Genomic DNA, 71,568 nt, shown 5'->3' with positions numbered 1-71,568 from the left:
CACAGGTATGCCTTTGTCAAAACTCAATGAATACGTGCTTAAAATCTGTGCATTTCATTGTATGTAAATTTCACATTAAAAACTATAAACAAACATTGAAATCTAGTTAATTATATACATGCTGACATAATAGGAAGCATACAAATGTTCACAGTTTGCTTGAAATGCATCACAAAGTAAGATACATTGGATGGGTGAAGAGGTGGATCTATGTGTGATTAAATTATGGCAAAATGTTAATGGTAGAATCTAGGTGTTGGGTATATGCAAAAATCTTTCAACTCTGCTAATTGTTTAAAATTTTTCATAATACAATTTTGGGGGAAAATGCCCCCCTTGGGCAGAGTCCTGTAGGGACCCAGCTCAGTTGGCCAAGTGCTGGCCAGATTTCAGTCCCATTTGTCCCCTTGGCTGGGGTCCCTCATGCAGGAACCAGACTGCAAAACCACTGAGAGAGCTTCTACTTGCCATCTCAGCTCATCTATGAGGGCTGTTTCATTCCCTTCCATTTTTTCCTTTTTCTTAAAGTTGTGGGTATTTCCATTTCCTAGGAAGATGAAAAGTCCTGGCTTAAAGTTTTTGTTTTTCTTTTTAAAAAAATACTTCCCAAACTAGATAAAGTCAAATCCCTGAGGTCTTCTGTAGTCCAGCTAGTCTAGCACATAAAGGCACTTCAGTTACAGGTAAGAGCAATGATACTTTTAAGTGGTGAGTATTCACTGAGCGGCATCCGGGCACAGCTAATATTTCTATAGTGTTTCCGTGGGCCAGGCTCTGTTTTAAGAGTTCTATGTATATTAACTAACTTAATATATTTGCACCGATTATGCTGAATCGCATGAAATTGTTATTCTTATAGATGAACAAATAATTTAGAGGGACTTCTGCTTCTGGGAAGAGGGTGTAAACGTACTTTTCTCCATTTCTCTTGCTAAGAACAGTTAAAAGTCTAGACGTTTTTTATGAAATAAACATAAGAAGACTTGAAAGGTGGAGCAAAGAAGGCAGATCAGCTAGGAGAAGGACAGAGTAGTTAGTTTTTCTGGAATTTATTTTGGCCTCATCTGTCCCAAACTTGGAGCTGAAGCAGCTGGCAACCTAGAAATGCAATGGGCCTCAACAAAAGCTTGTGCTCTCTAGGCAAAAGACCAGTAAAAGGACAGCCTTGAAAGACAGAAAACTTTTATATAATAACTCTCTACTCCAGCCAAACACCACAGAAATAAAACTGTGGTCCCACCCTAACCCATGCCACAAGGCAAGTACAGATCCCAGAATTCCAACTTTGCCTGGTTGTAGCAAAGTGCTCCAGCTCCCCCACCAGGTAAGTGTCTGAGAAAGCCAGGTAGGGATTCAGGAAGTCCACCTCTGTCCGGCCATAACAAGGCCCCCTCCCTGCACTGCCAGTACAGGCCACATGGGGAGCCTGGACTTCTCCCCACCCCTGGAAGTAATGAGGCAGCTCCCCTACCCTTTCCAGAGCAGTTTCAGCAGACACTTCCTACAGCAGAAGGTTTGAAGAAGATCCACAGTCTCATAACATGATACCCAAAATATCCAAGTTTCAATAGAAAATTACACAAAACATCAAGAACAGGAAAATCTCACCCTTAATAAGATGATCCACTGACCCCAACACAGAGATAACACAGACATTAGAATTCTCTCACAAGGTCATTAAATCAGCCATCAATACAAAAGTATTTCAAAGGGAAACTGCAAACACAACTGAGACAAATGAAAACCTGAAAAGTCTCAGCAAAGAAAGAGAGGATTGAAAGAAGAACCAAACGGAAATTTTAGAACTGAAAAAGGCAATGACCAAAATAAAAAAAAGTCAAGGCATGGGCTCCACAGCAGAATGGAGGGCACAGAAGTTCGCATCAGTGAATTCGAAGACGGAACAACAGAAATTAGCCAATCTGAAAAGCTGAGAGAGAAAAGACTGAAAAAGAAAATGAACAGAACCTCAGGAAGACATGAGACTGTGACAGAATATCTAGCATTCATGACACCAGGGCCCCAAAAAGAGAGAAGGGAGGGTGTAGCTAAAGCATTAAGTAACAGCTAATGATTTCTCAAATTGGCAAAAGACATTAACCTACCAATTCAAAAGGCTAAGTAAACTCTAAACAGGAAAAATGCAAAGAAATGCATACCAAGTCACATCACAGTCAAATTTCTGAAAACCAGACAAAGAACAAATCTTGAAAGAAACCAAAGAGAAATGATACTTTACATACAGGAAAAAACAACTCATATTACAGCAGATTTCTCATAGGAAACAATGGAGGCTAGAAGGAAGTGCACAGTATTTTTCAATTTCTGAAAGAAAAGAACTCTCAACTGACAATCCTATATCCAGTGAAAATATTCTCCAGAAATGACGAGGAAAGTAAGATATTTTCAGATGAAGGATAACTAGGATAATTTGCCATAATAGAACTCCCGTAAAAGAAAGGCTAAAGCAAAAGGAAAAGACAAAAGAAGAAAATTTTCTAACAGAAAGGAGAAGATAAAAGAAGGAATCTTGGAATAACAGGAAGAAACAAAGAAAAATAGAAAAAGTAAAAAGATGGTTAAATACAATGCACTTTCCTTCTCTCTTGAGTTTTCTAAATGATGTTTGACAGTAAAAGCAAAAAGTATAGCCCTGTTTGATGTGATTCAGAATGTAAGTAGAGAAGATATGTAAAATAATTATATTATATATGGGCTGAGTAAGGAGATGGAATGGGAGGTTAGGTTTCTACACTTCACTGGAGCTGGTAAAATGAGAGTAGCAGTACCTTGTGGTAAGTTACTATATATAATTCAACACCTAGAGCAATCACTCAGCTATACAAAAAGATATACTCAAAAACACTATTTTTGAACTGCATCAAAATGTAGTTCCAAAAAAAAAAAAAAAGTTCAGGTAAGCCAAATAAAGGCAGGAAAAAAGAAAACAGAGGAATGAAAAACAGACTAAACAAAGAGAAAACCAAAAAATAAAACGACAGACTTAAACTCTAAATTCTTCATCTATCAGTTTCTTTATCTGTAAATCAGGAGGAGTAATATCACATAGCTCGATGAAGATGCAAGGGGATGAAAGGAGTTTAACTGCAAACTCAGTGAAAGTTCACCTGTGGTCATTATTGTAAGTATTATTATTAATTCACCTGTTAGTTCTATGCAGTTTCTGTGAGGGTAAGAAATTTGTTGCTTTTTATCTAGTAGACCCAGCTTTTAATACAGCATCTGGCACCCAATAAATAGTTGTTACAGGAATAAGTGAATAAATTATATAAATATTTAAATTTCTCCACTGTTCTAGTCCTCTAATATCCTTTGCATAGGACAGAAAAGGCAGCACCCAGGAAGCTCTAGGAAAAGGTTTGCTGAAAGAACAAACGCACCGCAAGAACTCATTTGGGCTCGTTCAAGTGCAGAAGATTCTGGTCTTCGTTAACGCCATGGCTGGAGATGAATGTTCCCTGGAAGTTGAATCTGGAGCCACAGAGCTCAGGAATGTGCAAGTTATCTCCAGCAGCCTTAGGATCCGAGTGGAACCCTGCCCATTCTGGTATGCAGCAGTGAGAGGAAGTAACGCTTCTCACTCATCCCGAGTCACAGACCTGAGGAAGCCAGAGCTGGTGGGGGCAAGAACTCATGCCTGTGTCTTTAATCCTGGGGCCTGTCCATCATGGCTCTGGCAGCAGGAGTCAGTCCACAAACGTGGGGGCCGTCAGATATGAGGGGTTAACCAGGAGGTCCATCCTCAGTGGGGTGACCAGTCCCTGCTGAGTGGTGTCCCATGAGGGCAGCGGGACTCTGAGTGAATGTGTGGACCAGGTGTGTGGCCAATGGCAGCAGCCAATCCACCGCCATGACCATTCCTGGATGGGGAACCTTCCAAAGAAGGTAGAGCAGGTGACCTAGCAGGAGGAGAGCTGGGAGCAGGCCAGGGGAGGCTGATGTGAGTGCATCTTTGAGGTCAACGACCCTCCACTTCTCACCCTCCTACCACTTATTGCTGTAAATTTGATTTTGTCGCACCCACACTTTTGCACATTACTCAGCGACAGCCCCACAAGACTTCTGCTCATTATTCTGAGTCCAAAATTCCACCTGTCCCCTGATAAAAGAACATTTCAATCTGAGGCATGGTGGAGCTACCTTGGTTTTCTGACCAGGGGGGCATGTTCTCACAATCATTTGAATACTTTACTGCGTGTTGCTTTATGAGCTCACAAATAATATAATTATAAATTTCCTACTGCTGAGACTGGTGATAAGAACCTTTGAAGGCAAAAGCAATCCAAATGGAGAGGAAGACAGAGATCACTGAGTGTGCAGAAACTGGGGACTCTATCTCAGGTGAATTCTACTGGGATGGAAAAGAAAATTAAGGAACATGCAAAATCTGTTGGAACACAGCATTGAAGACTGTCTCTAAGGGCCTTCCCCTTTGATTAGATATTGTATGGGGTTGCTGGGCTCTCGGGCAGCAGCAGCCTCTCCGATGTCAGGGAGATGACATTGAATGTGTGACCCACATGCTCGATCCCAGGGATGCATCACACACGAAGTTAGAGGGCCTATCATGTATCTTTATCACCCTAAAGCCTTTGGGAGCTTCCTCAGCAGCCCCTTGCAGTTCTGGCAGTCTGCTGCTTACTTCTATGATTGATCATTTTCTAGAACCTCAAAAATGGACATTTCTGAAACTTCCAAGTAACTTTCATCCTTTCAGTCTCTTTACATTCCTTCATTTTCTCCTTCATTTTCTTGGTTCTCAGATCTTCATTGCTGTAGAATACACATACAGCTGTGGAACTTTGTAGACAGAACGTCTCAGGTCGCCCAACAATTAAAATGGATCCCCTTTGACTTCAAGGAGGGCGCTCATTCTCTTCAGCTGATGCACGTTTTCCTGAGCCTTTCTCTTCTACAGAGCACAGCTGGTGACCGGGGTCTTCATGACTGTCTTATCTGTACATCCTCTGTTCTTTTCCTCGCCAGCTAATGATAATCCTATCTTTGTCTTTAAAGCTTCAAAACCTAACATTTACTTTTCCAGGAGGGTTTTTATAAATATTTTAGTTCATATCACCTTATAGTTCAGAAATTTTGTCTTTAGTAACTCCCTCAGTGTTGGATTCAGTCTGACACAGCTTCTCCTTGACCAGATTTCCAGCTCCTTCTGCTTCCCTTTCACGCTTTTCCTGTGATTCAAGCTAGTGTCTCAGCACAGCCTGACTCTGTGCCCAACACTTTCTTTCCAAGATTCCCACCACATTTTGAGTCTCCTTAATGTTTGAGTGCAACCTTGTTTCCTCAGACCTATGGATTGAGACAGGTTTCAAAACTGGAGACTCCATCTCTACCACCCCATCAGAGTGCTAAGGGGATGCTGCACCAGCCCTGCATCCTTCCTGAAAAATATCTGAAAAATTCTGGCTTCTGTTGTCACTGAGATAACTTCATCAGCAACGGACCTTATCGCTTAAAGTCCTCCAGATAATTTAATGGATGTGAATCTACTGTTTCATCCACCTTCTGGAGGGCCTTTTCTCTGACAAATATAATTTCTGGGCAGGTAAGTAGCTGCCCTTTAGGTGCCCGTTCGAATAATATGTTCTGCGAGAGATGAAATGGCAAACACATCTTGACTTTCATTTAGTAGCAGGTGCTGGTGTCTTCCTACAGTCGGTCGAGTTCATGTGCTCCACCTCCAGGGTAGACTGATTATAGTCTGAATTCCCAAGGCCATCTGTCAAGCGAGATCATCATTTAACATTGAACAAGGATTATGCCATCGAGGCAGCACTGTAGGAAAACATGAGCGGTGTCACCAGCAGTGGCTTGGCTCACATTGCATCAACTGAGCCACCACCCCAGCCTCTATCCCAGTCTTCTTGGAAGATCTGGACTCCAGTCACAGAATACTAGTACAGGAACACCGAAAACATTTAGTGCACCCTCCCTCATTGCCAGATGGGGAAACTGAGACTAGGAGGGCTTGTCTGAGGTCAAATGAGTGAGTGACAGAGCAGGAATCTACAGGAGGTCCAGACTCCCATGAGGATGTGCCCCACTGGCCTTGGGGCTCCAGTGGTCCCTTTGTTCCCTCCATACTCTTGCGTCTGGTCTGAGGCAGCGCCTTCCCACCTTCCATCCTCTGCTTTTTCCAATGCCCCTTTGAATAAGTCCCTCTATGGCCAGGAGACCCTGGGTGGCCCTTGGCTGCTTTCTGTGAATGACGTGCCATCTCCATTGATAAAGCTGTCCTGGGTGAAGAAGACATGGGATCAGAGCTTTGTCCAGTGGGACCCCTTCTCCTGACCTCACTTTCCACCTGTCAGGGGCCCTCTGTTCTGGTTTGCTAGAGCTTCCATTATGCAAAATATCAGAAATGGAACGGCTTTTATAAAAGGGGATTTATTAGGTCACAAATTTAAAGTCCTAAGGCCACAAAAGTGTCTAAACTAAGGCATCAAAAGGAGGATACCTTCACTGAAGAATGCCTATGACATTCAGAACACTTCTGTCAGCTGGGAAGGCATGTGGCTGGCATCTGCTGGTCCTTTGTTTCTGGGTTGTACTTCAAAAATGGCTTTCTCCAAAATGTCTCTGGGCTTCTGTCTCTCTTAGCTTCTCTCTCTCAGCCTCTGTGCATCCTTGGTTGTTCTCCCATGGCATTTCTCTATAAGCATCTGGGGGTCCTCTCTTAGCTTCTCTGCGGCAAACTCTAGGCTTCATCTCTTAGTTTAGCATCTCCAAACATCCTTCAGTCTGCATCTCCCAGCATCTCCAACATCTCTGTCAGCTCCCAAGCATCTCTCCCAAAGTCTCTCTCAGCTGCTCTGAGCTCCTTCTGTCTGTGAGCTCTCTTACAGGACTCCAGTGATTTCATTAAGACCCACACTGAAACAGTGGGATCCATAGCTGCATGGAAATAATTCAAGCAGAGGTTCCACCCTAATCAAAAGACTAATAAGTCTGCCCCCATGAGATTGCATTAAAGAATATGGCTTTTCCGGGGGACATAATATATCCAAACAGCTTGCCAAAAGGTGATCCAGAGTCCATCCAGACTCATTGGCTGGTATTGGAGTCTCACCCAAGCTGCTCCCTGGGCCCTTCCAACTCTCTGTCTGTGTCTGTGTGTTCCAGCCTAGTGACTCTGCAGGGCCTTCTTCCCCAGGAGCATGCTGGCCTCCACAGAGAGAGCTGAGATCCTCGGAGAAGCACCGGCAGTGGGAAGGCCAGGAGGGAAATGAAAGCGTAACATCCTTACTCTCGTCACCTGGTTGAAAAGTACCCATGCGCCCTGCTGCCAGGTGTGTGTCTTGGCAGTGGAGAAACAAGAACAGTTTTACTTCTATCAGGATGTCCAACCCCTTTACCATTGATTTCATTCTCCTGAGTGCACTGGCATATGCTCCAGGCACAGAAGAGCGGAGGGAAGGGAAACCAACACTCATTCACGCATCGGTGGTAGCAGATGCTTTCATCACCCTGCATGTAAATAGGCCTGCAGATGTTTCCTTGTGACCAAGGACATGCTCTGCCCCCTGGCATGTGCTTGGCTCTTAGGGGGACAGGCAGGAGGTGCCAGGCAGCTGATGCCCAAAGGAGCAAGGGACAGGCTTCGGTGGGAAACATCCAGCTCCCTTGGCCCTCAGTGTGCTGAGGGTCCCGGTGGGATGGGATTTCAGCCAGCCACAGCAGTGCCCTGCTCATGCCATACTCAGTACTTTCCTACCTTCCTGAGTCTCTTCTGCATCCTCTCTGGGTGCCTTCTAGGATCCTCTCCCACATAACCATCTATAGCCTCAGGGTCTGCTTTTCCAGGAGCCCCAACCAAGAGCCCTCGTGTTTGCAAAGTGTAATACACGGTTTATCCCAGAAACTTTGCCACCCAAGCCATGCATTACCTGCTCATCCTTTTCAGAGATTCTAGGAAATGAAGAGGTTCTAGGAGATGAAACCGATTTCTCAGGGCCACATAGCGAGCCAGGGTAGAGCCGAGAGGTGGAGCCAGGAAGGTGCAGCTCCTATCCGTTCTGGCTGCTTCAGGAAAGACCTGAGCGCTGACTTCAGTTCCTCTGCCACCGTGCTGTGTGACCTCGGGTGGCCCCTTAATTATCCTTGGTCTAAACTTCACTAGTGTTTTCACATCAGGGCTTCCGCAGACGCCGTTCTCTCTGCCCGACTGCTGGTCCTCCAGCTCCCCTCACGCTCCTCCTCACTGCTCTGGACCCTCAGAGAGGCCCTTCCTGAGGGCCTTCCCTCAACCCCCTCCACCCCGCCCGCTCATCTCACCACCTCACTTCTCCTGCTGGTTCCTCGTCCACCTGTCTCTCCCGAATGGAAGCTCCACGAGTGGAGACTTTGTTCGTCTTGCTCATCAGGGCATCTCAAGTGGCAAGAAGAGAATGAGGCAAAGAACTGCGCTCAGCAGATACTCCTCGGTGGACGAGTGAGCCTAGACAGCAACGGGCTGCTGCCTGGTATCTTTTCCAGCTGGAAAATAACCTGGACCGATCTAATTTACCTATCTGCCATTTTCCTAACAGATCTGGGTTCCTGTCAGCAAAACTGCTCTTGCCGCGGGGCGTCCACCCGAAAGCCCCCGAGGCTGTGCCGGCCAGCGCGGGAGCCTGAGGAGCGGGGTGGAGCGCGCGACCTCGCCCTGCCCCCGCCCCGCGCCCTCGTGCTTTCCGGGGCTCCCCTCCCGCGTTCCCTCTCCTCTCCCTCCTCTGCTCACGTCGCTCGTGAGTCACGCTCTTCCCTCGCCTGCAGCTTGGCTCTTACTTCGGAGACGTTCTGCAACGCGTCAGCTCTTCCCGAAACAGCAGACCTGTCGCCCTCCTACAAGCTGCGGCCCTCTAGTGACGCAGTCCGCGCCGGAAGTTCAGGTGATGACAACATAGCCCGCGCCGGAGGTTCAGATGATGATGCCACAGCCCGCGCCGGAAGTTCGGATGATGACGCAGCCCTCGCAGGAAGTTTGGGAGATGCCCACAGGAAGTGAATCTTACTTGAGACCCTTTTCACCACCCCTGGCCTGGATGACTGGGTTTTAATTTCCTAGGGCAGAAGCTTGGTGACTGGAGACGGCCGGAAGTTGTAACTCCACAGTTGAGCAAGTCAGAGTCTGAAATCCAGGTGTCGGCAGGGCACGGCCCACCCGCAGGCTCCAGGGGACGGTCCCGCCTGGCCTCGTCCAGCTCGGGTGGCTCCTTGCTTGAGGCAGGGTCACCCCAGTCTTTGCCTCGGCTGTCATGTGGGTTTCTTCTCTGGCTTGAGTGTGCAAATATCACTCTCCCTTTTCCAGTAGGACCCCAGGCGTGGGATTTAGGACCCACCCTAAGTCCAGCGTAGTCTTTCCCAACTTCTACTTAAGTACATCTGCAAAGACCTTATTTCCATATTAGGTCACATTTCCAAGACCACCTGTTAGGACTTGGACATATCTTCTCGAGCGGCCTAGTCAACCCTCCAGGAAACTCATGTTGCCTAGGATTAAAAAAAAAAAAAAAAAAAGAAAAGAAAAGCCTCTGAACTAACTGCTGCCACATGTCTGGAAAACCACGGAAGAGAGGTTCGTGTCGTCGCCAAACTTCCGCCTACGAGTAAGTCAATGCCATTTATTCACTAATGTGGTCTCCTTCCCAGCCCTGATTGTCCTATTTGAAGTCTCATATACACCTCTTCAGAGCCACGTCTGAAGTTTTAGCTCCAGGCTAAGAGCCGGGTGGTAGGTGCTGTTGGGTCGGGGAAGGTTGGGGTGCACCAAGTGCCTGGAAGCGGGTCTCCGGGCTCTACCCGTGAGGCCCTATAAGCACCTAATTCCCCAGATGTCTATCATGGTGATCCTAAAACACACCCTCTTTTAACCCCAGGGTCACCGCAAAGAAAATACGGGGTACACTCAAGCTCATTGAGATGGGCGGGAGGCAAAGGGAATGGGGAGTTCCTGTGAAAGGAATGGAGGGGTCTGTAGGAAGAAATGGAAAAGTTTTAATAATGGAAGGCGGTACCACGACATAGCAAATGTGATTAATGTGATTACCCCCTGACGGGTATGCTTGGGAAGGCTTGGATGGGAAACTCTATGCCGTCTATATGTTCCCACAATAAAAAAAAAAAGAAGAGCATGTTACTGTTAAGTGAAATAAGTCAGATACAAAAGGAGAGCGATTGTATGTTACACTAATGTGAACTCTTAAGGTAGAATTTAGGGGACCTAGAGATAGATAGCAGTTACTGAAGGGGTAACAATAATCTAGTAAGAACAGATAAGATATTGAGGATAATTTTAATGATGTGGGAATGCCCAGGAATGACTATGGTTTGTTAATTTTCTTGTGGTATGGTAGGATCACATTGGAAGCAATGAAGTCATATCAGAATATTTGTTTTTCTTATTCCTTTGTTTTATTTTGTCTGGAAATGTTTTTTTTTTTTTTTGAGAAATAAAGTTAATTTAAAAAAAAAAGAAAGAGCAAGCAACTAAACAATGACAGTGGAAGGGAATACATGATCCTGGACAGGTTCCAATAAGGGAAGCAAGAAGGCTTAAAAGGACATTACTGGGACATATGAAAAATTGTAATGTAGATCATAAGCTTTATGTCAATGTTAAATTTTTTGAGTTGGATAACTGCACTGTAGATGGTTACAAAAGTGACTATCCTTGTTCTTAGGAAATGTACATGGCAGTATTAAATGTTATTCAAGGAGCATAACATATACAATGCAACCTATGAGCAAGAGTTCAGAAAATGGATTGATAAGTAAACAGACCGACAGATAAATGGATGTATAGCTGGATCAATAGGTTGATGGATAGATAGGATGATATGGCAAATGTGGCAAAATTGTGGCTGAGTATCTGGAAGGAAAGGAGAGCACTAGAGTTCTCTGTATGGGGTTTGTATTATTTTAGTAACTGTCCCGTAAGTTTGAAGTATCTCAAAATAAAAAGTTTAAAATTAAAAACAGAAAAGAAAACACAGCCTAGCTAGGAGAGCCAGGATTTCTGTCATCCATGCCACTGAAAACTTTCTGGTTGAGAAAAAAGAAAGTTGGGGAAATGCATCCAGAAAAGAGAGGAAGGCTGGGGCAGATGATTGAAAGAAAAGATATTTATCAGTTCCTTCCTTTAGCTAAAGCTAAAATGGTTAGAGAGCATGAGGTGCCTTCCTTCACTTGCTCTCCCTGAAACTGTCCTCCGAGGGCCGAGGGAGCTGGATGTTTCTCACCGACGCCTGCCCCTTGCTCCTTTGGGCATCAGCTGCCTGGCACCTCCTGCCTGTCCCCCTAAGAGCCCCATGTATAGGTTTGATTGTTTATGATACATCGCATATTAAGGAAAGCTTAATTTGGTTATCAAGGGATGGTCTCTATTGTGTTATTGAAATTTATTTCCCACCCCTTTACATTTAATCTGGAATTGAGAAGAGTGCATGGGTTATAAGCTACCTGATTCTGCTTCTTTTAGCTTGAACTTACTGTCAGATACAAAGACAGAGAATGTGGACTGCAAATCTGCTCTTAGCCCCAGGGCGCCACATAAAAATTCTCAAAATTCTGTATCAAAAATCAAATTCCGAGTCATTTCTCCTTATTCAAGGACAGTGACCTGGAGCAAAGCCACCATCTGTTTGTGAAATTCCCTGAAAAGCTTTATCTAAACCTCAGACCTGGTGGACTATATTACAGATTGTAAATCTAAAACTATGCTCAGAATGTTAATGCAACATGTGTTTACAATTCTTTACATCAAAATAGTATAAACATTTCTAATTATTTCCTAGCTCCAGGCAGTATCTCCCTTTTCTTTCAAAGCCCAGAAATGTCCAATTGTTTCTCAGTGTTACACAAATGTGTCTCAAATTTTGCTGCCTTGTCTTTTCATTTCTTCCTTCCTCTTTCTTATATTATGGGTTCTTATTCTTGCTAGTTCCATTGTTTTGTTTTTAATTTTTTATTGTGGTAAAATATCCTAACACACTATTTACTATCTTTGCCATTTTTAAGTATAAAATTGTATGGTATTAGATGCAACTATCACTACAGTCTATTTCCAGGACATGTTTACCCCAAAAAACAGAAATCACTGTTTGGTCCAAAAGATGTCATCAAAATGATGATGACGATGGCAACAGTATCAGGTAACCTTTGTGGAGTGCTTAATCTGTGACAGTCACTGGCCTAAGCACTGGTCACCATGCTTTTCTTATTTAATCTTGACAACTATCTTTCCAGGAGTGGAATGTAATTATGTTGATCTTCGTGCTATAGGACGTCAGCCTTTAATGCCGCTGAGATGGACAGTGACCGGCCGCTCTCTTGGGGTCCTTGGACATGAGAGACACAGGAAGACTTGGTGACTGGTTTCACCAGTGGCGAAAGTAGATGCAGTCACAGAAGACGCAGAACTAGGGAGAACCCAGGTCAGGCATCTGGCAGAATGATGGCCATCAGGGCAATGATTGCATGGCTGCTCAGATGATGTGGAAGTTGCTGTTTGTTGCTTACTCGATGGCCATTCTCCCCTTCTTTCTAGCAAACATAGCCCCAATTTCATTTGAGTAGCGAGATTTCCAGCCACAGGCTATGATTATCAGTGGTCTAAGCCAGACACACCCATCCCATTGCCCTTGTCTGGGATTGGTCTAGGGACGGACATGTGACCCAGTTCTACTCAATAAGATCTAAAGGGCAATTTTTTAGGGGCTTCTGGGAAATCCTGTCTTCCATGATAAGGGAGAAGTGTGTGAGGAGAGAACTCAGAGCTGCAGCAGCCACCTTGCAGCCATGAGGAGAGAGATTCTGAAGGTGGTAGCATTGAGGGGTGAAAGGAGCTTTTTCTTTGATGTTGTCATTGCACCAATCCTGGCACTACCTACTTCCTTATGGGAGATAATTAAGAGTCCTCCTTTCCTATAACTGCCACTATTATTAAGTGTCCTCCTTCCTACTAACTGCCACTATTATTAATTAATTCAGTGTCCTTCTTCCTGCTTATGCCACTATTATTTGTCTGTTACTAGAAGCCAAAGGCCTCCTTCCCAATATGCTTGATATCTGAGTCTTTTCATATTTCCAAGTGTTCTTGGAATAAACTTCCATTACCAAAGGTTATGTGAGCGTATCTCTGTTCTTCGCAATTTCAAATACGCTAACTACTACTATCTTTCCCCTGTTTGTGTGGTGGGGGGCATGCATGCGATCTATTCAATAGGCTCAGACGATTGAAGTGATGGTAAGAGGAAGGCTGTGTGGGGTGACACCTGTTGATTTTGCCCACCAGCTTCCATTCTCCCTTCTCTGGGAACCACCCCTCCTCTGCTCCCAGGGCATGTGTTCTTTTTAGGGTGACCCCGTTGTCCTGCTCCGGGATGTGCCTTTGGGCCGAGCCTGGCCAATCAGAGTCAACGCAACTGGCTTAGGAGTGGGCATGTGTCCAATTTGGGCTGATAAGAGCCGGGTTTGTAATTTTTGCTAGTACAATTGAGCAAGAGGGATGTTCTTTCCATTTTTTTGTTTTGTTTTGTTTTTGGATTGCTGAGCTATGAGGATGTGAGCTTGGAGTTGATACTGACCACCCTGCGTTACCGGAGTGGAAATGTGCCAGGGAACGCAGCCAACGTAGAGCGAGGGAGGGGTGGTTACTTGAGCCAGATAATGCCCTTTTCCATTTAAGCCCATTTATGTTAAGTCGGTTTCCCTTACTCACAAAGGAGAGAGGCCTCTCTAATACACAATGTCTCTTTTTTTCCCTGAACCTGTCTCCCAGGAACTCATATCTTCCCAGGCCAGATTACATGAGGGTTTCAGGGCTCAAGAAAAGACTTGGCTCAGGAGTGTTGAAAGTCCCAGCCCAGCATGCACCCTTCTTGGTTTGTTAAGGAGAATTTTGTCTCTGGTCTCCCGGCTTCCCTCCAATGAAATTGTGTACATTCTTTTTTCATACCAAGTCTTCAGACTCCAGTAACTCTCCGTAGCATCTCTCCACACAGAGCAGCAAGTTCAGGTGCTCAGTGGCCGTGTGTGGCAGCAGCTATGGGGTAGGACACAGCCGGGCTAAAGATTCACCTGGGGAGAGAAAAGGAGTCGCAGAGAGAGTTGAAAGGACAGGTGGGAATAGAGGAATCACAGGGCCCCGGGATTGAGTTTCAGGGGTGTTTTGGAAACTGTTGAAAGTGGGTGGAGGAAAGAGGCTGGCGTCTGGATTCCCACTGGGGCAAATAGAGCTATGAGGGGCATCTTCCTGCAGACCTGGGAGTGGGGTCCAGGGCCTGGGTTCCAATGACGGGCCCATGTGCCCGGACGGAGATGAGGCTGGAGGTGGGCAGGGACCTCGGGGGCCCAGGGCAGGGCCTGATTGGTGAGGGACCCTGGCTGTTGTCTAGGACAGACTGAAGGAGGGTCAGGTGGGGGCTGGGGCCATGGGGAGTGAGAAGAGAGGAAAACTGGCAAGGTAGCTGAACTCTTAAAAGGTTTTGCAAGTGCATTTTTCCCAGTATTCTATAATGATGCATTTTCAATACAGAAAATTTGAACCAGAAAAAATGAAAGGATTATAGTGCACACCCAGCCCCCACAACCCAGAGGCTACCCGTCTTGTCTCTATTTAAGATTTTGATATTTGGCTCATAGAAGATTTTTTGCAATAATTTTGTTTTTTGTTTTTTTTGTTTTTTAAATTTTGCACCAAAATGCAATTCATCTTGATTCCTGAGCTTTTGGCAACTTGGCGCCCGAGTCACCCTCTCCTTGCCCTTGTCCAGCCCTTCCTGGGTCATGACCAAAGGTGTAGAGACCACCTAAGGGTGAGTGGGAAAGGGCTCTCCTGCTCCTCCGTTGGGCCTCTTGGGATATTGCCTTTTCTCCATCCACCGATGGCTCAACTTTGGGGACTATTAGAGACAAATTCTGTCCTCAGGAGGAGGGTGGGAGGGGTGTCAGCAGATGGGGCTGGGGACGGGTGGACCGGAGCTTCCCCCCAGCACCGCAAACCCCACCTGCCCCAGCTGGAATCCAGGAAATCGAGTCTAAGGCTGTAATCGGCAGCTGGAAGGTGACAAAAAGAGCCACTTCAAATGAGCACTTAAAAGGACACAGGGAGGAGGCGGGGCAAGATGGCAGACTGGTGAGCTGTATGTTTTAGTTACTCCTCCAGGAAAGCAGGTAAAAAGCCAGGAACTGCGTGGACTGGACACCACAGAGCAATCTGTCTTTGGGCATACTTCATACAACACTCATGAAAACGTGGAACTGCTGAGATCAGCGAAATCTGTAAGTTTTTGCGGCCAGGGGACCCGCGCCCCTCCCTGCCAGGCTCAGTCCCGGGGGAGGAGGGGCTGTCAGCTCCGGGAAGGAGAAGGGAGAATTGCAGTGGCTGCTCTTATCGGAAACTCATTCTACTGATTCAAACTCCAACCATAGATAGACTGAGACCAGACACCAGAGACTCTGAGAGCAGCCAGCCCAGCAGAGAGGAGACAGGCATAGAAAAAAAACAACACGAAAAACTCCAAAATAAAAGCAGAGGATTTTTGGAGTTCTGGTGAACACAGAAAGGGGAAGGGCGGAGATCAGGCCTTGAGGCGCATATGCAAATCCCGAAGCAAAGCTGATCTCTCTGCCCTGTGCACCTTTCCTTAATGGCCCTGGTTGCTTTGTCTATTAGCATTTCAATAACCCATTAGATCTCTGAGGAGGGCCGTTTTGTTTTTTTTGTTTTTTTTTTTTCTTTTTAAATCCTTTTTGCTTTTTCTAAAACAATTACTCTAAGAAGCTCAATACAGAAAGCTTCAAAGAATTGAAATTTGGGCACGTCAAGTCAAGAGCAGAACTAAGAGAGCTCTGAGACAAAAGGCAATAATCCAGTGGCTGAGAAAATTCACTAAACAACACAACTTCCCAAGAAAAGGGGGGTGTCCGCTCACAGCCACCTTCCTGGTGGACAGGAAACACTCCTGCCCATCGCCAGCCCCATAGCCCAGAGCTGCCCCAGACAACCCAGTGTGACGGAAGTGCTTCAAATAACAGGCACACACCACAAAACTGGGCGTGGACATTAGCCTTCCCTGCAACCTCTGCTGAATGTCCCAGAGCTGGGAAGGGGGAGCAGTGTGAATTAACAGAGCCCCATTCAGCCATCATTTGAGCAGACTGGGAGCCTCCCAACACAGCCCAGCAGCCCAGAACTGCCCTGGGGGGACGGCACTCACCTGGGACATAGCACAGTCATCCCTCAACAGAGGACCCGGGGTGCACAGCCTGGAAGAGGGGCCCACTTGCAAGTCTCAGGAGCCATACGCCAATACCAAAGACTTGTGGGTCAGTGGCAGAGACAAACTGTGGCAGGACTGAACTGAAGGATTAGACTATTGCAGCAGCGTTAAAACTCTAGGATCATCAGGGAGATTTGATTGTTAGGGCCACCCCCCCTCCCCGACTGCCCAGAAACACGCCCCACATACAGGGCAGGCAACACCAACTACACACACAAGCTTGGTACACCAATTGGGCCCCACAAGACTCACTCCCCCACTCACCAAAAAGGCTAAGCAGGGGAGAACTGGCTTGTGGAGAACAGGTGGCTCGTGGACGCCACCTGCTGGTTAGTTAGAGAAAGTGTACTCCACGAAGCTGTAGATCTGATAAATTAGAGATAAGGACTTCAACTGGTCTACAAACCCTAAAAGAACCCTATCAAGGTCAGCAAATGCCACGAGGCCAAAAACAACAGAAAATTATAAAGCATATGAAAAAACCAGACGATATGGATAACCCAAGCCCAAGCACCCAAATCAAAAGACCAGAAGAGACACACCTAGAGCAGCTACTCAAAGAACTAAAGATGAACAATGAGACCCTAGTACGGGATATGAAGGAAATCAAGAAGACCCTAGAAGAGCATAAAGAAGACATTGCAAGACTAAATAAAAAAATGGATGATCTAATGGAAATTAAAGAAACTGTTGACCAAATTAAAAAGATTCTGGACACTCATAGTACAAGACTAGAGGAAGTTGAACAACGAATCAGTGACCTGGAAGATGACAGAATGGAAAATGAAAGCATAAAAGAAAGAATGGGGAAAAAAATTGAAAAACTCGAAATGGACCTCAGGGATATGATAGATAATATGAAACGTCCGAATATAAGACTCATTGGTGTCCCAGAAGGGGAAGAAAAGGGTAAAGGTCTAGGAAGAGTATTCAAAGAAATTGTTGGGGAAAACTTCCCAAATCTTCTAAACAACATAAATACACAAATCATAAATGCTCAGCGAACTCCAAATAGAATAAATCCAAAAAAACCCACTCCGAGACATATACTGATCACACTGTCAAACATAGAAGAGAAGGAGCAAGTTCTGAAAGCAGCAAGAGAAAAGCAATTCACCACATACAAAGGAAACAGCATAAGACTAAGTAGTGACTACTCAGCAGCCACCATGGAGGCGAGAAGGCAGTGGCACGATATATTTAAAATTCTGAGTGAGAGGAATTTCCAGCCAAGAATACTTTATCCAGCAAAGCTCTCCTTCAAATTTGAGGGAGAGCTTAAATTTTTCACAGACAAAGAAATGCTGAGAGAATTTGCTAACAAGAGACCTGCCCTACTGGAGATACTAAAGGGAGCCCTACAGACAGAGAAACAAAGACAGGACAGAGAGACCTGGAGAAAGGTTCAGTACTAAAGAGATTCGGTATGGGTACAATAAAGGATATTAATAGAGAGAGGGAAAAATATGGCAAACATAATCCAAAGGATAAGATGGCCGATTCAAGAAATGCCTTCACGGTTTTAACGTTGAATGTAAATGGACTAAACTCCCCAATTAAAAGATATAGATTCGCAGAATGGATCAAAAAAAATGAACCATCAATATGTTGCATACAAGAGACTCATCTTAGACACAGGGACACAAAGAAACTGAAAGTGAAAGGATGGAAAAAAATATTTCATGCAAGCTACAGCCAAAAGAAAGCAGGTGTAGCAATATTAATCTCAGATAAAATAGACTTCAAATGCAGGGATGTTTTGAGAGACAAAGAAGGCCACTACATACTAATAAAAGGGGCAATTCAGCAAGAAGAAATAACAATCGTAAATGTCTATGCACCCAATCAAGGTGCCACAAAATACATGAGAGAAACATTGGCAAAACTAAAGGAAGCAATTGATGTTTCCACAATAATTGTGGGAGACTTCAACACATCACTCTCTCCTATAGATAGATCAACCAGACAGAAGACCAATAAGGAAATTGAAAACCTAAACAATCTGATAAATGAATTAGATTTAACAGACATCTACAGGACATTACATCCCAAATCACCAGGATACACATACTTTTCTAGTGCTCACGGAACTTTCTCCAGAATAGATCATATGCTGGGACATAAAACAAGCCTCAATAAATTTAAAAAGATTGAAATTATTCAAAGCACATTCTCTGACCACAATGGAATACAATTAGAAGTCAATAACCATCAGAGACTTAGAAAATTCACAAATACCTGGAGGTTAAACAACACACTCCTAAACAATCAGTGGGTTAAAGAAGAAATAGCAAGAGAAATTGCTAAATATATAGAGACGAATGAAAATGAGAACACAACATACCAAAACCTATGGGATGCAGCAAAAGCAGTGCTAAGGGGGAAATTTATAGCACTAAACGCATGTATTAAAAAGGAAGAAAGAGCCAAAATCAAAGAACTAATGGATCAACTGAAGAAGCTAGAAAATGAACAGCAAACCAATCCTAAACCAAGTACAAGAAAAGAAATAACAAGGATTAAAGCAGAAATAAATGACATAGAGAACAAAAAAACAATACAAAGGATAAATATCACCAACAGTTGGTTCTTTGAGAAGATCAACAAGATTGACAAGCCCCTAGCTAGACTGACAAAATCAAAAAGAGAGAAGACCCATATAAACAAAATAATGAATGAAAAAGGTGACATAACTGCAGATCCTGAAGAAATTAAAAAAATTATAAGAGGATATTATGAACAACTGTATGGCAACAAACTGGATAATGTAGAAGAAATGGACAATTTCCTGGAAACATATGAACAACCTAGACTGACCAGAGAAAAAATAGAAGACCTCAACCAACCCATCACAAGCAAAGAGATCCAATCAGTCATCAAAAATCTTCCCACAAATAAATGCCCAGGGCCAGATGGCTTCACAGGGGAATTCTACCAAACTTTCCAGAAAGAACTGACACCAATCTTACTCAAACTCTTTCAAAACATTGAAAAAAATGGAACACTACCTAACTCATTTTATGAAGCTAACATCAATCTAATACCAAAACCAGGCAAAGATGCTACAAAAAAGGAAAACTACCGGCCAATCTCCCTAATGAATATAGATGCAAAAATCCTCAACAAAATACTTGCAAATCGAATCCAAAGACACATTAAAAAAATCATACACCATGACCAAGTGGGGTTCATTCCAGGCATGCAAGGATGGTTCAACATAAGAAAAACAATCAATGTATTACAACACATTAAAAACTCGAAAGGGAAAAATCAATTGATCATCTCAATAGATGCTGAAAAAGCATTTGACAAAATCCAACATCCCTTTTTGATAAAAACACTTCAAAAGGTAGGAATTGAAGGAAACTTCCTCAACATGATAAAGAGCATATATGAAAAACCCACAGCCAGCATAGTACTCAATGGTGAGAGACTGAAAGCCTTCCCTCTAAGATCAGGAACAAGACAAGGATGCCCGCTGTCACCACTGTTATTCAACATTGTGCTGGAAGTGCTAGCCAGGGCAATCCGGCAACACAAAGAAATAAAAGGCATCCAAATTGGAAAAGAAGAAGTAAAACTGTCATTGTTTGCAGATGATATGATCTTATATCTAGAAAACCCTGAGAAATCGACGATACACCTACTAGAGCTAATAAACAAATTCAGCAAAGTAGCGGGATACAAGATTAATGCACATAAGTCAGTAATGTTTCTATATGCTAGAAATGAACAAACTGAAGAGACACTCAAGAAAAAGATACCATTTTCAATAGCAACTAAAAAAATCAAGTACCTAGGAATAAACTTAACCAAAGATGTAAAAGACCTATACAAAGAAAACTACATAACTCTACTAAAAGAAATAGAAGGGGACCTTAAAAGATGGAAAAATATTCCATGTTCATGGATAGGAAGGCTAAATGTCATCAAGATGTCAATTCTACCCAAACTCATCTACAGATTCAATGCAATCCCAATCAAAATTCCAACAACCTACTTTGCAGACTTGGAAAAGCTAGTTATCAAATTTATTTGGAAAGGGAAGATGCCTCGAATTGCTAAAGACACTCTAAAAAAGAAAAACGAAGTGGGAGGACTTACACTCCCTGACTTTGAAGCTTATTATAAAGCCACAGTTGCCAAAACAGCATGGTACTGGCACAAAGATAGACATATAGATCAATGGAATCGAATTGAGAATTCAGAGATAGACCCTCAGATCTATGGCCGACTGATCTTTGATAAGGCCCCCAAAGTCACCGAACTGAGCCATAATGGTCTTTTCAACAAATGGGGCTGGGAGAGTTGGATATCCATATCCAAAAGAATGAAAGAGGACCCCTACCTCACCCCCTACACAAAAATTAACTCAAAATGGACCAAAGATCTCAATATAAAAGAAAGTACCATAAAACTCCTAGAAGATAATGTAGGAAAACATCTTCAAGACCTTGTATTAGGAGGCCACTTCCTAGACTTTACACCCAAAGCACAAGCAACAAAAGAGAAAATAGATAAATGGGAACTCCTCAAGCTTAGAAGTTTCTGCACCTCACAGGAATTTCTCAAAAAGGTAAAGAGGCAGCCAACTCAATGGGAAAAAATTTTTGGAAACCATGTATCTGACAAAAGACTGATATCTTGCATATACAAAGAAATCCTACAACTCAATGACAGTAGTACAGACAGCCCAATTATAAAATGGGCAAAAGATATGAAAAGACAGTTCTCTGAAGAGGAAATACAAATGGCCAAGAAACACATGAAAAAATGTTCAGCTTCACTAGCTATTAGAGAGATGCAAATTAAGACCACAATGAGATACCATCTAACACCGGTTAGAATGGCTGCCATTAAACAAACAGGAAACTACAAATGCTGGAGGGGATGTGGAGAAATTGGAACTCTTATTCATTGTTGGTGGGACTGTATAATGGTTCAGCCACTCTGGAAGTCAGTCTGGCAGTTCCTTAGAAAACTAGAGATAGAGCTACCATTCGATCCAGCGATTGCACTTCTCGGTATATACCCGGAAGATCAGAAAGCAGTGACACGAACAGATATCTGCACGCCAATGTTCATAGCAGCATTATTCACAATTGCCAAGAGATGGAAACAACCCAAATGTCCTTCAACAGATGAGTGGATAAATAAAATGTGGTATATACACACGATGGAATACTACGCGGCAGTAAGAAGGAACGATCTGGTGAAACATATGACAACATGGATGAACCTTGAAGACATAATGCTGAGCGAAATAAGCCAGGCACTAAAAGAGAAATATTATATGCTACCACTAATGTGAACTTTGAAAAATGTAAAACAAATGGTTTATAATGTAGAATGTAGGGGAACTAGCAGTAGAGAGCAATTAAGGAAGGGGGAACAATAATCCAAGAAGAACAGATAAGCTATTTAACGTTCTGGGGATGCCCAGAAATGACTATGGTCTGTTAATTTCTGATGGATGTAGTAGGAACAAGTTCACTGAAATGTTGCTATATTATGTAACTTTCTTGGGGTAAAGTAGGAACATGTTGGAAGTTAAGCAGTTATCTTAGGTTAGTTGTCTTTTTCTTACTCCCTTGTTATGGTCTCTTTGAAATGTTCTTTTATTGTATGTTTGTTTTCTTTTTAACTTTTTTTTCATACAGTTGATTTAAAAAAGAAGGGAAAGTTAAAAAAAAAAAAAGAAAAAAAAAAGAAAAAAGACAAACAAGGAAAAAAAAAAAAAGATGTAGTGCCCCCTTGAGGAGCCTGTGGAGAATGCAGGGGTATTCGCCTACCCCACCTCCATGGTTGCTAACATGACCACAGACATAGGGGACTGGTGGTTTGATGGGTTGAGCCCTCTACCATAAGTTTTACCCTTGGGAAGACGGTTGCTGCAAAGGAGAGGCTAGGCCTCCCTGTATTTGTGCCTAAGAGTCTCCTCCTGAATGCCTCTTTGTTGCTCAGATGTGGCCCTCTCTCTCTGGCTAAGCCAACTTGAAAGGTGAAATCACTGCCCTCCCCCCTACGTGGGATCAGACACCCAGGGAAGTGAATCTCCCTGGCAACGTGGAATATGACTCCCGGGGAGGAATGTAGACCAGGCATCGTGGGATGGAGAACATCTTCTTGACCAAAAGGGGGATGTGAAAGGAAATGAAATAAGCTTCAGTGGCAGAGAGATTCCAAAACGAGCCGAGAGATCACTCTGGTGGGCACTCTTACGCACACTTTAGACAACCTTTTTTAGGTTCTAAAGAATTGGGGTAGCTGGTGGTGGATACCTGAAACTATTAAACTACAACCCAGAACCCATGAATGTCGAAGACAGTTGTATAAAAATGTAGCTTATGAGGGGTGACAGTGGGATTGGGAATGCCATAAGGACCAAACTCCACTTTGTCTAGTTTATGGATGGATGTGTAGAAAAGTAGGGGAAGCAAACAAACAGACAAAGGTACCCAGTGTTCTTTTTTACTTCAATTACTCTTTTTCACTCTAATTATTATTCTTGTTATTTTTGTGTGTGTGCTAATGAAGGTGTCAGGGATTGATTTAGGTGATGAATGTACAACTATGTAATGGTACTGTAAACAATCGAAAGTACAATTTGTTTTGTATGACTGCGTGGTATGTGAATATATCTCAATAAAATGATGATTAAAAAAAAAATAAATAAAAAAAAAAAAAAAAAAAAAAAGGACACAGGGAACAGTCCAAGCTCCGTGGACACCCCACCTTTTCGTTTTTTCTTGCAACTGAACTTGAACTCACCTTCCCTCTTGTTGTGTAATGCTGCAGTTACTCAGTAACTCTTGTCCTCACTCCAGAGCTCATTTGAACTGACTGTTTCTGACGAGTTCATATTGAGCAAACGTGTCTCGGAAGGGATCTCTTCTGACCCCAGACTGGGTGACTCACAGTTCTCTCTGGGCAAAGCCACCATCCTGGGCCTCGGCCTCGAGAGAGGCTTGCAGGCCCCGAGCCCACCGCAGCCCTCCGCTGGCCTGGCCTCCTTTGGGAAGGAGAGGCTCAACTGCCAGCTCCCAGTTTACAGAGCGGGCCACTGAGGCTGGAGAATTTGAATGATCCCTGCAGGGCCTGTGTCTCTGGAATTCTGGGGAGTCCCTCCTTCCCAACTGTCCATGGAGCAGAGAAAGGAGACATCCCCCAGGGCCACAGAGTCCCGGGGGCCCCCATTGGGCAGGGCCCTGACCACACCCTTTCCTTGCTGCCCCCCTCTCCCCACATTCTCCCAGACCCTGCCCCCATCAGTACAAGACGACATTTTGCGTGCAATTCCAAAGGGTTCCCAAGGAGATACATCACTCTGGCGCCTGCCACATCCAGACCCCAGCCCCCCGGAGACTCATTAATCCTGACCATGCAGCTCCACACAGGCGTTGCACATCACAACCCAGAACGACAAGGACCCTGGGCAGTGAGAATCAGGTGAGGGTGAGCCGTGGTCACTCCCCCACCCCTTATGCCCCAGTCTCCTCTGTTCAGGACCGTGCAAGCAGAGGGCTGCCGCCTCCAGGAAGCCTCCCTGGTGTCCTGCCGCTCTCGTCTCCACCTTTCCCGCTCTCCCACTGCCTTCATGATTCCTCTCCCACCCACCCCCAGTCCTCTGCACAAACTCCCTCTAGTCCTGCCCCCGCGCAGGGCCTCAGAGCATCAGGCACAAGGAAGACCCGGTTCATGCTGGCAGGGAGACCCCAGGCCCCAGATGATCATGTGGCTGTGCAAAACAGGGAGTCCCGGGTGGGCTGGAGCAGACAGGGCAGGGCCCCTGGAACAAAGCAGGGCTTGGTGGGTGCCCGGGTGACTCAGGTGCCGGGGTGACACGGCTCCCTGGGAACCCCTTGGAATAGAATGCAAAAACATCTGTTTTCCTGGGGTGACAGGCCACTACCTTCGTGCCCCATCAACGGCCGAGACCCACAGCTGGTGACCCGGGTCAGCTCAGCCGAGCGGGCCGCTGGTCGGCTCCATCCCCAGCCCTTGCTGCCCTCCCACGTGGCCAGCTCAAGCAGCCCAGGAGGCAGAAAACATTTACATTTGTCCTGTGATTCTTGAACTTTCCCCTGTTCACTCTGGGATCCACAGGCTGGATTCCTGCCAAAGGTGAGTGGTACTTTTCCCCTTTATGGCAGAGAAAGTTAATCGGGGGGGATTCTCTTGATTTAAAAACTGTTACTATTTTTACAATGGTGACACATGCATTAGTCAAACATTAACGTGGCAAAAAGGATAATGCTTTTATACTATCAAGAATGTTGTTTTCTTTAGGTTGGGGTAGATGCTTTTCTCGGATGAAGGAAATTCACTGCTAGTAGTAGTCTGTCAAGATTTGTTTAATATCAAAAATGGGAGATTGGCTATTATCAAAAGCTTTTCCTGTAACTATTTTGATGACCACGTGACTTTTCTCCTTGGAGCTGTTAATGTGATAACAGATGTTTGTGTGGTTTCTGTGTTGAGCTCCCTTGAGTATGATTATGGCGGATCATCTTTGCTGATATTTTGTGTGGGGTTTTGTGTGGTGCTCACGAGCGAGAGTGGCCTGGAACATCTTCCTTCCTTGTGCTGCTTTAGTCTGGCTTGCACCGGGCGATACTCCCTCTCGGGGTGAGCTGGGCACAATGCCCTCTTTCGAGCCTCTGGGTTGACTACTTGTAGCACCTGAGTCTCTGGCTTCGCCTCTCCTGGCAGCTGCCCCTCAGGGGGCCTCCCAGAGCCCCGGCCTCCGAGGAACCTGCCCCAGGGGTCCCTCTGCTTGAGTGTGGGCTGGATCCAGTGACTTGCTTCCTGTGAATAGAACCCGGCAAAGGTTCGGGTCGCCTCTTCTGGGACGAGGCTGTGAGGAGACCATGGTTCGCTCTTGGGCAGTGGCTCTCAGGAAGCCGGTGCCGTGTGGTGAGAGAGGAGGGGCTCTTGTCAGGGGGCAGCCTCCGGCCAGCGGCCAGTGAGGAAGGGAGTCCATGGGCTCACGAGGAACTGGGTCCTGCCGGCAGCCAGGGGTGCAAGCTCAGAAGTGGATGCCTCCCCCCGCCCCCGCCAAGTCTCTAGATGGATGGCAGCACCAGCTGTAACTCATGAGAGAGCTTGAGACGGAGGCACCCAGCTGAGCCACCTCTGGATTTCTAGCCCAAGAAACCAAGATTATAAATGTTTGCTGTGTTAAGCTACTATTTGGGGGGAGAAGTAATTTGATGCATAACAACAGATAGCCAGTTTACCTCTCCTGGTCATTGGCTGGATTGAATAGTTGCCCCAAAATGCATGTCCTTCTGGAATCTCAGAACATGACCTTATTTGGAAATACAGTCTTTGCAAATAATTAGATAAATGAAGACGAGGCTGTGCTGGTTTGGGGTGAGCTCAAAATCCAATGACCAGTGTCCTTCTGAGAAGGGAGACACAGATTGACAGACACACAAGGAAGATGTCAGGTGACAGCGGAGAGTTGCTGGGGTCCCGGTTTGCTGAAGCAGCCAGGATGCGATATGCCTCAAATGGGTTGACTTCTACAATGGGGGTTTATTGGTTCACAAATTTACAGCTCTAAGGCCATGAAAATGTCCCAGTTGAGGCATCAGCGGGACGTTACCCCCTCTGAAGACAGGCTGCCGGCACGGGGTTCCGGTGGCGCATGGGAAGGCACCCGGCGGCGTCTGCTGGGCCTCTCCCGGGTTTTGTTGCTTTCACCTTCTGGCCTCAGTGGCTCCTCTCTCAGCAACTCTGGAGGCTTTTCCCTGTGAGCTTCTCTTAATTTCATCTCTTGTCTTCTGTATGTTTCTAACCCCTGGTAAAGGGCTGTGGTAGGACGATCGACCCACCCTGAATGGGCTGGGACACATCTCAATTGAAATAACCCACAGCAGGTCTGCACCCACCGGGGTGGATTAGAAGAATATGGCCTTTTTTGGGGTACATAACAGCTTCAAACCAACACAGCCGGCAACTGCTAAAGTTCAGAGAGAGGCATGGAGCAGGCTCTTCCTTAGAGCCCGCAGTGGGAGCTCGGCACTGCCCGCAGTTTATTTCAGATTTCTGGCCTCCACAGTTGTGAGAGAAAAAATGTCTGTTGTTTAAAGCCCCCCAGTCTGCGGAGCCCCGATATGGTGGCCCCAGGCCACTGGCTCAGTTTCAGGCACCTCTGTGGGAACCCGCTTTGCTTGGATTCCAACTTAATTTGCCGAGGCGTATCCTGGCAGCACCTCCCATCCAGCCTCCAGCCATCAGGCTTCCCAGTGACATGAAGGTGCGAGATGCCAGTGGGAGTGGGGCGCCAGTGGGAGGCCGCGGGGGCCCCAGCTGCCTGTAGCACAGAGGTTCAGCGGAGTTTATGCCCCGTGAGAAGAGTATTTGATCAATGGGAGAAGGAAGCCCTTGGATGGACGCCCTGAGTTGTAGTGGCCGAATGACCTCTCACGAGATGGTCTCTTTCAATCAAAGAAGCCCCTTCTGATGTCAAGTGTTGGACAGGTTGATGTAGAGCCTCCGATTGGCTCTCCCTCCTTCCATGTTTCATTCCTATTTTCTTTCATTCTTCCTCCTCTGAGATTTTATTCTCTAACAAAATAGTAGCATCAAGGCCTGTATCTCAAGCTCCCCTTTTTGGGACCCCAGGCTAAAATACATTTGTTCTTTGAAAGTTACTGTAAAACTTCCTGGACCCAATGTTTTCCTTGGGGGAAGATTTTTGCTTCTGATTAATTTATTTAGGAGTTCTAGGACTATTTAATTTTCTATTTCTTCTTGGGTCCATTTTGGTAAATTATGTTTTCCCAAGAACTAGTTAGTCTATTGCTTCTAATATTTCAATTAAGGTTTTTAACAAGTATTAGGAAAAATTACATGAACGGATAATTTTATGAGTGTAGTCTTCATCCCAAAAGAAATAACCAGGATGTGCTACTCTTAACTGCTTGTATATAAGTTCCTGCATCTGAGAAAGGGAATGCACAAATAGCAAATGAATATTAATTAAGAAACTTGAAAGATGCCCAATTAAGCCTTTTTCCTCATGGTCTTGTGTACTTGTAGATGTGATTTTATACTCTAAGTCATAAATCATAATCTTATATTTTGCCAAGTAGTATGTCTCAAAGTTTATGTGTAGGATTAAAAATACCAGTATTCTGTTAAATTAAGAGGCAGAGCTCTAGAAGCAGTTGCCTCCTTATCAGTCTGGAGGCTTCTCTCGGATGCTTGGCCAGGACTGGAACCGAACAAACCACATCCTCCGTCTCCTCTTCCAAGTCCCAGTTTAACTCAGCTCCATGGGGGTTGCTTTGCCCAATATTCTTGGCCAACAGAGATCTCCTGAGACTCTCAAATCATAGTGATGATAAATATATTTTACAATGAGAACGATTTTGTTTTTGCCACCTCTAGTATAATTAATGCTAGCAAAGTCCTTAAAACAAGCATTTTCCCCCAAATGATGTTTGCACTTGTTTTACCATGAATTGGGGGCTGATTCCTATGAGCCGTGAGCTCCTTGCTGGTGGTTTCTCTCAACACTTGACTGTTTCCAAAATCAGTCTCCCTAGTCACCACCTCACTAGCTTAGGAGATACTCACCAGCTGGTTTGCTAATATGTAAGATGTGTGATTTCCAGACTGTTCTACACTAGCATCTTCTTGACTTTTTTTTAACCTTCATATATTTTATTTATTCATTCAGTCTTTCACTCGTTGAACAGACATTTACCAAGTGTCTGTGATATGCCAAGCATTGTCCTGGGGCCTGAGATTCAAAATGAACAAGACGAACTTGCTGCTCTCAAGGACAAAGTCAAAGCACTGTGTCCCATCAGCCATTCCCACCCGGGGCTGCCAGGTAGATCCTCCTGGAAGGGAAGGTGGTTGGTATTTGTTGATTTGTTTGTTTTTTTAACACCGATGCTTTGCTCCTACTTTCAGATCTTCTGGGGGGTGAGGCACCCAGGCATCTGCTCTTAAAGCTGCCCGGGTGGTTTTCACTATGGATCCTGAATGGGGAACCCGACCGTGTCCGTCTGTATGAACAATTTGCATCAGAAGGGGGACCCCTCCCCCAGTTGAGCACTGAGGTGGTGGAAGAGGCTCTTGGGGGTGCGTGGCCCCAACAGAGCTGGGACTCACCCGACAGAAATGAGCTGGGTCCACTCCAAGCTAAAGAGCAGCCTGTGCAGAGCCGAGGAGGCTTGGGGTGTCACATTAGGGGAAATGGGGAACAGCGATTCATGTGACTTGCCTAAAACACCAGGTACCTGTGGGGAAGTAGGCGGAGCCACAACCGAAAATGCCAGCCATGGCCAGGTGAAGAGGGGTCCTGGGTGCCATCCAGAGGCATTTAGAGTTTATCCAGAGCGGGACGGGAGCGGTCGGGGGGATTGAAGCAACAGAGGGATGTTCCGGGATCAGTTTTCCGAGGCTCTCTCTGGGGGGCTGTGTAGGGGCTGCTCTGGGTGAGGCCAGCTTGGGTCGGGCAAAACAAATCAGGAGGTTCCTGCGGCAATTACAGCGAGTGATGGTGAAGATGGTGCCCTATTTTGCAACCTGCCCCGTGATGCTCCTCTTTTTCTTCATCTCATACTCCTTTTTCAATTCCTTCCCGCCCACGTGGTCTTCTGAAATTTGCCTAACATTCCCCCTTCACTCCACTGAGCTGTTTCATCACCTTTTACTACCTTTAACTTTTACTTTCTGCTTTCCTGGCCACCCAGACGATTCCGATGGCGGCATTGTCAGAGCTACTTTCAACAGCCCCCTTCCTGCTGACACCACGAGTTCAGTGAACTCATGATTTAGTAATGGTCGAAGGCTGTGCCTGTGGTTTGTGGTCCCAGCCCTGAAGCATTTCGTCGTCCTGGGGAAGCGTGTTGAGAGGTGTGGGAGGAAATTCCTTACCAATGTGAGGCTGACTCAGCTTCCCAAGTCGTCTCAGGGGCCCCTTGGCACCCGAGCCTCCTGGCCGGGGACACAGTTTGGCTCAAGGGGTCTGGCTCCCTGTCCTGGCTCCTGGTTCAGTCACTTGGGTGAGACACTTTCCCACCCTGAGGTTGACTTCCCACATGGAAATGGGAATGCAGGAACTCCTACCCTGCTCATCCCACAGGGTCATCAGGAGGGTTGACAGAGAAAAGTGAACTTTATACACTTAAGTGCTCAGAGGCTTTAGCGGTTGCATCATAAGGAAACAGGCCCTCTGGGATGGAGGGGAAGGTGAGTGGCTCTTTCCTTCGCCATCAAGTCCCTGGGAGTGCTCACCATTCGGGGTGAGGGGGCTTTCTGCACGGTGCCGTGTGCCCCGGCTGTGGGGCAGAGCATATGGCCCTCACCTCACCCCCGCCCCCACAGAGGGGCTTGCCAGGCCCTCGCCTTCCCCCTGTGGAGGGGGCGGTGCTGCTTTCTCCCCATTCAGAAGACCTGGGCTCTAGTTCTAGTCCCACCACGGACTCCGTGTGGCCTGTGCTTGCAGATGAAGGCTTCGGGCTCTGCCGCTCCACCCGTGATGAGGCTCTGACCTCAGAAGAGTCACTGAACTTTCTGTGCCTCGTTTGCTCATCTGTGAAACAGGCACCACGAGGACACTGTCTCCGAGGGCCTGAGGGATGGCGTCAGTGAGGGCAGGCCACGCGCCTAGAGTGGCGGATGTCAGCTGTCGTTGCTTCGGGTGGCATCGTGCACTGCCTGTGGGGTGGCGGGTGGGTGGGGTGGCATCCCTCTCTCCACATCCCTGGTTGAGGTCCCACCCCGGAATTTAGAGCAGACGGCCTGTGTGCCCGCTGCCTTACCCAGGCCCATCCTGTTTCTCCCCATCAGGCCCAAGAAGCTCATGGGTCCTGTCTGGGCCGGAGGACCTGGGGGGCCCCTAAAAGACCCACACGGGAGCTAGAATGCAGGAAGTGGTGGAAGATCTTAGAAAATCCTGGTGGAGCACATACAGCTGAGAGAAGCAGACAGTCCCTGAGGTCCCTTAAGTTTGGGAGATGGGGCTCCTTGGTCCTCTCGGGTCCCTTGGGGTCAGCTTCCCTTGCAGGTCCTGTGGGTTCTGCTGTCATTGTCCCTCCCAGAGGCTGAGAGAGTTGAAGGAAAGAAAGAAGGGCCAACATTGTCAGACACTGCTGGGAGCCAAGGTCTCGGGGTTCTTCTGCTCTGTAGCACTTCTCTCAATTTGTAATTCAGGGCTCTTTTATGTCCCAGTATTTGTCCCAGTAATGTCTATTTGTATAGTTACTTGTCCAGTGTCTCTCTCCCATTAGAGTGAGCTATGTGGGAGGGGAAAGGATTCCATCTTTTTTATGTTTAGTGTGTGGCTTGTTGCCTAATATACAGCAATGTTCTGCAGAACAGATGGATGGATGAACGAGAGGGAGCTTGAGAAGCACCTGTTGGTCCAGGGGTTTGGGCATTTAGAGTGTCATGGGGAACCCGACAGAGGCAGTTCTAGTGGAGGAATCCTCATTTCCTGGAGGAACCAGTGGTCCAGCAGTGGAGACAGAGACATAAGAAAAAGTAATACGATGAAATTCTGAGGACAAGTCCATCCGTTGCAATTTCTTGAACGTTGCCTTTTCAGAATTTGGTCAGCGGCATCTGTTACCCCAGGGAGGGCTCCATCATTACAGAAGGAAGGCAGAGAGAGAGAACCAGGCAGTGCTCACCTTTTGGGTTTCTAAATGGGCATTTAAAACACATGTTGTAAAAACCAGTTTTCCGTCTCCCAGGAAGAGGGGGTGAAGCCTTTTTTATACTGGAGCCCAAGAGTAGTGGGGTGGGGGTGAATTATCCAAATATAGCAGGTTTGGGGGATACCAGAGCAGAGAAGAGAAGCTCCAGCTTTCCTAGGACACGTTCCGGAGCCTTCTAGAAGAGGCGCTCCCCTGGTATGGTAGAGGGGTGTCACAGGGTGGTCCCAGAAGTGGGGGTGCCTGAGGGGGCCCATCAGAGTCCTCATGCTTCAGGGTGCAGGGAGGGAAAATTCTAGAAGGACACAGGGCCTGGAAGAGACACAATCCCAAGGGGACCTAGTGGAGGAAATGGAGGGAGAGAGCCCACCAAAAGCATGACATTGGGGTGAAGCACCTGCTACCTCACATGCCAGCCAAGGGCCAAGGATGGCCACGGACCCAGCGACCCCTCACTGCCATCCCCCCACCGTGAGACACAGATGAGTTGGCTACTCCCTACCCCCAATGATCCAAACTCAGATACCACTTGGTTACCCCAATTTGGCAGGATAAAGTTCTCCCCACACAGGAAAGACTGGGAGCTTGAGAACTGAGTTACAGACAATCTTTTCTTTTTGGCACACTCGAGTGTAACCTGTAAAATTTGTACATAATATCAGATCATCCCAGAGCAATGGTGCCTGCCCATACACCTAGCACGGCCAGTGGCAGTCAGCGCAGGCTTCCCTGGAGAGGGACCATTTGGACTGGGGTAAAAAAATGGAAATATCAACCCGATGGCGTTCCCCAAGGCACGAGGTAGAGGCACTCGCCGTCCACTTATGCTAGGATCCGAGCCGCTCTGAACGTTGTTTCAGATTCGACTTTGGCCAAGTGTTGAGGAGCCCAAGAGAGAAAACAGGTTATTAAATGTTGATAAGGTAAAGCATTTCTTGTTCCTGTATACCTTTCCTTGGCTATGTTATATTATCTGTTTGTTTCTTATCTCTGAATAGTGCCTGGGTCTTAGTCATTGTTGTACCCAATGTCCTTAGAGCAGAGCTTTAAAAGAGCACAATGAGTACCTCCATATGCAAATGACTAGAGCAGAGGCATGTCAGCTGATTCCAAGTACAGAATTAAGTGGCACAAAGAGATGTCTTCTGTAATAGTCCTGGCAGAACAGAAGCATTTGCATAGATTACGACACAGCGTGGGCTTCATTTCCTCCAAGCACAGTCCAGCTCACGGCTGTCAGTGGAGATGTTAGCCAGTTGAACCAGTCCCTGGGGTGGGCACGATGGTGGGAAGGTCACACTCAACTTAGCTGTAAAAACATCCTGGCCCAGGATGCGACCAGCAGGAAGATGAAAGCATTTTAGTTTCCATGTGAGTTTTGGTTCCAAAAAGAGTAAGAAAGGCTTGAGGTTTATGTGAGCTAACTGGGTCCTCAGTCATTATCTGAAGACACTCCAATCTTCCCCGTCGAGTGGACTCTCGCCACTGTCTGCTGGGAGCTCAGGCACGGAGAGCCCTCCTGACCCCAGGCTCTAGGAGACACCAAACCCTGGAATCCCTCAGGACTTTCAGCCTTCTTTGCTGAGATGGGTGGAGCCTTTTGTTCTGAAAGGTCCCTGCGGAGCTATGGGAGAAAACATGGAGAGGAGACAAGAAATTTAACAAATTACTTGTTGCACTCAGGGTCAGTTTCCTTGGTGACCCTTAGCAGGGATGGAGCTTTAAACTGTCTGCTCGGGAGTGTGGATATTTAGATGCGGTTAACATTGTTGGGAAGCCAAATGCAGTCCCTGGGTCTCGGATTCTGCATCTGCAAATGGAGTCAGAGCAGTCGGTCTGCTGATGAGGACCCAGAGAGGCCACCCAGAGGGCAGGAGCGAGCTGTCCTTCCCTGGACTTTCAGCAACACTCCCTGGAGACTGTCTCCCGGCTGCCCAGGTCTCCTTTGTTGGGATGGAAACTGGCTGCCACTTCTCTCCTTGGTTATCCCTGCAGGACGAACTTGTCCAGGGCCAGTGGCTGCCCTGCTCACGCCTCCCTGTGACCACACTGACGTCTCCCTCCTTGGGCCTGGGTGCTCTCGAGGAAGGGACTGTGTGACTTCCAGCCACGGCCTGGGACAACCCTCACATCCACCCACTGGGTCTTGCCTCAGTGCCTGGAGGGATAAATGTGCTCACAGATCACACTCTCCCGGGGCAGCTCTGGAACCTGACACCTGTGTAAAGCCGTAACCCAAAGGCAAACCCTGGGGTGGTAGAAAGCCCAGGCTCCGTGACAAGCTCCCACGGCAGGGGGAGGCAGGTGAGTAGCCGGGACTTCAGTCCTGTCACCAGTGAGATGTCCACCAGCTCAGCCAGGGCTGCGCATCCCTGGGGACCTGGGGCAGGGGTGGGTCAGGCTGTGCAGAAGGGCTGAAAGGGGATAAAGAGAGAAGGAAACCCACAAGCTGATAGTTCTCACATTTCAGCTGAGTTTTAAGAACGTGGAGGTGTGGGGTTTCACGTAGTCCACGATTCCTTAAGCCAAGAAGAACCGGACGTGGGTCAGGAGAGCAGCAGAGCCCAAGCTGCTGCGTGTGCAGGGACATGGGCCACTTCGCTGGTGGCGAAGACGGTGGGGGCCACGGGGCCAATGGAGCTGCAGCCCCTTCCTCCCGCCCTTCCCGCCACTGCTCCTGGAGACGTCACCTTTCAGAGCCAGGGCCCCTCGCTCCAGTCAAGAGCTTGTCTGACCGGCCGTCTGCAGAGGTCACTGAGCGCCTGGACAGGAGGCAGCCTGCATGGAGACTGCCCTGGGCGGCTGTCAGTGCCATCCCTTCAGCATCTGCCCCTCCTTCGCGGGCCCTCCTGCCAGTGGACCCTGCGGGCTGCCTGAACATGCAGTGCTGGGGGCCGAGCTTGGCTCAGTACAGGCCTGGTGGGGCCAGCAGGGGCCAGGACAGGAGGCACGACAGCCCGGCCAGGACACCCACCCTTTCTGGGTGCCCTCTCTGTGTAAAGGGCTCTGCCAGGCACTAGGGACAAGATGGAAGCACTATCTGATACGAGACACAAACGTGGAAACCAGCGATGGAGGTGCAGGGCAACAAGAATGACAGAAATGGGTACGGGGTGGGAGTTTGCCGGGAAGTGGTCCAAGCCGTTTGAGGAGGTCAGGGAGGAAAGACTAACAAAGGGGCTTCTGTCTGAGCTGGGTTTTGAAGGATGACTAGGAGCCTTTTAGGGGACACGGGAATTCCAGGCCAAGGCATCTGCGTGGGTGGAGATTTGCAGACGAAGCTTGTTTGTGCCATAACAAGGGTTTTGGAGTGAGGGCAAGTGTGGAGGGAGGCTGGGGCCAGGCTAGTAGACAAGGACGGGGGAGATGGAAGGCCAGTGACCTTTGGGTTTACTGATAGCCGCAAATAGTTTAATTGTCAATATCTCAGCAGCTTTGAACTCAGGGGAGGTCCGTGTGGGAGCTCTGGTGCCAGTCAGGACACTGCCCAGGTGTGTGGAGGGTCAGGGAGATAACGGAGACGTGGAGGAGCCCCTGGATTTCCCTGGATGGAGGAGCCGGACAGGTGGCCCTGCCACTGGCTGCAGCCGGGGCCCCGCCCACCTCCCCGGCGTATAAAGGGCCCGGCTGGGCTGAGTCACCGCAGGGCTGGGGGAACAGGCTCTGCTCCTCACACGGACGGCAGGAAGGAGCACTCGGAGGAGAGCGTCGCGGGAGGGCAGTGACGATGGACCTGATCCCGAGCTTCTCCACGGAAGCCTGGGCGCTCCTGGCTGCCTGCCTGGGGCTCCTCTATCTGTGAGTACCTGTCTCCGCCGGCTCCCGTCACCTTGGGCTGGGCTCTGGTGCCGGTCAGGACACTGCCCAGGTGTATGGAGGGTCAAGGAGATAATGGAGGGAAACTCAGTAAGTGCTGGATGCTGCAAAAACGTCGGGCTTTGTTCTCCTTACAGATTCTTCAGGAGAAACAGGTGCCCTTCCCACCGCCACCACCCCCACCTCCCGATTTCTGTGGAAGGAGGGTTGAGTGGCATATTTTGGTCTTGGATTGACCAGTTTGGACCTACACTAATGTAACTAAAATTCAGCAGATGTGGTTTTCAAAATTGGCCTCCGCGTGCAGTGGGATCCTCAACCCTTTCCCGAGGGTGGGGATTCTGGGGCTGGGAGGGGACGGCCTGGGGATTTTCCCTCATTGTCTTCGCCTTGCAAAAGGGTTGGCCCGGGAGCCACCGGTGGTCCCTGCTGCCGTCTCACGGCGTTCACAGGCCCAGGGCGCAGCCAGGGCCCTTCTGCTAACTCGGTTCACCCCCTTCTCTGGGCTCCGACCTGGGCCTCCTCAGAAGCTCTCCCCCACCCCGCCTCGGGCAGAACTCCGACTTCTAAAGGAGGAATCTTGAAGACACGGGAGCCTGGCAGAGATCTTGAAATTGTACTTTTTCTTCACTTTTCCCTTCCCTGCTCTGGAAGGGTGAGCTTCAGTTTGGAGGTTTATCTCCCCCTGATAGGAGCTCTGCTGGCAGATTTAGAAGGCAGAAGCCCTAAATCCAGTTTGGGTTTTAAGTATGTTTCCACTGAGTCACCTACAGAGGATGAACCCAAGCCACTGAGCAGAGAAAGCCCCTTCGGTGCAATTCCAGGCATGACCGCGTGGCTGGGAGAACAGTTATTGGGATGACCCTGATGTCACCCTCAACCGCTATTTCCATTTCACATCCATTAGAAGGAAATCACGATGGGGTGAAAATAGAAACCATAAGCCCAGATTTAATTCTTTGAAGGAAAGGGTTCAAGGTGCTGCTTTCTGGCTAAAGACATTTTGAAATTCACCATTATGCTTTAATTTCATTCTATTTAATACCAGATCTTTATGAAAATAAGACCGTTTCCAGCACATTTTTCCTGGAGGATAAAGGAGAGCTGTAGGTTCAGTATTTAGCGTTACAGGCGTGTGAAGCACCTGCCCTCTGCTATGTAACGTGAGGAACGTGAGTCCACAGCCAAATGCACACGTCTGTGTTCCGACGGCACAGACACATCCAGACATACCCGAGCGCAGGTCACGTATGTCTCTCATTGCGGATGAGTGGGTGGGAAAGTCATCCGGGCGGGGGAGAGAATGAAACGGGAGAACATTCCCCGCCACCCAGGGGAGAGCTCCCGGAGACACCGACAGACCCTGACCCCTCAGGAGGGCACGGTGAGGAGAGCAGGTGTGCCGGTTTGAGTGTATTGTGTCCCCCAAATGCCATTATCTTTGTGGTCTTGTGTGGGGCAGAAGTTTTGGTGATGGTTGGATTTGCTTGGCGTGTGCCCCACCCAGCTGTGGGAGATGATTCTGATGAGATGTTCCCATGGAGGCGTGGCCCTGCCCATTTGGGGTGGGCCTTGATCGGTGGAGCTATATAAATGAGCTGACTCAAAGAGGAAAGAGAGTGCAGCTGGGAGTGATGTTTTGAAGACGAGCAAGCTTGCTAGAGAGGAACGTCCTGGGAGAAAGCCGTTTTGAGGCCGGAGCGTTGGAGCAGACGCCGCTGCCTTACTAGCTACCAGAGGTTTTCCGGACGCTATTGGCCATCCTCCGGTGAAGGTACCTGATTGCTGAGGTGTTACCTTGGATGCTTTGTGGCCTTAGGACTGTAACTGTGTAGTGAAGTAAACCCCCATTTTATAAAAGCCTTCCCATCTCTGGGGTTTTGCATTCTCCAGTATTAGCAAACTAGAACAGCAGGGCTGGCATCTTGGGTGGCAGGGAGGGGCCCTAGAGGCTCCGCTGAGGCAGAAGCAGACTGCAGCCTGAGAGACGCAGGGGCGGGTCAGGGGGTAACAGCTAGAAAGGAGAGCAGGCCCACGTCACGCCAGCCCAGTTTAAAAGCAACATAAGGGGTCTTTGTGGTTGTGGTTGTGAGTCCCACCATTTGAACCAAAAGCAGCGTAACTTTACCAAAATAGGGGAGCTGGAGAGAAATTTGAAGATTCACCCAGTCATGCTGTGCCTTTACCTGGAACATGCCAGTTTACACGGAAAACCAGGTCCCTTTTGGGACAGCACTGCTGAAATATGAACGCAACAGCTGGGCCTCATTTGAGAGTTCATAGAACGTCCTGGAAGTACAGAAGCAGAAATTGGTTGACCTAATTTGCCAACTGATATGATGGCAAGGGATGGAGCTTGGTGGAAATAATTGAGGCCACCCCAGCCTGAAGCCGGTGGGCACACGCCACCAGCAGAGCATGGGTACAGATCCAAACGCCCAGCTCACCTGGCCAAGGAGCATCTGCACAGAGCTCCAAGCACACGATACTTGCTGTGAGTTTTAGGTCTTATTTTATAATATAAGATTTACTGGGTTTGTACAGAATACGTAAAACATATACTGACTTAAAGTACAATGTCCAAAGAAGAGGAAACAAAGTTCGAATTGAATTATCTTGAACATTTGATAGGGAGTTTTTTTATGTTGCGTAACACATCTTTGCTAGCACCAGGAAAATACCTGGATTTCAGAAAGCTCCCTCTCTTCAGCTGAAAGCTACTGTAGGAATGTTTAACCACTTACACTCTTGAGCCATATTTTCTGAATTTGCCTCTACGGGGCTAACCGTGTAGACCCAGCAGCTTCTCTCTCGGTGGCTGTCAGCAGCCCCTGGCTTCAGCCTCGCGTCTTCTGCTCCAAACTCTCTGAGTAACATTGGACTGGGAGGACTTGCCAGGATCCAAAACTCTCGGCTATGGGATCCATAGGGGACCCCTCAGAGACGAGCTGCAGGCAGGTCTGCCCCAGGGAACACCAAGCTGGGTAGGTCTTCAGGAGAGTGGACATCCAGAGGCAGTAAATAACCACCTCCCAACTGGCCATGTTGAAAGAAGGAGGTTGCCTGGCACTGGGCTTATCTGGTGGGAAACCACAGGGCTGGAGGACCTGATGCCCCAGGGGAGCACTGGCTGGAAATGGATCGTTTACTGTTGCTTCTTCTGATGGTATCAGTTCAGGGAACACATTGGTCAGTCACCCTCCCCTATGGCTCACGCCAACATTGCAGCCCTGGCTGAAGCAAAACAGCACTTTCATTTCTACAGGATCAGTAGAAGCCTTGCACATGGCTTTCGTTGTATAGAAATGGAAGCACAGTGGCTGCTCCCAGGGCTCTCTGCTAAGGCATATTCAAGAAAGACCAGATGCTAAACTGGGGGAAGGGCCAGGGAGTAAAGGAAAAGCATAAGGTCTTGGAGTGCCCTGCAAGACAGTGTTGTCTTGGTCTCCTGGTAACCATCTGTTACAAAACCTGCTCGTGAGAACAGAAAGATTGTTCTTTCCCTTTCTACCTAGAATGGAGAATCCCACAGTCACTGAAGAGTCAGCTTACCAAATAGACACAGGGGCATGTTCAAGGAGAGTTCCAGTTGGAACCTCCCAGGAGCTCTCAAGTTTGGGAGCATTTACCAAGTATTCACTCTAGGGTTGGTACCGTGAAGATCTCAACAGCTTTTACCCAATCATGGTGACTTTTTGGGTGTCTCACAGGGGAGTTGGGGAAGGAGATGATGATGAAATGTAACTATGGCCACTGGAGTTGTTCTTATCGATCGCCTACACATTATCTCCTGTTCTAGTTTGCTAATGCTGCCGGAATGCGAAACACCAGAGATGGATTGGCTTTTATAAAAGGGGGTTTATTTGGTTACACAGTTACAGTCTTAAGGCCATAAAGTGTCCAAGGTAACACATCATCAGTTGGGTACCTTCGCTAGAGGATGGCCAGTGGTGTCTGGAAAACCTGTTAGCTGGGAAGGCATTTGGCTGGTATCTGCTCCAAAGTTCTTGTTTCAAAATGGCTTTCTTCCAGGACATTCCTCTCTAGGCTGCAGTTCCTCAAAAATGTCACTCTTAGTTGCACTTGGGGTATTTGTCCTCTCTTAGCTTCTCCAGAGCAAGAGTCGGCTTTCAACGGCCATGTTCAAACTGTCTCATCTGTAGCTCCTGTGGTTTCTTCAAAGTGTCCCTCTTGGCTGTGGCTCCTCTTCAAAATGTCACTCACAGCTGCACTGAGTTCCTTCTGTTTGTCAGCTCATTTATATGGCTCCACTGATCAAGGCCCACCCTGAATGGGTGGGGCCACGCCTCCACGGAAATATCTAATCAGAGTCATCACCCACAGCTGGGTGGGGCACATCTCCAAAGAAACACTCAAAGAAATCTAATCAACATTGATAACGTCTGCCCACACTGGATTACTTCAAAGATAATGGCGTTTGGGGGACATAATACATTCAAACCGGCACACCTCCTTACATGGATTGGTCCAGCTCCCACATCCATGACTGGCTCACGACCCAGGCACCTGGTTTCTCTCTCATTTTATAGGTATGGAACCTCCTCATTTAGGACTTTTAAGAAGCTGAGAATTCCGGGACCAACACCTCTGCCTTTTGTGGGAACTGCTCTGTCTTACCGCAAGGTGAGTGTCCCTCTTTTTTTGTTTTGGTTTGCAAATACCAACTTAGTTCCAGCAGGAAAAATGCCATCAGAAACAGTTCCTCAGGAGGAACTTCAGAGCTTCTGCACTTTCCGGAAACGGTGTTGAAGGCCCCATGTAGCAGGGTGGCCTGTGCCCCTCTTGGGTTCCATGTCAGCTGTGGGGTGGTCCGTCTGACAGCTCGGCTCTCCGATAGGGTCAGAAAGGACTTGATGGTCAAACGTTGTGAACATCGTGAAGATGGTCGACTCTGTGTCTGGGCCTGGCTCCGAGGCAGGCATCACGGTCCCTGGGATTGGGACGACAGCCTGACGGGATGGCGAGAAGCTCATTGAGCTGTGTGCGCCAGGTTCAGACTTTCCTGTTAGACTCATGGATTCCATGTACCCTTTTTTCTCCTTCCCTCCTATATAACTGTTCAACTTCTCATTACGAGGCAGCCCAAGTGTTAACCACGTCCCCACTCGCACACACTTGAATTCTCTGGAGAACTGTCCACTCCCCTGTGGTTATTCCCACGACTTCACCCAACTTCTGCTACCCGAGATGTCTGGGGGATTTGAGAGCTGCACCAAGAGCTTTCAGCTTTACTTCCTTTCCTTCAGAGCAGGCCCCCGTGAGCCAGTGTGAGCAGGAGTAGGGGAAACGAGACAAGATCATGGCCGTCTACCACCATCAGATACTTTGCCACTAAATGAGGTTCTCAAATCTTCACTAAGGCATCATCACTGATAAGAAAAATAATACAAAGGCAATGCTTGATAAAATTATTAAAAATTGACTCTAACTTTCAAACAAGGCTGAACATAGTATAATACGTGATCCGTGGGCCGAGCATCTGAATTCTGGAGGAGCCTTTGTGACTAGTCCCACGGGAGGCTCCGCCCGGGCCGGCTGGGAGGTGACGGGCTCCCCTCCGGAGGCAGCAGACAGGGCCCGGGGCACAGGCCGCTCCGTGCAGTCTTCCTTCCCCACAGACCTGAGACTTTGTTTCTCAGACTCCAGTTCTCCCAACTCAGGCCTCTGTTTCCTAATTACCACCTGCCTCTTACTTTACTCTTTTCTTCCTCTAAGAAGCAGTAATATTTTTCCACCCTTCCCGGATTAACTCTTGAGTTGGATTCGTGTTTCTGGGAACCATGTTTTCTGTAGTTAGAAGACCATAGCTGAAAGTTAGTGATGGGACATTTCTTTTCTAAGTTACAGAAGAAAATTCAGAGCGAGTGTTTAACTGGCCGTGTCCCTTGTGCAGAGGTGGCGTCTCCACATCCTGTCTGTGCTGAGATGGAAACGGGAAGGCTGAGCCCACTTTTCATTCTCTCACTCTCACTTTCTCACTCAACAGCAGACCTTAGACTTATTTCAACCTGTGAGACAAGCGGTGGTGACACATGTCCCTAGATTTTTAATTCTGCTAGAATTCTGGACAGCTCATGAGATAAATGAAACGGATGCTGAGCTCGGAGAGAAAGAGTGTGCCTGCTTTGCAAGACCCCTGACTCTCTCTAAGCCTCAGTTTTATCGTGTGTCTGTGGAGGTAATAATTCTGAGGGTTGTGGGATTTTAGAGAGAACATATGCACGAGTAAAAGATTCAGAAAGACAAGGAATGACTTATAATCCAGAGAGAGGGTTAACCGTTTACTACCTTCAATATTAGGAGAAAATTCAACCATTACTCTAAATTCACCATTCAAATATCTCCTCTACTTTTCCTGCTTACCTCTAAGATGTCTCCGAATAAGAACTTCCCTCCGTGTGGCAGTGAACAATAACCAGAATTCATCAGATGCGCATCATTTTTTCCCTGGAAAGAGGGAGGGTTAAGCACATTTAAGATAATTATCTAAGTTCATTTCTTTTTCTCTTTATAGGGTTTTTGGGCTTTTGACATGGAATGTTTTAAGAAGTATGGGAAAATGTGGGGGTGAGTATTCTGGAAACTTCCACCGGGTAACCCGGTTGTTGAGATGAGGGACCCCACTGTGTGGAGGACAATCTCATCAAGTTTCTCATCAAGTTCCTGGAGACTGGTTCTGCCGGGGATCCCAGGGCTCACCGGGTGTCAAGGCCCACGGTCAGAAATGGGCCCTAAGGCCACGGGTTGTCGTCTTTCCCCAGACTTGGTCAGCCAGGGCCTCCTCGCCTGACTGTCTGTCCAAAAGGCTATTCCCCTTGCTCCTTTTTCCTTCCCTACATCCTCTTGAATTGCATAAAAACGGATTATTTCAGACCCTTCTAATATGTGCTAATAAGTGCATGTAATTATCCCATTCCCACATGGATTGACTTTTAATTAAAAACCAAAATTCCTTTATTTAAATTTAGTATTTAATATGTACCTTGAAAGAAGGTCTGCGCGATAGAGATAAACACATTGGGAACCGGTTGTGCTCAGCTTTTCTACTTCCTACCGAAGTGTGGAACTGTTTTTGAGTTTTAAGCCAAGACTTCACAATAGAAGTGTATACAGGTATTTCTTGATATCTGCCATCCCTCCTGATTTTGGAGGAGTGTAGAATGTTCTTGAACGCAGATCCCCCGGTGGGATAACTGCCTTTATGACTTTGCAAGGTGGGCTGGGCACACTGCTGGGCTGTGCCCTCGGGAGCTGCTGACGGTTTGGTGGGTGCAGCGGACGAGGTGCCATCGTGGCCAGGCCTGGATGCCAACAGCACGTGGCAGCACACTGACCTCTTCCTGCCCTTTGTCTTCTCTCCTGAAGCTCAGGGACCCCAGAGTGGGCCGAGGGGCTCTGCTGGGCGGCACGTTCCGTGAGGCCACATGAGGGAGTGGGGGAAACACACAGCCCTGGGCCCCCCCCAGCCAGCTCAGCTCCTCCGAGCAGGTTGTGAACACCCGTGGGGGTCGCTCCATCGTTAGGGCCCATTTCCTCTTCCTAAGGCGTTCTCGGGTTGGCTGCACAGGAGGAGCCCCTGGAAGAGCTTGTTACAAATGCCGATTCTTGGGCCTCACCCAGCAGTCCCGACCTGGAGGATCTGGGGTGGGGGGACAGATTTTGAATTTTAGCAGATGGTGGAAGAAATACTTGGGCTGGAGTGAGATGGTGACTATTAAGTGACCAGTCAAGGTAATCCAAAGAGAAAAGGATACAGGAGCCACCATTAGTTACTGGTCAATTTTGTTACCTTCGACTTTACTTTTGTCCCTTCCACACCAAGGGATTTTGGAAAAAATGCTGGTGTGCCATGAATCATGCAAGAAATACGATGGTGGTAGAACAGACCTAGGTTTCCCTCAAGAATGCATATGGCGGCTCAGCACTAGTAAACTCAACACCTACATTCACCTTCTGAGCTTTAGACTATTTTTGTAAATATACGCCAGTAAGTGCTGTGTTTCTCACCAGTTTTTGCAAATGATCACAGATCCACTTAAAATTCCTCTGTGAAGTCAAAGAATAGGTAGGTGACTTTTGGAAACTCTCATTTTGTTCTGTCACATTTCATTCCTCCATATTCCTTTGCACCCATTTTCTATTTTAAGAATTTTTCTAGCCTCCATGCTACCAAAGATCTCTCTTTAACAGTTAAAATGACATTTCCTTTTAAAAATTTTAAAGAACTAAGAAAAATTTGCAACATATGGCAAAGGAATCACTCAAATTCCAACATAACATTTGGAGCATTCCAAGATTTTTTCTATTTCCACAATATTCAAAAAAAATTGTCATCAATATTTATTTATTTTCATCCACTACTATGTTTATGTATATTTCATGTTTTGACATCTTAAAATTATAACTTATAATCACTGAGTAGGTTGACTGTTCTTAGGTAATTATTATTGTTTTTTGGTTTTATATAATTTATTTGCCTTCAACTTTTCACTTCCCTAATATCCTTCTTGATAATGAAATATTTTAACATACAAAAATTTAGAGAACATGATATTGTCAATACACATGTCCCCAGCACCTAGAACTAATGAATGTTCTATCATTATTTGTAACCGCAATCTCGGTTAAGAGCTATTTTGTCTTTAAATATCTCTAAGCTACTGGAACCACTTTGCTCTTCATTTTATGAAGATTCAAGGGGCCTCTGGTCAGAATGTTGTTGTGTATCACAGTAGGCATGAGCTAGAAGGAAGTGTGCTGTGCCTTGTACAACTAGGTCTACAGATTATGGAAAGCCAGGGAGAAGGTTGGGCTGTAGCCTGTGATGTGTCATGAGGTCTTTGTTCCTGGCACAGGATTTTTGATGGGCGGCAGCCTGTGCTGGCCATCACGGATCCAGACATGATCAAGACCGTGCTGGTGAAAGAATGTTATTCCACCTTCACAAACCGGCGGGTACGTAGCTTTCTTGAACTTTCTTCTCCCACAGATAGGTAGTGAAAGATCCTACCAGGAATTTGACATTGGAAAAATCCACATAGTTTATGCAGATATCATCAGTTTCAGGTGTAGCCATTTATACACGCATGCGAATGTGTGTGTGTATGTGTGTGTGTATGTGTGTGTGTGTGTGTGTGTGTGTGTGTGTGTAGTTCTACGCAGCTTTATCACAGGGTAGGTTTGTGTAACCGCCCCCATATCAAGATGTAGAACTCTCCATCACCACATCTTTATAGTCACATGGGTCAACTCGTCATTTCCTCTAAACATGGTTATTGGGAGGGAAACAGTTTTTATTTTGATGAGACCAAATTATCAATTTTTTCTCTTATGGGTTGTGCTTTTGTAGTTGAAGACTACTTCGCCAAGGATTTTCTCCCATTTCCTTTCCTAAAAGTTTCACACTGTCACATTTTACACTTAAGTCTGTGATCCACTGTGACTTAATTTTGGTATAGGGTATGAGGTTTAGGGTGAGGTTCATTTTCTTGCCTACGGGTGTCCAGTTGCTTTGTCATCATTGGTTGGAGACTCTGTGCTTGCTCCATCGAATTGCTCTGCACTGCTGTCAGAAACGTTGGGCGTATTTGTGTGGGTCAGTTTCTAGTTGTCTATCCCTGATCCATTGATCTCTGTGAACATCCTGAACACTGTGGCCATACAGGAAGTCTTAACTTTATTATTAGATTTCTCCCACTTTCTTACTCTTTTTCAGAATTGTTCTAGCTATTCTAGATCCTGTTGCCTTTCCATAGAGATTTAGAGTAAGCCTCTCTGCGTCTACAAAAGTCCTTGCTGGGATTCTGAAAAGAATTGGATTGAACTGTAGATAAGTTTGGAAATGAACAGTGTCTTTGCTCTGTTGAGTCTCCCAAACCAGGGACAGAGAACCTCTCTCAAGTTACATTGGTTCATTTTTAATCCTCTCTTCGGCATTTCATTATTTTAGTATACAGATCCTGTACATGTGTTGACAGATTTATACATAAGTGTTTCATTTGCTTTGGAGCAAATGTTAATGATCTTGTGTTTTTATCTCAGTTCCACCCATTTCTTGTTATTATAGAGAAATGCAGTTGACTTTGCATGTTGATGCTATGTCCTCCAACATTGCTGAACTCTCTTATTAGTAGGAGAGTTTGGGTTTTTCTTCTTTTCTATAGTCATTGAGATTCTAGATTTTCTATGTTGACATTTATATTACCTAAAATTAGGGACAGTTGTATTTCTTCCTTCCCAATCTGTGTATCTGTTACTTCTTGTTCTTGTTTATTGTACTAACCAGGACTTCCAGTATGAAGTGGAAAGTGGGTGATGAGGCAGACATCCTGCCTTGTTCCAATCTAAGGGGAAGCATTTGGGCTTTAACCCTGAATATGATGCTAGCTCTAGGTCTTTATGTAGTTGTTCATTAAGGTGAGGACATGTCTCTATCTTCCTAGTTTAGTGAAAGTTTTTCTTTTATCATGAAGGTTTTAGAGGTAATCATTTTAGACAAAATATTGTTTTGTAAGATGGAAGAATGTTTTCAAGCTGTTTGGATTGATAAGCCAGCGCAATCTGGGATAGAAAACAATCTCTTCGTTTTCCCTTCTAAGCCCAAGGGAAATGTAAGGAAAAAGGACTTCCCTATAATTCTTTTCTTTCATAATACCAAATGGATTCCTAATAGTTTAAGCATTCACCCGTATTTTAGAGGTCACCATGAGAAGGCATTCCTCCTTAGAACGGCTCATGCCACAGATGTTCATGAAAACAGAGCTGACCTGAGGCCCCATACCCTTTGCCAAGGTCATCTGGCTCTCTCTCACAAAGCCTTTTTACTCCCCGCCATCCTGTCTACTCTCCCACAAGGATTTCCCTACAGTGTGGAGCACTCTGTTACTTAAAAGGAGGTTGGTATGTGAACGCAGGAACCACAATATTTTTGGAGACTCTAACATCAAGCCTGCATGTAATAGACAGTCACTAAATAATTGCTCAATAAATGAGTGCCTGTTGAAGAAATTTTCCACAACTGTGGAGACCTCAAAACTTATGTTGGACAATATGTCTTTGCTTTGGATCTAGTTCATTGGTCCAGTGGGATTCATGAAACATGCCGTCTCCATATCTGAGGATGAAGAGTGGAAGAGATTACGAACACTGCTGTCCCCAACATTCACCAGTGGAAAGCTCAAGGAGGTAAGAAAACAGGAGGACTTTAAATCACAAACTTGAAGAATGAATCTGGGGACTGCTGGAAATCACATCATTGTCCCATTCCAAGGGGCACTCAACTGTGTTTGAGATTCCTAAAATTGTCCTTCATCGATACTCCCAAAGAGATAAAAGATTCACCATAAATGTCACTTCTGGCTCCGTGCTTGGAAAAGCCCGTCTTTGCAGGCCTTGGGCCTCCCATTTACCCACGGCAGTGATGTGCTTCGTGTTTAGATGTTCCCCATCATTGGCCGGTACGGAGATGTGTTGGTGAAGAACCTCAGGAGGGAAGCAGAGAGGGGCAAGCCTGTCACCCTGAAAGAGTAAGTAGGAGGGTGGCTGCTGGGTTCTGACTGCAGTCACGAGTCCTCCAGCTGCCTGCCAAGAAGCTGACGTTCCTACTGTCGAGATCCTCTTTTGGCCAAACAAAAGCTTCTGTGGGGCCTTCAAACGTGCAACCCAAAAGGGGCGGCTCCCATCAGAGGATGGGGGGGGCCGGGGGGGAAGGGTCTCCGTCCCTGTGTACATCAGCCACGATGAACTTAGGAGCCTAATAGTCGCCGTGGATATTCAGGAGAAAAAGACAAATAAAAAGGTTGAGAAAAAAGGAACATGATTGATAGTGCCAAAGTTCAGCGTGTATGGGGGACGGCCCGGTGGGAGGGGAAGGCTTTGGTACACACCAGCTGGTGTTGGGTGAGCAGGAATCAAACACAGAACTTGGGCCGATCAAAACCCTTTCACACTTTTGCTGAATGAACAAGCAAAATGCTAAATGTTAAGTATTTCCCCCACTGCTTCCTTCAGTCTGAAAAGGAGAAAGCCCTCTACAGGATATGGGTAGAGAGACCGTTTCATTTATTGTCTAAACTGGACATTTTTGAACAAGGCAGGAATAACAGGTGTAAACTGGGACTGTCCTGGGCAAACACGGGGCATATGGCCACTTGCCTATGGGAAGCCCCAGACTGACTCACGTGATTTTTATTTGTGTCACTAATATTCTGAGACCTCCCATTTATGGAAAAGATTCTGTCTTCATGTAAACCCCAGGTCCCAGGAGTTGGGGAGGAGCAGGTTTTTGAGGACCTCAGCAGGTGGAGTAGAGAAGGAGGGACAACCTTCCTGGCATCTCAGAATGGGCTGGCAGTTCTGGAATGTGCCGGAGTTTTCTGCTCTGGGCACAGACACTGTGGGAGGCAAGACCCAGATGCAGTGTCTCCTTTCTGGATGCCCGAGTGGAGTGAATTTCCCCACCCGTGGCCCTGCTCCAGCCCTGTGCCTACACACCCTTGTCTCCTGACAGCCCCTTTCCCTGTGACTGAGCTCCTCGCCCAGAGCTCGGTCCATGTCACTTCGTGTCCCACCAACCTGGCACCTGGGGGAGGCCTCAGGAGGCAGTGAGGGTGATGGCCGTGTGGACACTCAGACTGTCCAGCAGAAGGTTCTGGATGTCTGGGACCCTGTGCTGTCGTGTCCGGGGTTTGAATTTGCAGGCTCTTCTTGTTGACCCTGCTGGGGAAGGACGATGAGGGGTGCTGACTGTAAACCTCCACATCCCTCCTTCTCTGCTCAGCGTCTTCGGGGCCTACAGCCTGGACGTCATCACGAGCACGTCATTTGGGGTGAATGTGGACTCCCTCAGCAACCCCCAGGACCCCTTTGTACAGAAAGTCAAGAAGCTCGTAAAGTTTGACTTCTTAGACCCACTCTTCTTCTCAATAAGTAAGTGCACTGCTACTTCTTTCTCTCGTTTTTTTCATAATGGCTTTATTGACATATTATTCACATACCATGCAATTCACCCATTTACAGTGTACAAGTCAGTGGCTCTTAGTATATTCAAAGATACATACAACCTTCCTCACAGTTTTAGAACATTTTCATCCCCTTTACCTGCCGCCCTCCATGCCCCCCTCACTCTCATCCCCACGGAACCACTAAGCTACTTTCAGTCTCTATAGGGTTTTCTGTTCTGGACATTTCATAAAATGGAATCATATAACATCATGTAACATGGTCTTCTGTGACTGGCCTCTTTCACTCAGCATATATCATATATATGATTTGCAAAATTTTTCTCACATCATCTTTTATGCTTTTGGTAGTATTCCTTGAAATGTAAAGTGTTTTAATTTTTAAGATGTCCAATCTATGTATTACCTTTTGTTGTTTGTGCTGTTGGTCTCTTTTCTGTGAGTCCACTGTCAAATCAGAGATAGTAACAGTTCACTGCTTTATTTTCTTCTAAGAGTTTTATAGTTTCAGCTCTTACATTTAGTTCTTTGATCCATTTGAGTTAATTTTTTATAGACGGTGTGGAGTGTCCACATTCATCCTTTTGAATGTCCCAGCACCATTTGTTAAAAAGACTCTTCTTTCCCCGTGGAATGGCCTTGGCACCTAGTTGAAGATCAGTTGACACTTCGGTTTGTTTCTGGAGTCTAATCCTATTCCATGAGTCTATATCCTTAAACCTTTACCACATTGCCTTAAGCATTATAGCTTTGTGGTAAGTTTTAAAGTCTTCTAATATTGTTACTCTTTTTTCAAGATTGGTTTGGTTCTCCTGGGTCCCTTGCAATTCCATATTAATGTTAGAATCAAATCTTCAGTTTTTAAAAACGAGACAGCTAGAACTCTGATGGTCAACCCACTGAATCTGTAGATCATTTTGGGGAGTATTCCCATCTTAATTAAGTCTTCTGAACCATGAATGTGAGATGTTTTCTATGTATTTAAGCTTCTTAAATTTTTCAGCAATGTTTTGTAATTTCTCAGACTATAAGTTTCGCACTCATGTTCACTTTATTCCTGGGTATTTTATTCTTTTGATACTATTATAAATGTAATTGTTTTCTTAATTTTCATTTTGGATTGTCTGTTGCAGCATCTAGAAAGGCTACTGATTTTTGTGTGCCGGTACTCTGTCCTTCAACCTTGCCAGATTCGTTTATTAGTTCTGATAGTTTCTTGGTGGGCTCCTTAGGATTTTCTATATACAAAATGAGGACATCTCAGAACAGATACAGTTTTACGTCTTCCTTTTCAGTGTGGATATCATCTATTTCTTCTTCTTGCACAATTTTCCTACTAGAATCTCCAATACAGTGTGGGATAGAAGTGGCGACAGCAGGCATCCTTGTCTTGTTCCTGATCGTAGGGGAAAGCATTCAGTGTTCATAATTAAATGGGATTTTACCTGTGGATTTTTCATATATGTTCTGTATGAGATTGAAGAAATTCCCTTATATTCCTAGTTTATTGTTTTTATCATGCAAGGTCGTTGGATTTTCTCAGATATCTCTTCTGCTTTTCTTGAGTTGAACATGTGGTTTTTGTTCACTTGAATGACATGGTGAATAAGATTAATTGACCTGGGGATGTCAAATGCCCTTGCTTTCCAGGGGAAAACCTACCTGGTCATGGTTATAATCTTTTTATATGTTGCAGGATTCACTGTGCCAGTATTTTGTTGAGGAGTTCTGCATCCATATTCGTAAGAGATACTGATTGGTAGCTCACTTTTCTTGTGATGGCTTTGTCACTGGATAAACCACCACAGTCTCTGTTCCTGTTAATCATGCTGCTCAAAAAATACTGGCCTCACCTAATGAGTTGGGACACGCTCTGTCCTCTTCTGTCTTTTTTGGAAGGTTTTGTGAAGAATTGGTATTTATTCTTCTTTAAGTATTTGGTAGAATTCACCAGTGAAACCATCTGTGCCTGGGCTTTTTTTTTGTGTGTGTGGGTAAAATTTTGATTACTAATGGAATCTCTTCACTTGTTTTAAGTTTATTTCGATTGTCTATTTCTTTTTTAGTTAGTTTCTGTAGTTTTTGTCATCCTAGGAATTTGTTCATTTCATCTAAGTTCTCCAATTTGTATTTAGATGAAAGAACATTTGTAAATAATTATTCATAGTGTTCCTTTATAATTTTTTTGTATTTCTAAGGTCAGTACATCCTCTTTCACTTCTGATGCTAAAAATTTAGATCTTTCCTCTTTTTATGGCATTGGGGGGGTGGTTGATCTAGCTCAAGGTTTGCAAATTTTAATGATTCAGAGAAACAGCTTTTGGTTTCATTATTTCTTCTATTGTTTTTCTACTTCCTGTATCATTATTTTCCGCTCTAATTTTTATTATTTCCTTCATTCTATTTGCTTTAACTTTGGTGTGCTCTTCTACTTTCAGTGTCTTAGGTTAGGTTATTAATTTGAGATTTTTCTTCTTTTATAATATAACTAATTACAGCTACAAATTTCCATCTAAACTCTAGATTAGCTGTATTTGATGTTTTAGTGTGTTGTGTCTTCGTTTTCATTCATCTCAAAGTAATATCTAATTTCCCAATGGATTTCCTCAGTCCCATTGGTTATTTACAAGTGTGTCATTTAATTTCCACATGTTGTGAGGTCCCAGTTTTCTTTGTTATCAATTTCAAATTTCATTCCATCATGGCCACAGAACATACTTTGAATTATTTCTATTCCACATAATATTTCTTGAGCAGCACAATTAAGAGGAACAGAGACTCTGGTGGTTTATCTGGTGACATTCTAGAGCAGTAGGTAGAAGGCTGAGTCACCAGGGAGTGTGGGCGTGTCCCTTTAATGTAACCCGGATGAGAAAGGGACAACTGGTCAACCATCATGGTGGGCCCGTGTGTGCACTTACCCAGGCTCAGCCACTGACCTTGAAGCCTGAGCAAGTGTCCCTGGGAGGGGCTCCTGTCTGGGACCCCGGTGTCTTTGATTTTTCTCAACAGCACAGTGAATTATAATTCTACCAGGAAAATTATACATTTTCACTATGATTTCTCTTTTTTTTCTTTTCCCTACAGTGCTCTTTCCATTTCTTACACCATTATTTGAAGCAATAAGTATCTCTATCTTTCCAAAAGATGCTATTGATTTTTTAACACATTCCGTTAAAAAGATGAAAGAAAGTCGCCTCAAAGATAATCAAAAGGTAAGACCTGGTTTCCATTACATGAGTATTTACAATTTTTGGTAATTTCTTGGGCTGTATACCTAAGATTTCTTTTCAGTGTTGTTTCTTTAAAAAAAGACATGCAAAGAACTCCAGGGTAGGGGCAGGAGAGTTTTCACATTTTAGGGAGATGCAGAAGGTAGAATTTGGGGATGGAAGAGAAGGAGGCACAGAGATGGGTGTACGATTTCCTAATGGGACTAATAGGCTTTCCCCTCCCTCAAGACATTGTCAAAGGATAAAACCTCCCATGTAAAAGTGATGTTACTGGCATCGTAATTACCCCAGATCGTGGACTGGCAAAGAATCATTTTAATTCCAAGCTTCCTATTTTAAACATCCCCCAGTGGAAGACACCATCAGGCCACCTGGTGGAAATAGTTGAATTTAAACTGGCGCCTTCTCTTTGTCTGGAGTGGGCGGTGGGGAGGGGGAGGGCAGGCAGGGGAGGTGTCTTCTCTGGGCATCGAGACTGCCACTGGCTCAACTGGCCTTGCCTTTGTGAGCCTGGGAGGCCAATAGAAGGGTGTCTGCAGGTCAGGGGGGCTGGGCTGAGCACCCCAGGGCTCACTTTCAGTGGCGAGGAATCATGGGAGTCGGGGTGGGGTGCATTTGAAGATGTTCCCGTAAAAGCAGCCAATGGGCAGAAACGTCAGGGGGTGAATACTTGTGGTCACTCATCAAGAATAAGATGGACGGGGTGGAATTAAGGCAGGAGAAGAAAACTGTGTGAGGTCAGGGACTTCTTCCTGAGCAAGCAGGTACGGCAGGGGAAGGAGCGGCAACTGCGTCCAGCAAGCTGTGTCCAGAAGCCAGAGAGCCAGGGGTCAGGGAGGACAAGGGCCCCAAAGCAGAAGGTAGTGGCTGCGTTTCCCTGGGGATCCATCTTCTCTCAAGGACTGCGGAAGGACCTTCTGTCCGGGGTGGCCCAGGCAGCCCCAGTCAGACATCGGGCCTTAGTGGGGCCACGTTCCCAGGAAAGGTTTTCCCCGAGACCCCAAGTGCCGTTTGGTCACTGGAATCTCCCTTCTGTCTCCAGCACCGAGTGGATTTTCTTCAGCTGATGATTGACTCCCAGAATTCCCAGGAAACTGAGTCCCACAAAGGTAACAAGGGGGCTGTTGTCATGGGGGCTGCAGACGGGGAGTCCAGAGGTGGGGGGTGCTCTGACAATGGGCCGGAAGTTCTCCAGGCAGATGAGAATTTCAGCCAAATTGCAGAAAGAGACATAGTCAGACCTTTTAAATGGTAGCCAGGGGCACTTTCCAGAAGCACGAAGGCATAACTTTGTTCTGAACTTGAAGAACAACCAATAAAACAAGTATTTCACGCCCAGAAGACAGTCGGTGGTTTGTGGGCCACCTACATCAGAAGTCCTAGGGTGCTTGCTTCAAATGCAGACACCCAGGCCATGCCCAGACACCCCAAATCAGAACTCCAGCTGGGAAATTTGCACCAAGACATAACCTCAGAAGGCTCGTTGTTCCTGTCTTGCTGATGTTGACTTGGAGCTCTTGGCTTGGGCCGGGCTCACTGGGTCAGTCCACTGCACGGTTTATTGTTCCCTGTGTAATTAACAAGTAATGTGGGGGGAACCTTTGGGACTAGGTAAACATCTCATTCCTCTTCAACTTTCACCCACCCTTTTATCATATGTTGATGATTTCTGATAATTTCATTACTATAATGGTTGCCAAATGGTGCTTTTCTAATTCCATCCTTCCTTCTACATTTATGAGTTGTACTCCACTGTAGGAGAACATTCCATTCTCCCCCATTTCTTTTTATCAGGACGGTCTCTTAAATTATTTACTCTCTCACAACCATCATTTATTTTAATGGTCGGGTTGTCTCAGGTCCACCCAGGAGAAGCCCTTTCTAGTTGGTTCCTGTCTCACTGCCCCATCATGACCATTTTCCGAGCACATCCTTGCTTTCTGGTGCAGCTATTGCAGGTTTCACTGCTGTTTCCCCTGACCAGCCCCAGAGGCAGCCATTTCCCAAAGGACCCGGATCCCTTTTAGAGGGAAATGGCATTTAGAAACCAAAATCTGAGAGCCAGCTGTGCTCATTGCTCCTGGCTTTTCCTTCCTTCTAGATCTCCTTAGTGGACAGAGCAAAGAAAACCAAATGTATTAGCACAGTACTAAGAAACATAAATATATCTCTACTACCACTATCCCATGAAATAAACTAGCTTTCAAAAGAAAAAAATACCCTCATTGTTATCCAATTTCTGTGGCATAAATAATCTCATCATAGCCAATTTCCGGTTATCAGAGTTTGGGCCTGCATTTCACAAAATTCCCGAGCATGGAACAACTGGTTGTAGAGAACAGAAATGAGCTGTCTCTAGTACACACTGAAAATATATCTCTATCCATGTCTGCATAAACTTCTATCTATCGAACTGTCCTCAGTCTACTACATATCTATCATCTTTATATCTATCAGTCTATATCTATCAATCTCTATTATATATTTCTATATTTATCTAACATGCATTTATCATCCCACCTCTTTATGTTTGTATGTGTATGTATATTGTATGTGTCTATGTATCTTTATAGATACATAATTATACATACATAAATTAGCTATTTAGATAGCTAAATGATGCTACCAGCTAACAGATGGATACATAGTCATAAACCTTGAGTTTCTACCCCAATTCCAATTCAGGGTCCTAAGATTCATCTAGCAAGGGGAAAGAGTTTCATCACTGAATTATCCTAAACAGCAGCACAGAAGCCGTCACTGGGAAATCAGAACTTCTTAGACCTTGCCCATGTGCAGTCCCTTTTGCTTCCACTTAGGAATTACGTGGTTGGGGTCGGCACCGTGTTCACTGCAGGGGTCTAGGTACCTAAAGGCCGTGATCCGGCCCTGACCCTGCAGACCACAGCAACCACTCTTAGCTTCTCTTGGAGAAGGACCAAGTGGCAGCCAGCTCAGGAGCCTCCAGTAGAGCACGGAAGGGCCGTCCTGAGGATGGTGGCACTGAGGGAGGAACACATGAGCATCGGTAACTCCTGTCTCGGGATTGGACCCATTGTTACATACGTCGTGCCACCGGTGTCCTTCTAGTGGCACGTTCTTGCTGCTGTTTTTATGCCAATGATTAGCGCAGGTTGCACCACCACTCTTCTTGCATTTTGTCTGTTTCTTTAGTTTTTGTACATTTCTAAGAGCATCTGTTTCGAAGATGTGTGCCCAGGTCTTCTGGTATCCAGTGCCTCTCGAAAGTACAAGCCGTGCTTCCCAAGCTAGGCTGTGCACACAGATCACCTGGGGACACTGTTGAAAGGCAGATTTTGCTGCAGCAGTCCCAGGCTGTGGGGTGGGATCCTGCATTTCTGCCAGGCTCTCAGATGGTGCTCCTGGTCCAGAGACGAAGCTTTAGGCAGGAGTTCACCTGCAGCCCAGGACTGTTCCCTTCAGTTCCAGAAAACATGTTTAGATAGAAGATCCTTTATGGTTTCCCTGCAATTCAGCCTTGGTATTGCAAATGCTCTAAAAAATTTTCAAGCAATATTTTAGCTAGAATGATTTAAAAAGTTTTCAGGGGTGGAAACGCTAACCCATACATGACTTCAGGCTAAAATACTTTTAGGAAATTCTCCAAGAGCCACCAATAATGCTGTGCACAGTAGACGGAAGCACTGTCACATGACAGTCCATCCATCTGCATTGGTGGAGAGGGTGGCACAACCAGGAAGGGATGGCTGAGAATATTATAGACCTCAGAAAAACTTAATAGAAACAGTTTTGTCCTTTTCATGCTCTATAACCTAAAGACTCCCAGTATGACTAAATGCTTTTCCACTTTTTCCCTAGGGATTTGGGTATTTCACTTACATTTCTCGTCATCTAAACTGTGACTTTTTACTCCAACCTCTTTCACCTAAAATGGTGTTCCTCTCCTTTTAGCTCTGAATGATCTGGAGCTTGTAGCTCAATCAATTATCTTTATCTTCGCCGGCTACGAGACCACTAGCAGTGTTCTCTCCTTCCTTATGTATGAGCTGGCCATGCACCCTGATGTCCAGAAGAAACTGCAGGAGGAGATTGATGCAGCCTTGCCCAATAAGGTGAGTGGGTGCTGCCTGGAGAGGGTGGGAAGAGGTAGAGCCCCTCACCACTTCCTCAGAGAGTTTTTGTAAAAAACCTAAGTGCTGATTCTTTCACCTGAACTATTTAGGAAGAATCTAAAGAGAAAAAGGCAAGGGAAAAAATTGGTAGTGTGTGCTACTCTACCTGCAGAGATACAGGAACTTTGGAAGACAGTGGTGGCCCTGGTATACCAGTTACCTATTACCACAGTAGTGCCAAGAAACTCCAATCACTAAACCTCCTTGGCATCTAACGATAAGCACCCGCTGCTCACGTGTCGGAGTTGATTAGCTCTGCTGATACTGGCTGGACCTGCCTGGGTGCGGCTGGTGGCTGACCCTGCTGGCCTCGGCTGGGCTGTCGGCTGACCCAGGTCTGCCCCTCGGCTCTCTCCCACCCCAGCAGAGCAGCCTGGTGTGCTGTTCTCGGGGCCTGGGCAGAGGGAAGGAGTCAGACGCCCAATTGTGGGCTCCTTTCCAAGCTCTGCCTGTCCACAGTCCACGGTCCCAAAGCAAGCCGCATGGTGACGCCCGGCCTCAGACTGGGAGGGCACAGCTGAGTTAGATGGCCGAGGGGGCGCATCAGCGAGGGTGAAGCTTGGGGGCCACTGGTACAATCTAGAAGCCTGGGGAACTTTGCAGACAATGGAAGCCTGGTATAGTGGACAGAGCATAGGGTAGGAAAGAGAAGATATGGGATTGCATCCTGGCTGTGTGGTTGGGATGAGTCTTATGACGTTTCTGAGTCATCAGTACCTCAGTATGAGGTAAAGATATATTTTAGGTCTTGCCTATATCAGAGATGATCTTTTCTCTCTGGTCAACCCATATTAGGGGTCCTTTGATTTCAACCAGATGGCAGGGTCACCAGGAGACAGAGTTGGCTGAAGGGTTGTATTCTCTTGTTTTATAATCACATTAACATAGTAGCCATAGGACCCACAGCAGTGATAGTCAAACAAACATTGAATCTTAGTTCATTTGTCAGACCCTGTTGTAGGTGCACTGCATTTGTAAATGAATTTCATCATCACAAACTTCTGGATTATTCAGATAGGGTAGGCTGTGCCTCAGGAACAAATTAACCCCCAGAACCCAGTGGCCTCACAGAGCAAACGTTGCTTGTGACTCACCCTTGAGAGGTGAGGTTGGGAGGCTCTGCCGTGCACAGTTACTCAGGGGTGCAGGCTAAAGGGGCTCTGCCGCTCGCAGCTGCACTGGCTGAAACTGAGGCCTCCATGGTCCCCCTCAATGGGAAGAAGAGCCCGAGCGTGGCTCACTGGCTCTCAGATGCTCTGGCCCAGAACTGACCTCATGACTCATCTGCCCATAGCCGTACTGCAAAGCTGGTCACCACAGGGGGGTAGGAGATGGGGAAGGGGGCTGCACGGACACAGGATGAGCAGGAGTGTCCTGTAGGTCAACTGTCATCACCTCCATGAGACACCTCAGAAAACTGAGCTACAGAGAGAGGATGAAACTCTCCCAGAGTCACGCACCAGCAATGAAGTAGTGATAGAAGATAGATAGATATCTAAATAGATAGACAGACACGGATATATGTATGTATGTGTGTGTGAGAGAGAGAGAGTGATAGACTGATACAGGAAAGGGGCAAGGCGTTAAAATTGGAGGATCTGAGTATCTGGGGTGGATGGGGGCATGTTGGAGTTCTCTGTATGGGGTTTGTATAATTTTTGCAATGGTCCTGTGAGTTTGAATTTACTTCAAAATAAAAATTTTTAAATGTACACGTGAAACCAAGTGACAGACACATGTCCCTGCACGGTGCTCTGTTCTCTGCCTGCTGTGGGGTTCCTTTGGGGTGAGGAGACCTCGCCTCTGGGGCTGAGGAGACTTGCTTGGCAGGGAGGAGAACCCAAAGGGATCTTTTTCAGAGCTCACAGTCAAACCCTGGAGTGACAACTGGACGGTTCAAACAATTGAGTGTGGGGTGAGTGTAGTGAGTGTGGGCGACTGTGGGGGCTCTGACCCACTTTGAAACTTTCCATGGAGCTGATTGTGTGCCCTGGTAGCACCCAAATATAACCTTCTTCTGTCTCATCTGGGGGAGGAAGGGAATAGATTCTCTCCAAATTATTCATAGATTTTCCATATAATGGAAAGTTTTTCTTCAATTTGTCCAAATTTATCAGAAGAGTTAATAAGTAGGATTTCTGAACTGAAAAGCCTTTTGTCCAATAGGGAACTTGCCCTTTACATGTTCTTTTCTTTGATTCAGCTGGCCTCCTTTCAAATAAGGCCAGGGGCTTTTTCCTATTGTACTTAAGACCAATGGCCATTGTCTATCAGTCCCCTTCATTCGCGTGAGAAGGAAGCATCACTCCATGGTAATCCTAACACTGCAGGCATGGCTCCAAAGGTCTCTCATATACATAACTGCACATCTCACTGGGTCACTGAGCAGGTCAAAGGACACGATAGGGGTAAAGATGCTCTATAATTGTTCAGGTCTATTGTCTATGTACATTGTTCTTTGGAGCTCCTGATGCTTCAGCAGTACTGCACTGACTCTTTTGAGAGTTAATCCCAAATCTGGGCTTACCATATTTTATTTACTCCTTCCCAGGCACCAGCCACATACAATGCCATGGTCCAGATGGAGTATCTTGACATGGTGGTGAATGAGACTCTCAGAATGTATCCAATCGCTGGCAGAATTGAGAGGGTCTGTAAAAGAGATGTTGAAATCAATGGGGTGTATATTCCCAAAGGGATGGTGGTGATGATTCCATCCTATACTCTCCACCGAACCCCAGAGATCTGGCCAGAGCCTGAGGAGTTCCGCCCTGAAAGGTACAGGGGCCGGGGGAAGGGAATCCCGCCTGACCCAGGTTGGGTCAAGCACATCGTGGCATCTTGGTGTGGATGGCAAACATGACTTTTTATAATCTCTTTGTAAATGTTTTTTCTTCATACAAGAGACAAGGTCAGGATGTGGGCAAGATTTAACTCTGGAAAGACTTGACGCTTTCATATTTATTGTACTGGAAATCAAAATTTAGAATGAACTCTTAGGGTCCCAGGCTGGCAGGTCAGGATTGATCTGGCCCTTTCTTAGCCACTGTCCATAAGCTTCCTGAAGGCAAAGAACAGGTCTTGTTGCCATGGAGACTCTAGCACTACCCCAGGGCGTACACTTAGTACATGTTGAAAGAGAAACTAAAAGATGCCCGAGTCCTCTGTTCTCTGGATCAGAGGATTTCTGAGGTTCCTACAAGTTCAGGAGCTCCAGCACCTGCAGTTTCATTAACATAAAATTGGAGGTCACTTTCTGTATTTCTGTTAGATTCACTCAGGTATTTAGTGCTTACCATGTGTCATGGCCATAGCCAGGCCATGAGAAATCCAAATGTTAAAAATAGTCTGTTAAGAATTTTTGAGATATTCTCAAGTCTGTAGAATTCTAGTGATGCGTCTCCATGTGCCCATCACCAACTCAACTGCCATCAACACAAGGCTGCTGCCCCAATGCACATACCTCTACTGCTCTCCACCAACTCATTTATTATTTAGAAGCACATCTCCTTAACCTGTAAGTATTCTAGTAGATTCTCCAAAGTATTGGGACTCTTTAAAAATACATAAGCAAAATACCATTACCATTTTCCCCAAATCAATACTTTTCCTTTATGTAATCAAATATTGAGAAATCAGATTTTAATAAAACATGGGTTTAACCTTAAAGGAACTTACACCTAATGAGGCACAGACAGGGAAATCAGTTATTTCACTACAGTAGTGTAAATGCCTGTGTACATTACCCAATTTAAACTATTCCAAGAGAGTGATGGAGGATGAGCAAGAAGGGGATGGGGAGGGTGAAGAAGAAGAGGAGGAGGAGAAAGGAGGAAGGAGGAAGGAAGGTGGCAAGGGTAGGGAAGAGAGAAATAACAATTTAACTACTGGGAGACACTTTCTCCTGCCTTCTCCCCCAATGAGCATATGAGAAGCCTAAGTGAGTGTTAAGGTAGGAACCTTCCTTGTCTCAGACAATCTCATTTCTCTCATGCCTTTCAGAGCGTGAAGTCTCTCACCACCCTGAGTGTAAGTTTAGTGTTTACAGATACATTTCTATTAAATGGCATTAATCTCATCTCCCCGACAAAAGCAAAAGCTCCTACAGGGTAAGGGGAATTGAAAGGATCTGTAGCTTCCAATTCTCATGTCAGAACAACCCAAGCAGGAGAAAGAATCTTGTATACTAATGATAGAGGGTTCTAAGTGAGATGCCCAAACTTGTAGCTCTTGTGGTTATGTTTCATTAACTTGTCTTCATCTACTCTCATGCAAACAGGTTCAGTAAGGAGAACAAGGAGAACATAGATCCCTACTTATACATGCCCTTTGGAACTGGACCCCGAAACTGCATTGGCATGAGGTTCGCACTCATGAGCCTCAAAGTGGCGCTCATCAGTGTCCTGCAGCACTTCTCCTTCAAACCTTGTAAAGAGACTCAGGTCAGTCAGTAAGCTTTCTGCTTCAGTGTTATTCTATTGGGAGCATTTTTTTTCACTGAGGGGTCAATAGATAATACAGACACACAAAAAGAATGTGGTGATTCATCTTTTAATAAGTTATTCTATTGGCCAATGATTCTATTTTAGGCCTTCTGTGAGCTTTACAAGCTCTTCATTTTCTAGAGTTCTAATTCTGTGGCTTTATACAGATTCTTTAGAAACAGTGCTGGTTAGTATGATAGGATCATGTGCAGTCCATTTGAACTTGAGCAAAGGTTTAAATTCTGTTTTCAGAAGTGTTGTGCACAGTCATGTAGCACAGCAATCACCTTGTCATGATTTCTGTATGATCCTCTCCTCCACCCAAGCTTACAGAAGCTCCCTCATGATATTGGTTCTCAACCACTGGGAAGACATTAGAATCTCACCAGGGAACTTAAAAAATCACGATACTTGGGTCATTTCAGAAATTCTAAAATAATTAACCCAGCATGTGGCTTTAAAAGCTCCTCCATTGAAGCTTAAATGTGGTCAAACTATAAAGCTTTTCTGCCAGGTGTGAAGGACTCTCACAATCTACAGCCCCATTGGCTATTTGGGCAAATGGGGCTCCTTTTACATCCCAATAATAATTCTGTGAATGTTCTCCTCCCTCTCGTCCTCATTCCATTCTGAGTCCATCTTAATAGGCAGCTTCCTTCCTAGTGCATCAAAGGCAGAAGATACATCCACCTACCTAGAAATAGCCTAAGAAATCCAGGGTTATATCATTGGTCTCCTTTTTTCTGCTGAGTATAAAAAGGGTGATCACACATTCCTGTTTGTCATGGGACACTTCCTCTTTCTTTCTTTTGTCCCTGTGTAATAATTGAATGTTTGTTTTTCAACTCTGAAGGATCCCACTGTAAATGATATGGCAATTTATTCTAGGTATAAATGGCAACAGTAACTATCTATAAGCTAATATTATGAGGTAATGGTTTTCAAACACCTATGTGCAAGGGGACTATTATCAGAGTTTTACATGTATTGACTCAGTCCTCACTTTTACATCCAACAACTCTTGAAAAAGGCACCATTATTACTCTCATTTCACACATGAGAAAACTGAGGCACCAAGAGGTTAAGTGACATGCAATGTTGTTCTATTGGGAGCTGTTGTTTTGTTTTTTTGTTTTGTTTTGTTTAACTGAGGGGTCAACACACACACACACATACACACGCACACACACACACACACACACAAAGAATGGGATCATTCATCTTTGAGTAAGTTATTCTATTGGCCAAAGATTCTGTGTTAGCCATCTGTGAGCTTTATGAGCTCTTCAGTTCTGGAATTCTAATTCTGTGGCTTTATAAAGATCATTTAGAGACAGTGCCAATTACTGTGATAAGATGATATGACATCCATTTGAACCTGAGCACTCGTTTCTGGCCGTTTGCTCAACTAGGATCAGAATTTTACACTTTTGGTGGCTCCACCAACACTGAAGGAGTGAGTGGGCAAGAATGGGGCCCAGACTACTGATAAAATTCTGAACATCATCAGAAATCCACCGTTTGTCTTATGCTTGGGAATCTAGAGGAGTTGTAAGGAAACAACTATATGGTTCTTCCTGCACACCTCTTCTCATCATTAAACTGGATGGATAGGATCAATTGGCAAGAGTGGTGACTGCCCACACAATTAAAGTGTATAGTACCTACTCACAATTACCTGGCAAGTTTTTGCATACACAATATTAACTTTATATGGTTTTCCAAAAATAGTTTCCATCATACCTAAGAATTGAGTTTAAATTTTAAAAATTAATTTTACTTCAAATTTAAATTAAAAAAATGAACACAAAGCAACATGATTTTTCTTGGATCTGGTACACAAAAGTTGCCCAATAAATACTCTGATGAATGGTTGCATGGATGTATGCTTCGCTGTCTAATCTTGACACAACTTGTAGAGTAATTGTAAAGAACCAAAGATCTCTGAGGCCAGCAGTAGTTTGTATATTTGTAAAGCATTATTGTCCTCGATGCATCTTACCTACTTACCTTCTGTTCTCGTTGATGCTTCATTTACTGGTTCTCAATGTGCTTGTTTAATTGTTGCAGATCCCACTGAAATTAAGCCATCAAGCAATGCTTACGCCTACAGTACCTATCGTTCTAAAGGTTGAGCCAAGAGAAGGAATTGTAAGTGCAGCTTGACTTTCCCTAAGAACTTCTGCTTTGTCCTTCAAGGAAGCTGAGTCCAAGACAACCAGACAGCTCACTTTACTTTGGGAATAAAATTCAGAAATGAGGAGGGATTTAACCTATTGTGCTCAGTGAATTATTTGGGATTCTGTACACTCACTCTTGGTGTCTCTGTAGGATGGTAGATATATGTAATATGACGGAGGGCTTAGGACTATCTCACCCTGCTGGCCCCTTCTCACCCCAGCTACTTCCTCACCCCAGCTACTTCCCTCAGCTCCTCCTGGACACCAGTCAGAGAATTCAATTTTCTCAACAATTTTATGAACAATTTTGAATAACAATGAGAAGGTCTGTGGTGACTGTAGTAGTAACATTCATGCATGTGCCTTACTTTTCATATTCTGTAGTAAGTATTATATTGAGTAAGTTAGTAAACACACATCTATAAATGCATTACCTGCTACCTTAGTGCACATTAGGCGGGGGGTGGGGGTAGATCTGTTGAACTGCCTCAGTGAGAACCAGTGAGTAAACATTTCTGATCACCACAATCATTGCGTGGGGCCTTTATCAAATCACTAGTTTGATTGTTAAGGCAGGAGAGAGGTAATCCACCATAACTGCCCATTCTTAGAATGTAGCTTCTTATTTTAATTGTGCCTTTTTGGAGCACATATCTTTTGTAACACAACTGAGACACTGTTATAGTTTGCTACTGCTGCTAGGATGCAAAACACCATAAATGGATTGGCTTTTATAAAGGGGGTTTATTTGGTTACACAGTTACTGTCTTAAGGCCACACAGTGTCAAAGGTAACGCATCACCAATTGGGTACCTTCACTGGAGGATGGCCAATGGTGTCCAGAAAACCTCTGTTAGCTGGGAAGGCACGTGGCTGGCATCTGCTCCAAGTTCTGGTTTCAAAATGGCTTTCTCCCAGGATGTTCCTCTCTAGGCCACAGCTCCTCAAAAATGTCACTCTTAGTTGCTCTTGGGATGTTTGTCCTCTCTTACCTTCTCTGGAGCAAGAGTCTGGTTTCAATGGCCGTCTTCAAACTGTCTCTCATCTGCAGCTACTCTCTCAGCTTCTCTGCATTCTTCAAAGTGTCCCTCTTGGCTGTAGCTCCTCTTCAAAATGTCACTCTCAGCTGCACTGAGTTCCTTCTGTTTGTTAGCTCATTTATGTAGCTCCAGTGATTTAATTTAGACCCACCCTGAATGGGTGGGGTAACACCTCCATGGAAGTTATCCAGTTAGAGTCATTACCCACAGTTGGGTGGGGCACATCTCCATGGAAACACTCAAAGAATTACCATCTAATTAACACTGATAGGTCTGCCCACACAAGATTACATCAAAGATAATGGCATTTGGGAGGACATAATACGTTCAAACTGGCACAGACACTTATATTATTAGTTTCTTCTTATTGCCCTTTGAAGGTTGGTTAGTCTCAAAACTACTTTTTTGAACAGCCTCTGCAAGGTCTTGTAATCAGTCTCCAGTCTTACTCCTCTCTTTGAAATAAACGCAAGCAGAACAAATGTTAATGACTGCAAAAAAAAAAACAAAAAAAAACCTGAGTCTCTTCCAAAACAAATGTGATTGTGCCAAACTTAATTATCTCTAAAAGTCATTGATTGTGAATATTTACATTTGTCTTATATTTTGTGTATACAGAAAAGTAGCTTTTCACCATCGTGTGAGAGTTTCCCACAACTTCCTTCTGAGTTCTGTGCACACTGAAGGAGAGAGTCTGGCTCATGTCATTCTCCCAGCTTTCCTTTGGCCCATAGGAATGAGCTAGCAGTTCCCTAGAGTAGACTGAAATAAGATATTCTTGGGATATTTTGTTGTTATATTATTAGTTTTGATGTCATGTTTTTATCTCATCGCCCCTGATGTTTATGGAGAGCCACACACCTGTTTCTTATACCTCTCTTATTTCTTCTTCAATCTCCAATGAAACTGTCAACCTTTAAGCCATTGAGAGTCCCTAGAAACAGCAGTGGGGTTGTGGCTCAGCTGGAAGGAGGGAGAGCTGCTCTGTGAGCCGGGGAGAACCTGGAGTCACATTGTTCACCAGGGAAGACAAGGGGAGTCCAGCCAGGGACTTGGTAGAGGAGAGGGAGGGTGTGGCTGTTCCAGTCCTGGCCGTACTTCTCATGGAAGCCGCGGGTTCTCAAGCCTGATGGGGATAGTATCTGCTTCTAGAGCTCTGAATCTTATTTTCATGAAATATGGATATTTTTAATCACATATGTAAATTTTGAGATATATCTAAGCAAAAAAATAAGACAATGATTTAGGACTTGGAATATAGAATCACATCTACAGGTACACCAGACCACGAGGAAAAAAGCTCAATCAGGCATTTTTCAGTTTTCCAAATGATATTTACTTGCTATTTTGTATTTACTTTCTCAGGTGCAGGAACTTATAAGCAAGCAGTTAAGTGGTCCCACATGCTGGCCACATTTTAAAACTTTTGGGATAAAAATCTAAACTCAAGGAAATCACATACATTAATGTAATTTTTTCTAATACTTATTTTGAATCCTTAATCTAAATATTAGGAGTAATGGACTGGTTCCTAGGAAAACAAAATTTACCAAAACTGACCCAAGAAAATTTAGAAAGCGAAATAGTCCTACAACTACTAAAAAAAAAATTAAATAGAACCTGCTGAGAGGATGATAGGGACAGAGAAAACCCCAGAACTATCAGCTCCTGATCCTGGGAACCTGTAAAAGTTACCTTATTTTTTAAAAAAGGGTTTTTGTAGATGGGATTAAGTTAAGGATTTTGAGATTATCCTGGATTATCCAGTGGCCCTACTTGCAGTCACAAGTGTCATTGGAAGAGGGAGGCAAAGGGAGATTTGACATCGTGGAAGAGGAGAAGGCCCTGAGACAAGGAGGCAGAGAGTAGGGTGATGTGCCCACCAGCCAGGGACACCAGAAGCCGGGGGAGGCAGGGAACAGATCCTCCCGGGAGCCTCCGAGGTGCCCTGGCCCTGCCCACACCTGGTTTGGGACTTCTGCCTCCAGAGCAATGAGAGAACACTTTCTGTTGTTTGAAGCCCCCCGGCTGGTGGTAATCAGTTATGGTAGTCAGAGGCACCTCATGCAGGGTCTGACCACAGGCAGAGTGTGAAGGTTCTGGAACGCAGTCCTTCAGCTGTAATCATGGGTCAGCACCTGGGGGCCAAATCACAGAATGTGGAAAGGCTGAGAATGTTGAGGATGGGGTCCCCATCGTGAAGGAATGAGGAGGCCGGGTGGGATCTGTGAGTACAAGCTGGGGCTCGTGGCGGGGGGCATCCGGCTCCTGAACATGATTTAGTGTGCCCGCGGAGAACCCAATAAGAGGCTCAGGAGACCCCTGGCTCACTGTGCTCAGGGCTAGGTATTTGCACCTAGAAGATAGTGAGTGCTCAATAAACGTGATAAGTGATGAATGTGTTTATTCCCCCTCAGCTTGGGGGGGGGGTCTCTTCATGGATCAGGTTCCAAGCAGATCCTCACCCCAAGCACCATGTGGCAACCTTTTGCACCTTCCAGTATCACCTGGTAGCTTGAAGTTGGCCGTGGTGAGGGTATTTACACCAGGGGAATTGGCAGATGCTGCAAATCAGGATTTTGTTTTCCCCAGAAAGCCAGTTGCTGAACATTTTCCAGTACACCATTGAAGGGTTGACACTGATTACAACCCCAAGCCTGTGACCTGCTTTCACAGTAACCATCCAGAGATCTAGAAACATCGGGAAAGCTAGCTGCTCCTGCCCTTTGGCGTTTGTCCTTTGCCTGGTCCTGGTAGCGCAATAAAAGGTGATACCAGCTCAAGGCAACCTCCCAGCCCGGGGTACACATGACCTCCCCAACCACCGACCTTAGGCACCCATAACTTTAGCACTGAAACAAACGCTCCCCCCAGCGAACCCTTTAAACAAAGAGATTACAGCATTTCCCAAGGTGTGTCCTGGGACCCCTGGCCTCAGCAGCTCCTGGAAGCCTTGTTTAAAATGCAGATTCCTGGGATCCCCCGCAGAGCGGCTGGATCTAAGGCTCTGGTGGTGGGACCCAGGAATCTCTATTTTGAAGCAGCAGACCACGTGATTCTTGTGCACCTTAGAGGTGGAGACCACGGTCGTGAGAAACGCCGTGAGCCAAGAATCTTGTTAATGCAATGGTGGCTGCAGGTGAGAGGAGAGGGGCCTCCCACCCAGGGCCAGCTCTGCGCTTCACCAGCTCCCGGCTGATGCTTTGCCCGCAAAGGCGCATCCTTGGAGCTTCTGCACAGCAGGGAGGGGGCTTCTCCGGGGGTCCTCCTAACAAGTCATTAAAAAGTGCATGGCCATGAGATCCCTCCATGGCTGGAGCAGGAAGAAATTCCAGTGCCCGCTGTCAGTTTCTTTGCACGGCATTCTCTCGTGACTCAGGTCCTCTCTGCTACTCCATCTGGGGACAGACTTGACCTCGATGTCTGTCTGAGGCTCCTGGGGCTGTCCTGACAGAGGACCACAAGCTGGGGGCCTTAAAACCGCAGACATTCCTGGTTTCGGAAGCCAGCAGTCCCTACTCACGGTGTGGGCAGGCCGCGCGCCCTCCGAGGCCCCAGGGGAGGCGCCTCCTGCCTTTTGGTGGCCGCTGGAGTTCCTCGCGCTTCCTGGGTTGCGGATGGAGCCCTCCGAGCTCTGCCTCCCGCATCCTCACGCGGCCTTCTCTCCTTGGTGCCGCTCCCAAATTTCCCCCTTCTTCTAAGGACCCTCTACATCGGCAAAGGCCCTATTTGCAGATAAGGTCACACTCACAAGGCCGGAGGTCAGACTTGAACTTGTCTCGTGGAGGAACACAGTTCAACCTGTAACACAGCCCAAGGTCACTCAAGGTCACGGGCAAGAGCGCAGGGGGGCCAAGTGCGGGTGCTTTCCTGCCCTGCCGGCTGCCGGCGCCAGCCTTTACCGAGCCGTTCCTTAGGGCGTCTTCCTCCCCCCACTCGTCAGGTCAAATCCTCCAGGTCCGGCTGCCCCAGAGGAGCAAGGGGTCCCTCCTCCGCATCCTCCCCCAGCACCCCACGGCCCCAGGGAGGAGCCCCCCGCCCACCAGGACCTCAGGACCAGGCCCCCCAGAGACCAAGAGGAAAAGAGAGAAGCGCAGCACACCGCGCTTTTACATCGGTGTCCACTAGAACTTTTTTCTTAATAAAACAAGGAAAATTAATAAAAAGAAAACATTTAGAAGGATGGGTGTGTTCCTACCCTCCTCTCTCTTGGACCCCATCTCACTCCCCCAGATTTGTGCTTATATGTTAGCATCCTCACCCTCCTTCATTTAAAATGTTTCCCCCAAATTTAAGTTTCTTTGCTAGCTGTATTCCTATGGCCCAGGATTCTTTAAAGGCTGGAAATACGTATTCTATTTACAAAAGGAAAGTAAGCCCCTCCCACCCCTCCGTCCCCTGCCCCCCAAGCCCCTGCCAGAGACCCTCCTGTGTCCTTTTATGAGCCATCTCCGTGGAGCCGCGTGATGTGTGTAATCATACATGTTACGTTTCCTTTTTTCTCTTTTTGCACAATTAGTGGGGCACTGAGTATCCAGTTCAGCATCGTCCTTTTTCCATTTAACAATACAACTTGGCAAGCATTCCCATCTTCATACACAGAGCTGCCACATTTCTTTTCAAGTCTATGGCGCATGTGGAACCCCTCGGAGACAGGTAGAAATGCAGTATGTGAGCGTGAGTGGAGTCGCAGGGAGGGACTGTGCTTATTTACACTGTATTCTCCTTTCCCTGATATGATAATAATAGCCTTCACTCAGTGCCTGCTAGTTCCCGGTATTTTGCATATTTTATCTCCAGTGTTTACAAGATCCTTGCAAGGAAAGGAACATTTTCCATATTCTGATGAAGAAACTGAGGGTCAGAGTGTTGAAGCATCACCCCAGGGACACCCCGCTGCTGCAAGCTGGGAATGGGCCCCACGTCTGCCTGGCTTCAAGGTCCATCCTCTCAACTGTTTCTTCCCCAACGGGGATGGGAGTTGTAGAGACCCGTCACTTGTGGTCCTGCCACACCCCTGTCCCTCAGTCAGGAGGGGGCCACAGAGAGCAGCTCCGGGACTCAGCAGGAGCCTGCCCAGCCTGGGCACGTGGCTGAGTCAGGATTTGAACCCAAGCTGGGCACCTGCAGAGCCCCCTGAACTCACCACTGCACGGTACTGCCCCCTGGCACAGCCGTCACAGTGAAAAGAATCTAAAAAGTCAAAAATAAATTTTCAAAGACCTGCACACAATTTTTATAGCAGCTTTATTCATCATTGCCAGAAACTGGAAGCTACCAAGGAGCCCTTCGATAGGTGCGTGGAGAAACAAACTGTGGCGGATCCACACGAGGGAATGTTATTCAGCGATAAAATGAAATGCACCATCAAGACGAAGGCACGGAGGACCCTGAAGTGCGTGTCGCTGAGTGAAAGAAGCCGCTCTGAGAAGACCACATGCTCTGATTCCAACCAGATGACATTCCGGAAAAGGCCAAACTCTAGAGACAGTAAAGAGCTCTGGGGTTGCCGGGGTTTGGGGTGGGGGTGCGAGATGGACAGATGAGCCGGTGGCGGGTTTCTTGGGCACGAGATGACCCCGTGTGAAGCTGTCACGGAGGACACACGTCGCGCTGCATTTGCCAAACCCGCGGAGCTGTAGGACACGGAGGGAGCACCCCATGTCGGCTGAGGGCTCCGGTTACTAATAACCTGTCAGTAATGGCTCATCAACTGTGACAAATGTACCCCCGATGCAGGATGTTAATAATGGGGGAAACTGTGGCAAGAGTCGGGGGGACAACTCTGCATTTTCTGCACAATATTTTTTGTAAACTTAAAACTGCTCTAAAATACAAAGTCTGTTGAAAAGAGGTGGGGGAAAAACAGCAGGGAGGCCACCCAGAGGAAAGGGGGCCCCTTGAGTTGAGGCCACCCCTTTCTCTCTTCTCGGGGGTCCCACGCGCAGGGCGGGGGCTGGCAGAGACCCTCGATGGTCACCGGTGGAATCACGCCTTGCCTGGCTCCCCACAGGCACCAGCGCAGTCGTTAGCACCCCAGCCCCCCAGTCTCCCAGGCCCCCGGGAATAAAAGGACATCCGGGGTCATGTGGTTCCACATTTCTCACGGATGCACAGCCAGTTAGGGGCCGGTCCAGATGGCTTCAATCCCCATCCTGTATAAATGTATATTAAAAGACTTTTTTTTTTTAAACTAACTGAGTTCACAGAGAGAACTGGAGAGCAGCCCTGACTGCGGTAAGGGTGGGGCCCGGGGCCCAGCCCACACCCCATCCTGACCCCACCCTGGGCAGCGGCCCCGGGGCTCCCCTGCAGCACAGAGCTGCAAAACTCAGTCCCTGCGTCACCCCCTGTCTCCAATCTCATCCACTGGAAACATCTACAGGATCGGTGGTTTTGCAAACAAAGGTACATCACAGGTGAATTGTCTGGGTGCAAACCTACAGGGTCAGTTGGGTTTCCCTCACTGGAAGGGCCACGCCTTTTTTGTCTGATTTTTTTTTTTTTAATTTAGGGTGAAATTCACACAAAGAGTAGAGAGAGCAGACAGGGAAGGGGTAGGAGAGGCCCAGCAAGGGCAGGGCTGCAGCAGCTCTGGAGGCCCAAAGACAATGATCTGCAGAAGGTCCCAGCTGCAGACTGTTACAACGAAGCAAAGCACAGAGAGGCCGGGCAGGGATGCACCGAACCTGTCCCAGGGACCCCGGGGGACCTGGGGAAAGCCCCAGCAGCAGCCACTGCAGCCCCTGTGGCTGACACGCCTCCGCCCCCCCACACACACTGCCCCTTCTGGAGTTGTAATCTCCCCTTCAATGGACATTTTCATCTTCAGATGTCCTCGTTAAACTACCCCAAAGGTAAAAGAGGATGAATGCACACCCCCGGGAGATAAAGGGTGGCCAGTGCAACAAGAAATAAAATCTGGAGCTTCTTCTTTAAAATGAGTGAAAACTGCTCATTCTCGTCTGTATTTGCATGAGAAAATGCTCCTAAATGACTTTGCCACCAATCACAGGGAAGCTTCCAGAAGACACGCCATGTTTCTAGCAGCTTTGCTGCAATGTGTCCAGAGGACACGGCCAATCACCTGCTGTCCTGGAGTTGTGCTGTGACCTTCAGGTGACTTTGAGTCTCTGTCCTGCTCCATCTCATTCCCTGTTATCAAAGGGAAGTCTCCTGGACTCCATTCTCTAGTTCTTGAAGGACAGGCCCCCCAAACACTCCCGGCGCTCCCTAGGGTCCGTATTGGGTTCTGCGGGCTCACTGAGGCTGGTTCCTATGCAATCGTTCTGCCGCTAAGCTGCCTGGTTCCGATAGGGTCAGCAGCTCTGCAGCCAAAGGAGCAACATCTTCTCCCACTCTTGTCCCTCCAGGGTTCCGCACGTCCTTTGAGCTGCTGGATCGTTTGTTCTGCCTTTGAGCTCTGCTTCTATCCCAGAACACTCGCTTGTGCCGTATTTCACGGTTCATCTTCCTGGCAGACTCGGAGCTGAGGCCGGATGCCAGGGGACCTTTATTTTTTCTTCTGCTATTGTAGAAGAAAAACGTATCTTCCAGCGGTGGAAGTTGTCCTGATGGCTTGAACAGTGACGGATGAACCGGGGTCTCAGTTCATCAGAATATCAAGGTATGTGTTTGACTTCTGCCACTCAAGCTTGTCTTCCAAATCGTCCTGGACTTAAGATCATGCTCAAATCTGGAAACAAAACACTCAGAGCCTCCTTGTCAAAGCTGGACACATAGGCCATTCCTCAGAATGTGGTATGAGGAGGGTGTAGAGGAGAGGGTCAGTGGTCCCGTTGCTCAGGGGGAATTTGAGCAGGAAGCAACAGAGGCTGTAGACAGCAGCGTTTGGAGACCCCACTGCTGTAACTGGGAAGTCTCTGATTACAAAGAATCCACAAGGGCAAAGCTAACACGACAGTTCATTTTCTTATTGCCACACTCGATTGTCCTTGCAGTGCCATTTGGCCTCCTTCTCCGCCCCTTCATCTTCACCTTTTCCATGATGAAAAAGGCAAGCAGGTAATGAAGATTACGTGGGACCCAGGAGCTCAGCGCTCTCAGCCAACGTTGGGTTCCCCTCCCCGAGTAACGCAAAAACCCCGGCCATCTACCAATCCAAGGCAGTCCCAATCAAAACTTCAGCTGCATTGATGCAAGCTACCCTATACTTTACTCCAACACTTATATGGCAGAATAAAGGTGCACAAATATCTAGCATTTTAAAGAACTTCAGGAGAAGGCGGGGCAAGATGGTGGACTGGTGAGCTGTATGTTTTAGTTACTCCTCCAGGAAAGTAGGTAGAAAGCCAGGAACTGCGTGGACTGGACACCACAGAGCAATCTGACTTTGGGCATACTTCATACAACACTCATGAAAACGTGGAACTGCTGAGATCAGTGAAATCTGTAAGTTTTTGTGGTCAGGGGACCTGCACCCCTCCCTGCCAGGCTCAGTCCCGTGGGAGGAGGGGCTGTCGGCTCTGGGAAGGAGAAGGGATAACTGCAGTGGCAGCCCTTATTGGAAACTCATTCTACTGATCCAAACTCCAACCATAGATAGACTGAGACCAGACACCAGAGAATCTGAGAGCAGCCAGCCCAGCAGAGAGGAGACAGGCATAGAAAAAAACAGCACGAAAAACTCCAAAATAAAAGCGGAGGAGTTTTGGAGTTCTGGTGAACATAGAAAGAGG

General features: G+C 46.4%; 1 protein-coding gene across 3 annotated transcripts; it reads left to right on the top strand.

The window, feature by feature from the left end:
• Window positions 1-34,626: 34,626 nt before the first annotated feature.
• On the top strand, window positions 34,627-61,921 carry LOC119517349 (cytochrome P450 3A12-like). Of its 3 annotated transcripts, none has more exons than XM_037813885.1 (13): window positions 34,627-34,780; window positions 39,349-39,442; window positions 41,334-41,386; window positions 43,675-43,774; window positions 45,890-46,003; window positions 46,256-46,344; window positions 47,598-47,746; window positions 50,866-50,993; window positions 52,054-52,120; window positions 54,945-55,105; window positions 57,717-57,943; window positions 59,445-59,607; window positions 61,720-61,921. In XM_037813885.1, the coding sequence occupies exons 1-13, from the start codon at window positions 34,710-34,712 to the stop codon at window positions 61,813-61,815; spliced, it is 1,512 nt and encodes a 503-aa protein (XP_037669813.1). In that variant the 5' UTR covers window positions 34,627-34,709; the 3' UTR covers window positions 61,816-61,921. The 3 variants fall into 3 exon arrangements, with proteins under 3 accessions (XP_037669813.1, XP_037669814.1, XP_037669815.1); XM_037813886.1 differs by lacking the exon at window positions 34,627-34,780 and adding an exon at window positions 35,892-36,041; XM_037813887.1 differs by lacking the exon at window positions 34,627-34,780 and adding an exon at window positions 36,029-36,046.
• Window positions 61,922-71,568: the final 9,647 nt, after the last annotated feature.

Source organism: Choloepus didactylus, chromosome 21, assembly GCF_015220235.1.
Source record: "Choloepus didactylus isolate mChoDid1 chromosome 21, mChoDid1.pri, whole genome shotgun sequence".
NCBI classification, from domain to species: Eukaryota; Metazoa; Chordata; class Mammalia; order Pilosa; family Megalonychidae; genus Choloepus; species Choloepus didactylus.
This window is presented reverse-complemented; position numbering and strand designations above follow the sequence as displayed.

Excerpts from the sequence above, each read along its gene's own strand:
- LOC119517349 (XM_037813885.1), top strand. The coding sequence starts at position 34,710 with ATGGACCTGATCCCGAGCTTCTCCACGGAAGCCTGGGCGCTCCTGGCT. Across the intron at positions 55,106-57,716 it reads ATGCAGCCTTGCCCAATAAG|GCACCAGCCACATACAATGC; the intron begins GTGAGTGGGTGC and ends ACTCCTTCCCAG. Across the intron at positions 57,944-59,444 it reads GAGGAGTTCCGCCCTGAAAG|GTTCAGTAAGGAGAACAAGG; the intron begins GTACAGGGGCCG and ends TCATGCAAACAG.